The 72,089-nt window shown below is 43.7% G+C and overlaps 1 protein-coding gene across 8 annotated transcripts; it reads left to right on the top strand.

The window, feature by feature from the left end:
* Positions 1-21,071: 21,071 nt before the first annotated feature.
* On the top strand, positions 21,072-68,815 carry LOC106583010 (polyhomeotic-like protein 2). Of its 8 annotated transcripts, none has more exons than XM_014166737.3 (15): positions 21,072-21,151; positions 42,330-42,552; positions 43,527-43,685; positions 43,898-43,984; positions 44,091-44,258; positions 45,209-45,361; positions 46,014-46,287; positions 53,353-53,708; positions 53,876-54,059; positions 65,326-65,531; positions 66,016-66,148; positions 66,287-66,407; positions 66,661-66,781; positions 66,885-67,191; positions 67,404-68,815. In XM_014166737.3, the coding sequence occupies exons 2-15, from the start codon at positions 42,388-42,390 to the stop codon at positions 67,556-67,558; spliced, it is 2,589 nt and encodes an 862-aa protein (XP_014022212.3). In that variant the 5' UTR covers positions 21,072-21,151; positions 42,330-42,387; the 3' UTR covers positions 67,559-68,815. The 8 variants fall into 8 exon arrangements, with proteins under 8 accessions (XP_014022212.3, XP_045561301.2, XP_014022209.3 ...); XM_045705345.2 differs by lacking the exon at positions 21,072-21,151 and adding an exon at positions 21,203-21,364 and having other exon boundaries at positions 42,330-42,540; XM_014166734.3 differs by lacking the exon at positions 21,072-21,151 and adding an exon at positions 21,203-21,364.
* Positions 68,816-72,089: the final 3,274 nt, after the last annotated feature.

Here is a 72,089-nt window from a genome sequence, read left to right as displayed (position 1 = left end):
ATGTGTTATATTAGTGTTCCCTTTATTTTTTTGAGCAGTATATATATACCAAGATCATGTGACAGATCATGTGACACTTAAATTGCACACAGGTGGACTTCATTTAACTAATTATGTGACTTCTGAAGGTAATTGGTTACACCAGATCTTATTTAGGTGCTTCATAGCAAAGGGGGTGAATACATATGCACACACCACTTTCCGTTTTTGTATTTGTTTTTATTGTTTGAAACAAGTAATTTTTTTCATTTCACTTCACCAATTTGGACTATTTTGTGTATGCCCATTACATGAAACCCAAATAAAAATCCACTTAAATGACAGGTTGTAATGCAACAAAATAGGAAAAACGCCAAGGGGGATGAGTTCTTCTGCAAGGCACTGTACAAATTAGCATTCCTTTCCAACCCCCAATCTGCACCACTTCTGTAGAATGACCCATATTATGTCAGCGAGAGTGTTAGATTTAAACCTCTGTGGGTTGACAGGTTTAGAGAGAGTGAGACAGAGGCTGCCCAGGTTTACACTACAGCATGACTCAGAGAAAGAATGATAGAGGACGTAGGAGGTCATTTGCACATCTGAGAGAAGTAGAGAAACGAGAGCAACAGCACGGAGACCCAGCCTCTGACAGCTCAACCTCAAGTGTCTGTGAGGCCAAACCAGCTAGATCCTGAGTGGACTGGCAGGCGTGCGCTGCCTCACACTAGTAATGCTTTAATAATGCATCAACATCCTCCATGCAGAGAAAGGGACTCAGTGTGTGATAGCCTGGCTCGCTTTCCCTTTACAGCCAATGTCAACTGGTAGCTAGCCTACAGAGTTTTCACCACATTCTTCATCAGATAACCACATAGAGCCATATATATCGTATGTAACATTTATTACATGATGAGGAGAAATATTACTTCATATTAAATAGACTTGTGTCAAATCTTGGTACATTTGGTATTAAATGCTACCTAAATAGATTCAACTTTACAATTTTCCTGGTAGGTGGAGGGTCAGCCAACAGGCAGTACAGTAGAGTACAGTAACAGTATAGTAGCTGACTGAGCCCTGTGAAGAGGAACCTATCCTAACTCTGGTAACTGCAGCCAGACCCTACCCTGTTTTGGCTTGGCCTCCAAGGCTCAATGATGCTTCAGTGACTTCTGAAAACAGAGGGTTTGCCTCTAATCATGGTTGACAGTATGTTTTTCTATTTTGCACTGTTCCAGGAGGAACTGCCGTGTGACGTTTTCCTAATTGGACATAATGAATGAAGGAGAGGGATTTCAGAGGCATGTGTCTGAATAGCTGTGATGTGTGTCTGAGCTTATAATGAGCTGACCTTTCTTCTTCTTCCTTATTCACAGGTTAACCCTCTCATAGCACACTATTACTGTGTTCATAAAGAGTTCACCGTTTTGAATTATTCTCATTTCTAGGGCTCTTGGACCCCACTTCAAGTCAGAATTACAGGTAATTGTTTGGATAAGCAAAGAATGTGTCCAACCAAATCCATATATATGAGTGTGGACACTTGTGTGAATGTAAAACGTTTTCATAGACCAGTCCCAGGCCATTCTGACTGGTATTGTTTCTAAACTCTTCTTATCATGCTTCATTGTGGGCCGTTATGTGTAAATATTTGTCCATTCCTCTACATTCCTAAACAGAAGTAACATTCGATATATCAATTAAGAGTTAATGGTTCATGGTATAAATCCTCTACTACAGATGTTTGTATACTTTGAGGCGATTGCCAGCAGGGAAATGATTGCAATTGTAACTATGGCAAGAAAGACTAGCTGCTTTCAGTATCCAGGGTATTCCTCTTCTTAAATGGGTTTGTATACAGCGAGTCCCATGGAACTTCATGGAAACCTGCATACTTCAGTGCTGACCACATACATTAAACTGACACCGTTGCTTTTTATACACTGCTCAAAAAAATAAAGGGAACAATTAAACAACACATCCTAGATCTGAATGAAAGAAATAATCTTATTAAATACTTTTTTCTTTACATAGTTGAATGTGCTGACAACAAAATCACACAAAAATAATCAATGGAAATCCAATTTATCAACCCATGGAGGTCTGGATTTGGAGTCACACTCAAAATTAAAGTGGAAAACCACACTACAAGCTGATCCAACTTTGATGTAATGTCCTTAAAACAAGTCAAAATGAGGCTCAGTAGTGTGTGTGGCCTCCACGTGCCTGTATGACCTCCCTACAACGCCTGGGTATGCTCCTGATGAGGTGGCGGCTCATGGTCTCCTGAGGGATCTCCTCCCAGACCTGGACTAAAGCATCCGCCAACTCCTGGACAGTCTGTGGTGCAACGTGGCGTTGGTGGATGGAGCGAGACATGATGTCCCAGATGTGCTCATTTGGATTCAGGTCTGGGGAACGGGCGGGCAAGTCCATAGCATCAATGCCTTCCTCTTGCAGGAACTGCTGACACACTCCAGCCACATGAGGTCTAGCATTGTCTTGCATTAGGAGGAACCCAGGGCCAACCGCACCAGCATATGGTCTCACAAGGGGTCTGAGGATCTCATCTCGGTACCTAATGGCAGTCAGGCTACCTCAGGCGAGCACATGGAGGGCTGTGTGGCCCCCAAAGAAATGCCACCCCACACCATGACTGACCCACCGCCAAACCGGTCATGCTGGAGGATGTTGCAGGCAGCAGAACGTTCTCCACGGCGTCTCCAGACTCTGTCACGTCTGTCACATGTGCTCAGTGTGAACCTGCTTCATCTGTGAAGAGCACAGGGCGCAAGTGGCGAATTTGCCAATCTTGGTGTTCTCTGGCAAATGCCAAACATCCTGCACGGTGTTGGGCTGTAAGCACAACCCCCACCTGTGGACATCTGGCCCTCATACCACCCTCATGGAGTCTGTTTCTGACCATTTGAGCAGACACATGCACATTTGTGGCCTGCTGGAGGTCATTTTGCAGGGCTCTGGCAGTGCTCCTCCTGCTCCTCCTTGCACAAAGGCGGAGGTAGCGGTTCTGCTGCTGGGTTGTTGCCCTTCTACGGCCTCCTCCACGTCTCCTGATGTACTGGTCTGTCTCCTGGTAGCGCCTCCATGCTCTGGACACTACGCTGACAGACACAGCAAACCTTCTTGCCACAGCTCGCATTGATGTGCCATCCTGGATGAGCTGCACTACCTGAGCCACTTGTGTGGGTTGTAGACACCGTCTCATGCTACCACTAGAGTGAAAGCACCGCCAACATTCAAAAGTGACCAAAATTTCAGCCAGGAAGCATTGGAACTGAGAAGTGGTCTGTGGTCACCACCTGCCGAACCACTCCTTTATTGGGGGTGTCTTGCTAATTGCCTATAATTTCCACCTGTTGTCTATTCCATTTGCACAACAGCATGTGAAATTTATTGTCAATCAGTGTTGCTTCCTAAGTGGACAGTTTGATTTCACAGAAGTGTGATTGACTTGGAGTTACATTGTGTTGTTTAAGTGTTCCCTTTATTTTTTTGAGCAGTGTATATACCTGTTCTGAAAGGCCCTAGAGTCTGCAACACCACCAAGCAAGCGGCAACAAACAGGTCAGGAACAGGTCAGGGACAAAGTTGTGGAGAAGTACAGATCAGGGTTGGATTATAAAAAAACATCAGAAACTTTGAACATCCCACAGAGCACCATTAAATCCATTATTAAAAAATTGAAAGAATATGGCACCACAACAAACCTGCCAAGAGAGGGCCGCCCACCAAAACTCACGGACCAGGCAATGAGGGCATTAATCAGAGAGGCAACATAGAGACCAAAGATAACCCTGAAAGAGCTGCAAAGTTCCACAGCGGAGATTGGAGTATCTGTCCATAGGACCACTTTAAGCCGCACACTCCACAGAGCTGGGCTTTATGGAAGAGTGGCCAGAAAAAAAGCCATTGCTTAAAGAAAAAAAAGGCATGTGGGAGACTCCCCAAACATATGGAAGAAGGCACTCTGGTCAGACTACAATTGAGCTTTTTGGCCATCAAAGGAAAATGCTATGTCTGGCGCAAACCCAACACCTCTCATCACCCCGAGAACAGCATCTTTTTTCATCTGCAGGGACTGGGAAACTGGTCGGAATTGAAGGAATGATGGATGGCGCTAAATACAGGGAAATTCTTGAGGGAAACCTGTTTCAGTCTTCCAGAGATTTGAAACTGGGACGGAGGTTCACCTTCCAGCAGGACAATGACCCTAAGCATACTGCTAAAGCAACACTCGAGAGGTTTAAGAGGAAACATTTAAATATCTTGGAATGGCCTAGTCAAAGCCCAGACCTCAATCCAATTGAGAATCTGTGGTATGACTTTAAGATTGCTGTACACCAGCGGAACCCATCCAACTTGAAGGAGCTGGAGCAGTTTTGCCTTGAAGAATGGGCAAAAATCCCAGTGGCTAGATGTGCAAAGCTTATAGAGACATACCCCAAGAGACTTGACGCTGTAATTGCTGCAAAAGGTGTCTCCACAAAGTATTGACTTTTGGGGGTGAATAGTTACGCACGCTCAAGTTTTCAGTTTTTATGTCTTATTTCTTGTTTGTTTCACAATAAAAATATTTTGCATCTTCAAAGTGGTAGGCATGTTGTGTAAATCAAACAATACAAACCTTAAAAAATATATATTTTAATTCCAGATTGTAAGGCAACAAAATAGGAAAAATGCCAAGGGGGGTGAATACTTTCGCAAGCTACTGTATCATATTTTTCTCAAACTGTGTCTTCCAACATATGTCAGGTAGACAGAGTGGGGTCTGAAATTATTGACACCTTTGTTAAAGATAAGCAAAAACGTCTGTATAAATTATTCAAATACTGAGATATATTGCATGGAACATTTATTTGGGAAATTATATTTCAAACAAATACAAGTTTTTTTAACAAGTAATATTTTTTTGTTATTGCCTTGGATTGAATTAGAACATATCATGATGTAAATGAATGTCTCGTGTTTTTTTTTAAATATATTTTTTGGAGTGGAACTGCAATTTGCATCACTTCTGTAGAATCACCCATATACAGCACTTCATGGGAATAGAGGCAGACATTAAAATGACACTATAAGCCTAGATCAGATTGGTGTGACATCATATAAGAAATGCCATGTTTACTTTTTTCTTTGGGAAGTGCCTCAGGTTTCTTGTAAACTCTAGAGCAGTTTACAAGAAACCAGCCTAAGAGTGATTTATTTTGGCCCCCAATGTAAAAAATACAAATAAAAACATTTTTGTTTTGGGTAAAAAAAAAGACAGGAATTCAGCAACAACAAAAAATCTTTTAGGAAATATGTTCCCAAGTATACCCACAAATAAAAAAAAAGAGATATGTGATCAAGATCCACAGATGACGCAATCTCTATTGCACTACATACTGCCCTCTTCCACCTGGACAAAACGAATACCTACAGAATGTAAGAATGCTGTTAATTGACTAAAGCTCAGCATTCAACACCATAGTCCCCTCCAAGCTCCTCACCAAGCTCAGGACCCTGGAACTGAACTTCTCCCTCTGCAACTGGATCCTAGACTTACTGGCGGCCACCCGCAGGCAGTGAGGGTATAGGAAACAACACATCTGCCACACTGATCATCAACATGGATGCCCCTCAGGGGTGTGTACTTAGTCCCCTCCTGTACACCCTGTTCAACCACGACTCCAAAACCATCATCAAGTTTGCGGATGACACAACGGTGGTAGGACTGATCACCAATGACAATGAGGCAGCCTATAGGGAGGTGGTCAACAACCTCTCCCTCAATGTCAGCAAGACAAAGGAGCAGATTGTGGACTACAGGATATGGAGGGGCAAGCATGACCCCATCCACATCGATAGGCTGTGGTGGAGTGGGCCGAGAGGTTCAAGTTCCTCGGTGTTGTCACGATTCCCACCGACGGTGGCGCCCCCTCCTGCTCGGGTGGCGCTCGGCGGTCGTCGTCACCGGCCTATTAGCTGCCACCGATTCCCTTTTGCTTTTCCCTTTTTTTTATTTTGTGACACCTGTGGTCAATTAGCCATTAGAGGGGCTATTTAGTTTAGCTGGCCCGCTCCTGTTCGTGCGGGATTAATGATTGTTTCTTGTGTGACGGCTTGTGTTCATGTCGACGTTGTTGTACGCCGCATGTATATACTCCTCTGTGTGTGGGAACATTTGTTTTTTGTGAGTGTATATTAAAAACACCACTACCCTGTGTTCGCTGCTTCCTGCGCCTCATTCCTCCTCCACAATTACCAAGCCGTAACAGAATCCCGCACCGTGATAGAAGGCATGAAATCAGCGGGAGCAGCGGCCACTCCTCTGCCCTCGATGGAGGAACGCGTACTCCACCACACGACAGTCCTCCATCGCATCGGATCGGCAATGGACCAGATGATGGAGAGGATGGACAGATGGGAGAGAAGTGGTATCCTCTCTCCACCTCCACCTCCCCCGATACAGCCATCTTCGCCTCCCATGACGTCTGGCTCTGGCGCGCTTCGTCTGGCGCTCCCGAGGGAGTACAATGGGGCGGCGGCTGGGTGCCAGGGGTTTTTGCTCCAGCTTGAGCTGTACCTGGCCACCGTCAGACCTGCTCCCACGGGGGAGGAGAGCGAGAGTGCCCTCGTTTCCTGCCTGACGGGCAGAGCTCTGGAGTGGGCTAATGCGGTCTGGAACGGTCCAGACTCGGCGAGGGACCACTACCCGGAGTTCACCCGCCGCTTTCGGGCCGTGTTCGACCACCCTCCGGAAGGAAGAGCGGCGGGTGAACGGCTCAGGCAGGAGACGAGGAGTGCCCAGGACTTCGCGCTGGACTTCAGGACCTTGGCTGCTGGGGCGGGGTGGAACGACAGGGCCCTCATAGACCACTACCGCTGCAGTCTCCGGGCGGACGTCCGCAGGGAGCTGGCCTGTCGGGACACAGCTCTGTCCCTGGACGAACTGATAGATATGTCCATACGACTGGACAACTTGCTGGCTGCCCGCGGGCGTTCGGAGAGGTTCCTGCCCGTTCCACCCCCGTGCACCCCCGCCCCTACCCCTATGGAGGTAGGGGGGGCCGTGCCAAGGGGCACCGGAGGAGGTGGCTCCTCCTGCACCAGCTGTGGTCGGAGAGGACACACGGCCGACTGGTGCCGGAGGAGCCAGTCTGGGAGTCGAGATGGTAGGCAGAACACTTCTCGGTTACCTCAGGTGAGTCAGCACCAGATTCACCCAGAACCCCCTGTTGGTCATGTGTTTTTACCTGTTTTGTTTACTAAATTTTTTCCCTCTTCCCAGCATAGGGCGCTAGTCGATTCAGGCGCAGCTGGGAATTTTATGGACCGTGGACTTGCCATTAAGCTGGGCATTCCGCGGGTGCCGATAGATTCCCCTTTCCCCGTGCACTCCCTAGATAGCCGACCATTAGGGTCAGGGCTAGTCAGGGAGTCTACGGTGCCACTGGACATGGTAACGCTGGGGAATCATAAGGAACGCATTCGTTTTTTCCTTATTGACTCGCCTGCGTTTCCGGTGGTGCTGGGGGTCCCCTGGCTGGCTGGTCACAATCCCCGTATTTCGTGGAAACAGGGGGTTCTCCAGGGGTGGTCAGAGGAGTGTTCAGGTAGGTGTCTAGGAGTTTCCATAGGTGCCACGTCGGTGGAGAGTCCAGACCAGGTGTCCACCGTGCGCATTCCCCCCGAATACGTCGATTTGGCGATCGCTTTTTGTAAAAAGAGGGCGACTAAATTACCACCTCATCGACAGGGGGATTGTGCGATAGATCTCCAGGTTAACGCTGCGCTTCCCAGGAGTCACGTGTACCCCTTGTCACAGGAGGAGACGGCGGCTATGGAGACATATGTCACGGAATCCCTGGGACAGGGGTACATTCGGCCCTCCATCTCACCCGCTTCCTCGAGTTTCTTTTTTGTGAAGAAAAAGGAGGGAGGTCTGCGTCCGTGCATTGATTACCGAGGTCTAAATGCTATTACGGTGGGGTTTAGTTACCCACTACCTCTCATCGCTACGGCAGTGGAATCATTTCACGGAGCGCAGTTCTTCACAAAACTGGATCTCAGGAGCGCGTATAACCTGGTGCGTATCAAGAAGGGAGACGAGTGGAAAACCGCCTTTAGTACCACATCGGGCCATTATGAGTACCTCGTCATGCCGTATGGGTCGAAAAATGCTCCAGCCGTCTTTCAATCCTTTGTTGACGAGATTCTCAGGGACCTGCACGGGCAGGGCGTGATTGTATATATCGATGACATTCTGATATATTCCGCCACCCGCTCCGCGCATGTGTCCCTGGTGCGCAAGGTGCTTGGTAGACTGCTGAAGCATGACCTATACGTTAAGGCTGAGAAGTGTGAGTTTTCCAAACGAGCCGTCTCCTTTCTGGGTTATCGCATTTCCACCACGGGGGTGGTGATGGAGTGTGACCGCGTTAAGGCCGTGCGTAATTGGCCGACTCCAACCACGGTGAAGGAGGTGCAGCGGTTTTTAGGCTTTGCCAATTACTACCGGAGGTTTATCCGGGGTTTTGGCCAGGTAGCGGCTCCCATTACCTCACTGCTGAAGGGGGGGCCGGTGCGTTTGCGATGGTCGACGGAGGCAGACGGAGCCTTCAAGAAATTGAAGACGCTGTTCACCGACGCACCCGTGTTGGCGCACCCGGACCCGTCTTTAGCGTTCGTAGTGGAGGTGGACGCATCCGAGGCTGGGGTGGGTGCCGTGCTATCACAGCGCTCGGGTGCGCCATTGAAACTCCGCCCCTGCGCTTTCTTTTCGAAGAAGCTCAGTTCGGCGGAGCGTAACTACGATGTGGGGGACAGGGAGTTGCTAGCAGTGGTTAAAGCTTTGAGGGTGTGGCGGCACTGGCTTGAGGGGGCTAAACACCCCTTTCTCATCTGGACCGACCACCGAAACCTGGAGTACATCCGGGCAGCGAGGAGACTGAATCCACGTCAGGCGAGGTGGGCCATGTTCTTCGCCCGGTTTAGGTTTACCATCTCCTATAGACCGGGTTCCCTAAATACTAAGGCCGACGCGCTGTCCCGTCTCTATGACACGGAGGACCGGCCCATCGATCCAACTCCCATCATTCCAGCATCTAGGCTGGTGGCACCTGTGGTATGGGAGGTGGACGCGGACATCGAGCGGGCATTGGTGTTGGAACCTGCGCCCGCGCAGGTGCCCGTGGGGCGCATGTATGTGCCGCTCGGTGTTCGTGATCGTTTGATTCGGTGGGCGCACACGCTACCTACTGCGGGTCATCCTGGTGAGGCGAGGACAGTGGGGAGTCTAAGGGGGAAGTACTGGTGGCCCACCTTAGCTAAGGACGTGAGGTCCTATGTCTCTTCCTGTTCGATGTGTGCCCAGAGTAAGGCTCCTAGGCATCTACCAAGAGGGAAGTTACAGCCCCTCCCCGTTCCACAACGACCATGGTCGCACCTGTCCATTGACTTCCTGACAGATCTTCCCCCCTCTCAGGGGAACACGGCGATTCTGGTGGTTGTGGATCGGTTCTCTAAGTCCTGCCGTCTCCTCCCATTGCCCGGTCTCCCTACGGCCCTGCAGACTGCGGAGGCCCTATTTACCCACGTCTTCCGGCACTACGGGGTGCCGGAGGACATTGTCTCTGATCGAGGTTCCCAGTTCACATCCAGGGTCTGGAGAGCGTTTATGGAGCGGCTGGGGGTCTTGGTCAGTTTGACCTCCGGTTATCACCCCGAGAGCAATGGGCAGGCGGAGAGGGTGAACCAGGAGGTGGGCAGGTTCCTGAGGTCGTATTGCCAGGACCGGCCAGGGGAGTGGGCGAGGTATATTCCCTGGGCTGAGTTAGCCCAGAACTCACTTCGCCACTCCTCTACTAACATATCACCCTTTCAGTGTGTGTTAGGTTACCAGCCGGTCCTGGCACCATGGCACCGGAGTCAGACCGAGGCTCCTGCGGTGGAGGACTGGGTCCAGCACTCCAAGGAGACCTGGAGAGCCGTCCAGGACTCACTAAAGGAGGCCAGTGCGCGGCAGAAGAGGAGTGCTGACCGCCACCGCAGTGAGGCACCCGTGTTCGCACCGGGAGACAGGGTCTGGCTCTCGACCCGGAACCTGCCCCTCCGCGTGCCCTGCCGGAAGCTGGGGCCGCAGTGTGTGGGGCCCTTCAAAGTCCTGAGGAGGATAAACGAGGTGTGTTATCGGTTGCAACTCCCTTCCTATTACCGTATTAACCCCTCGTTTCATGTGTCTCTCCTCAGGCCGGTGGTAGCTGGTCCCCTTCACGAAGATGAGGTGCCGGAGGTCCCTCCGCCCCCTCTGGACATCGGGGGGTCCCCGGCGTACAGCGTACGGGCCATTCTGGACTCGCGACGCCGGGCGAGGGGCCTACAGTACCTCGTGGACTGGGAGGGGTACGGCCCGGAGGAGAGGTGCTGGGTGCCGGCGGTGGACGTCCTGGACCCATCTATGTTGAGGGAGTTCCACCACCTCCGTCCGGATCGCCCTGCCCCTCGCCCTCCGGGTCGACCTCGAGGCCGGTGTCGGCGCGCTGCGGGAGCCGCGCGTCAGGAGGGGGGTACTGTCACGATTCCCACCGACGGTGGTGCCCCCTCCTGCTCGGGTGGCGCTCGGCGGTCGTCGTCACCGGCCTATTAGCTGCCACCGATTCCCTTTTGCTTTTCCCTTTTTTTATTTTGTGACACCTGTGGTCAATTAGCCATTAGAGGGGCTATTTAGTTTAGCTGGCCCGCTCCTGTTCGTGCGGGATTAATGATTGTTTCTTGTGTGACGGCTTGTGTTCATGTCGACGTTGTTGTACGCCGCATGTATTTTCTCCCCTGTGTGTGGGAACATTTGTTTTTTGTGAGTGTATATTAAAAACACCACTACCCTGTGTTCGCTGCTTCCTGCGCCTCATTCTTCCTCCACAATTACCAAGCCGTAACAGGTGTCAACGTCCCTAAGGAATGAACATGGTCCACACACACCGACACAGTTGTGAAGAGGGCACAACAGTGTCACATCCCTCAGGAGGCTGAAAACATTTGGCCGTCAGATCGTCAAAAAGTTCTACAGCTGCACGATTGAGAGCATCTTGGCTGTCTGCATCACCGCTTGGTATGATAAGTGTAAGGCACCTGACCGCAAGGCGCTACAGAGGGTGGTGAGTACGGCCCAGTACATCACTGGGCCGAGATCCCTGCCATCCAGGACCTCGAAACCAGGCTGTGTCAGAGGAAGGCCCTAACGTTTTTCAAAGACTCCAGCCACCCAAGCCATAGACTGTTCTCTCTGCTATCACATGGCAAGAGGTACCAGTGCACCAAGTCTGGAATCAACAGGACCCTGAAGAGCTTCTACTCCCAAGCCATAAGATTTCTAAACAAGACTGCTAAATAGATAATCAAATGGCTACCTGGACTACCTGCACTGACCATTTTTTGCACTAACTCTCCTGCACAGACTCTATGCACACACACCGGACTATACCCACACACTCAAACATACTTACACTGACACCCTAACAAACACATACAATATGCACACTGATGCCACACACACTCACACACACTTTCACACTCACCACATACTGTATGCTGCTGCTACTGTCGCTTATCTATCCTGTTGCCTAGTCACTCAGCCTTATCTCATAGACTAGATGTTACATAGTAAATGTAATTAGTATGATATGTTACATTTGGTATGGTTACACAAGACAGAAGGTTACTTAAGGCGAACACAAAAGTAGGGTGGATGGGTTGGTGTATAATGTACATTTCTAGCAACCCAAAGGTTGCGTGTTTGAATCTCATCACGGACGACTTTAGTTAATTAGCAACTTTGCAACTAATCACTGCTTGTTAGGTACTTTGCAACTACTTAATATGTTAGCTAACCCTAACCGTAACCCTTTAACCTAACTCCTAATCCTAACCTTAACCCGAACCTTAACCCCTAACCCCTAGCCTAGCTAATGATAGCCACCTAGCCAACGTCCCTTTTTCAGGACCCTGTCTTTCAAAGATATTTCGCAAAAATCCAAATAACTTCACAGATCTTCATTGAAAGTGTTTAAATAGTATTTCCCATGCTTGTTCAATGAACCATAAACAATGAATGAACATGCACCTGTGGAACGGTCGTTAAGACACTAACAGCTTACAGACAGTAGGCAATTAAGGTCACAGTTACGAAAACTTAGGACACTAAAGAGGCCTTTCTACTGACTCTGAAAAACACCAAAAGAAAGATGCCCAGGGTCCCTGCTCATCTGTGTGAATGTGCCTTACGCATGCTGCAAGGAGGCATGAGGACTGCAGATGTGGCCAGGGAAATAAATTGCAATGTCCTTACTGTGAGACCTCTGAGACAGCGCTACAGGGAGACAGGACAGACAGCTGATCGTCCTCGCAGTGGCAGACCATGTGTAACAAGACCTGCACAGGATTGGTACATCCGAACATCACACCTGCGGGACAGGTACAGGATGGCAACAACAACTGCCCGAGTTACACCAGGAATGCACAATCCCTCCATCAGTGCTCAGACTGTCCGCAATAGGCTGAGAGAGGCTGGACTGAGGGCTTGTAGGCCTGTTGTAAGGCAGGTCCTCACCAGACATCACCGGCAACAACGATGCTTATGGGCACAAACCCACCGTCGCTGGACCAGACATGACTAGCAAAAAGTGCTCTTCACTGACGAGTCGCGGTTTTGTCTCACCAGGGGTGATAGTCGGATTCGTGTTTATCGTCGAAGGAATGAGCGTTACACCGCGGCCTGTACTCTGGAGCGGAATCGATTTGGAGGTGGAGGGTCCGTCATGGTCTGGGGCGGTGTGTCACAGCATCATCGGACTGAGCTTGTTGTCATTGCAGGCAATTTACGTAGTGGATGATGGACATCCACAAATTAATACATACCATGTGTGACGACTCTCCCACTCTGTCTGCTGAATTCTTTTTCTTTGCTCTTGTTTTCCTTAATAGGATGTCGGTGGGCGGAGCTGGGAGGGTCGTTATTCCTTATCTCCACATTGTCTCCCTTTTTGTTACGGGCTTCAAGTCGGTTCGTGACACATATGAAACGTAACGTGGAGTGTCCTGGCTTTACATTTACTATGTTACCTCTACTCCTGAGTCTAGGTTGCAGCAGTCACTTTACCCCTACCTCAACTAGCATACTTTGTACCCTTGCACATCGACTCAGTACTTGTACTCCCTTTATAGCCATGCTATTTTTACTCGTTATTGTTATTTCTTATTCACTGTGTATTTATTCCTCATGTCACTACTTCTATTTTTTTATTTTATTTTGTTTCTTTATCTTTAACTCTGCATTTGTCACGTCCTGACCAGTAAAGGGCTTATTTGTTATTGTAGGTTGGTCAGGACGTGGCAAGGGGTATTTGTTTAGAGTGTTTAGGGGTTTGTTATATTATGTGTTCATGTAGAAGGGGTATTTGTTTAGAGTGTTTCGGGGTTTTTTGGGCTATGTGTTTATGTAGAGGGGTGTTGGTTTAGAGTGTACCGGGGGTTTAGGTTCTAGGTTAGTGTATTCTATGTTAGTTCTAGGTTGTTTACGTCTATGTTCAGTTTATTGATTTGACCTTTAATTGGAGGCAGCTGTTTCTCGTTGCCTCTGATTGAAGGTCCTATGTATAGGGGTTGTTTTGTATGGGGTATTGTGGGTAGTTGTAGTTGCATAGCTTTGTGTTTAGCCTGCATCATGGTCGTTCGTACGGTTTTCGTGTTCAATAAAGTAAATATGAGCACTCAACCCGCTGCGCCTTGGTCCATCCATTACGAGGACCGTGACAGCATTGTTGGAAAATGACCAGGAAAGTAGCCCAAGTATTTCACTCTTAGTCTCCACCTGTTTACCAATGTGACTGATAGCCAAAAATGTGATTTGTGTTTCAATGTAATCAAGTTGTGAAATTATTGTTATTTTCAAATACAATCTCTGTTTGGGCATAGTTGTGGTCAATTTGCAGTGTACAAATTATTATGTTCCGCCCCCCTGCTATATGCTCCAACAAAAATCGGTCCACGGCTGAATCTAGTTGCCTACCACACTGCTCACGTTATGTGCAATGTTTATATCCCATGATAAGTGTTTTTATCCCATGATATCCCATGATAACAGTGTTTTTATCCCATGTTATCACATGATAACAGTGTTTTTATCCCATGATATCCCATGACAAGGATGCAGGACAGGGAGAGTACTGTGAACATTCATATCAAGCTAGTTAGAGAAATGTCAATGAATGTTTCATGTCTTTCGACCTGTCCCCAAATTAATATAGTTGGTTCAGAGTTCGTTTTGATATTTCAACCAACGTGTCTTGGATCACATCTGGTGTGGATGTACAAAATCAACATGCGCACGTCTAGACAGCATGTACCCCTGCTCTAGAGTCTGCAAGGAATGGGCCAAACCACCACATCAAAGCCAACAGTTGCAGCACTGCTGTAGCGTTCAGCCTGGGCGCTTCCTGTTCACTCACCTCAGGTGAACTCATTGTTTGCATTCACAACACTCCCATTCCACTGAACCAGACGGAGCAGTGCTGCACGTTATTATCATTTGTATTTGAGGATGAACATTGAGTATTTGTCCCTAATGGGCACTGTAAATTTGACAGCACAAATCCTTTTTATTTGTATTGGATGTCGAGGGATTGTGGTAATGAATGTGTGCACTGTGAAAGGTCATTCAAGCACACCTCAAATGAGGCAGACACCCCATCTCCTAAGCTGCTCGTTGCAAACCTAGTGGGGCTTACAGCTCATGTGCAGGCCAGGGCTGAGGCTCAGACAAGGCCCAGAGTAGGACCCTGCGAATCTATGCCTGGAGAGTGAAAGGTTCTCACTGTTTGTGTGGCTGTCGAAAGGCCTGACAGGCAGCTACTAGAGGATAGACAGGATATACATTTTGGGAACAATTACTTATTTGACTGTTGTTTATTGATGTTCTATAGTATGAAATGTACAGGATAGCCCTACATCTGACAGCAAAGTGCTCTTTTACACACCAACTAGAATGTTGTTTTTTTCAAACCATTCCCATGAGAACACAGTGAAAACTTTTGAAGCTTTGTACTAAATATACAAATATCCTTCCTCACAACACAGCCAAACTCCCTAAAAATATAAACATTCAGGAGGACACATTGAAGAAGTATGCAACAATGAAGAACAAACTGAGGATTTCTAGCACAAACATGGAAACTTAGGTTCGAGTGGCAACTCCAAAGCCACTCCCAAGCCCTTTCATTCAGGAACATTCAAAAAGGCATAACGAGGCGGGTAGAGTCACTTTAAAGCATAAATAAATAATTTGAGGATAAACCAGAAAGACTGTCTATTCAGGAAACAACCACATATACTGTAGAGCGTGTTACTTCAGCAATTCTCATTGTTCAAGATAACAATTAGCCATGTCCTCCCTACCATCTATTTTTAAACCCCTTTGAGAATATCCAGACTGAATAACACTGAGATGACTGCCTCACCCAGCAGAGAGGAAAGCTTTTAGTCCTGATTTTTGTCAATATAGTATTTAGTCACAAGTGAATTTATAGTGTTTATGGTTTTCAGCTGGCCAAGCAAGCGTGCAAAGCTGTTTGATTCTTATTATTGCATCTTTGCTCACACAAATCCACAAAGCCACACACACATGACATGGTCTTTGTCCTTCGTTGCTTTCCTTCCTTTTTTTGCTTTCTAAAAGGTAATTCTTATTTTGATCTTTTGAATGTCTTTTGCAAAACAGCAACGTTGTATTTGTTGGATTCATAAAGTAGTACCATAGTTAAAACAAGTCCAGTTTTTACTTGCTTTAAGTGGACTCCAGTGCGAGTTTCATGGATGACACTATATGGATGTTGACCTTACAGTATGGTTTTTTTTTTTTTCAGTAACGCATTCCTGCAGTGAGTCTATCAGTCAATGAAAGATTCATTTTGAGAATTATAACTCACTGGGCCCAACAAGCCCTCTATGTCAGTATGACCAAGATGAAATGTGTGGTCAGAAGCTGTTTGTAACATATTGGCTCCCCCTTGTGGACCAAAACACGTCCAATGTCCTTAACCAAAGTATGAACAGCAACAGACAGACATTTTTTTTATCTGATCAAACCAAAGACATGTTGCTCAAATTATTAACACTTTTTCTTCCTATTAAAAGTAACCAATTTCCATGTAAATTTTGCCATACAGGAATAATAGTCACATCTGGATACATTATTTAAGAGACGTTAACCTCTGAGTTCTTCTGGACTGGGGACGACGGTAGTACAGTAAAGTAGTATAGCGTAGTGTTTGTCCTTTGGTAACCTCTCAGACTGTCCCCCCACTGTCCATCCCCTAACACTGGCATTTCAAACACTTTGCGTCCTGCCAGAAGACCTCACACCTAGCTGACTAAACTCAACTCCACAGTGAAGGAAGTTTCTGATGAACTACACCAACAACGTTGAGTAGAGACCAGGCTTTGTGGAATTCAGGTCCGACTACATCGATTCAACTAAGGTTAATACTTTAAAAAAAAAAAATATATATATATATATATATATATATATATATATATATATATATGAAACGCCTACCTTGTACCTATGTTTGTCCTCTGTAGTTGCATGCCTATCTTTGTTTGCTGAAATTAACACTTTTTCAAAATCAATACTTTGCTCGTTTCTGTTTCTCGCAAATGGCGAGAATGTGCATGTGCCTAGGTCTCCAAATGCTCATTGTCCAATCAAATCACACAATCTAAGCCTACGTCATCTGAGATTCAGTTGGCACATGCACATTCTGCAGATTTGCCATTTTCGGGAGTCTATGAAGAATTGACCATGTGTCAATCGATATAGTCAGAGCTGAATTACACAAAGCCGGATCTTTGCTCAACTCCGTTGGTGTGGTTCAGCAGAAACATTGTTCACCATGGAGTTGAGTTTAGTCAGATACCTCACACCCAGCTTTCACAAAGCTCCCAGCCAACACAGTGCCACCTCTAACTAAGCTGTCTTTACAGCCAAAGCCAAAAGGGCCATCTTTTACAGGTGCGATGATTGATCGTTTGTCATGTACTGTGTAGTGGTAGTCCTCAGCTACCATGTAACTTCAAACCTTAGTGTTGTCACAACATCCACAGAAGGGGGCGCCTCTCCTCGGTCGAGCGGCGTTCGGCGGTCGTCGTCGCCGGCCTACTAGCTGCCACCGATCTGTGTTTCAGTATCTATTAGTTATGTCTGGTTTTTGTTTGCACCTGTTTTGTGTTTTGTCATTAGTGGGGGGGTTATTTAGTCTGTCTGTGTTTAGCTAGGATTTTGTGCGGGATTGTTCGTTGTTACGTGTGGTGTTACTTTTATTATCTAGGCATTAGGGTTGCCGGGCTGCGCCCCGTCTGCCTTTTGAACGGAGCTTCTTTTTGTCAATTTTTCTGACTGTTATGCTCCCAGCCGTATGTGAAACTTACCCGTGGATTTATTAAATTAAGATTGTTCCAACGGACCTCAGTCTCCTGCGTTTGACTCACTCCTTAAACTGTTCATTCTGCTCGTGACAAGTGTCGTGAAATAATATAATGTTGTGATGTTACTCAGACTGTTGTTCATTTTCTTGATAGAATGCAGAGCCCTGTCATGTCCATAATAATCATTACTTATTGTCATCATCAAAATTACATTCATCATCATCCAGTTTGTTAGCTAACAACATTGCATTAACATGTTGTTACATATACTTTAGTAATTGCGTTGTAATAGCATAGTGATGGAGTTCAGCAGTTTTGATACATTAATGGAATAAGATATTAAGTTTATAGGTCTATTTCTATAAGGACTAACTTGTAAATGCTGTATATTTACAGGCTCTATGACCTGACCATGTAGCTGGCCATTTAGTAGCAACCTTGACCCTCCATGCCAGACAAGATTACTGTCTGCAACACATTGCCAGGTGAGAGCAGGAGCTTACTCTGGGGTAACCTGCAGAACCAAAATATATATGCTATGAGGACAGCACTGCCCATTTTAGTTTGATGGGTGATGCACAGTGACCAACAGACATGTCAAACTGACTGGCATCGTCAGAGTGGAATTCTGACTAGCAGAGCTCACAGTGAGTTCAGGCCAAATGTTTTTACACGCCCATATCAACTTCTGTTACAGTTGTAACCTATACTAACCAGTCAAATATGTCTGGTATGTACTATACATACAGTACATTATTTCTGCTTTCATACCAAACAATTATCTTATTACAGGAATGCAAGCCTTGTCCCTCATCATTGACTCTCTCCTATCAACACAGTGTAGGGCTGTACTTTGTTTCCGGATTCTTACGCTACCTCAGAAATATTGTTTAATGAATTTCTCCAGCTTTTCTTTTGTCACGCTGATCTATTTGACACTTATTCAATAAAGCATGCATCACTCATGCGTCACCCTTTAGCTACTGCACTATAATAGTTGAAAGATATTCACTTTAAAGTAACAAGTTCCATTAAACTAACAAGTTCCTAAAAGTCTATCTACCCTATATTGTAATATAAGTAGCCTACATTGACAAATTATAAGTATAAATGGCCTACCATTGCACAATGATATAAGGAGGCGCTTACCTCAGTAACGTATGGCCCCTTCACCAAGGCTGTTTTCTCGGTGGAGATGATCTGCATCTGTTTAACCCCATTGATAACAGTCATCCTCAAGTCTCTGTTACGACAACAATAGATACAACAGAAGGACCATCTGTTATAGGAGAGTACAGAAACAGTCTTCTGAATCTATGATCCTGGTGGGAAAAGAGAGATGAAAAAGAAAGTTAGCGAATGTCAGTCAGTCCCAGCCTTCCACAGATGACTCACTTATCTACAAGAGTCCCTCTTTCTCTCCTCTCTTCTCATCACCTGACGCACTAATGCTATGAAGCTGTTAGCTTTTCAGGGAGACTGTCAGCTCATCATGGGGTTTCAGCCATTTTCACTATATACAAGGCCATTCAGTGAACATGTGGCAGTATCTCAGGTTTATTAATTGAATTAACAACTAGGCCACCTCTCAAATCTGTGAGAGCAGACTGAAGATAGTGTGCCTCAGAGATGGCATTTTAAGACTTCATAGCTCGAGCTATGAAGTCATAAGATACCATCTCTGAGGCACACTATCTTCAGCCATTTTTATCACATTTTGTTTGTATTATGTTGATTTTTATTTTCTGCTTTTGTTTGGTTATGTGTTCAATGTAGATTTAATGTAATCATTGTAGAGATAGGGTAGCACATCCTGATTAATGCAGCTTATTTTTCCACCAGCAGGTGGCTGTATTATTTTGATTACAGAGATGGTGTGATCCTTGCTGCAGCTCATGTTATATGCAATGAGCCCATTCTCTAAGAACTCCTCACATCTGGTCAACAACAGTACCACAACACAGAATCTGTTAATTTTTAAATGTTTTATTATTATAACATGTTATTCTAACTCTTCTACTCACAACAGTATATATAAACACATCCATGTCGGTTTAGTTTCAGATCTAGGACTACATATATATGTCCTATATATGGGTAGCAATTGTTGCTCAGGGTTAACTGCCTCGCTCAAGGGCAGAACAGCAGATTTCTTTCACCTTGCAGGCTCAGGGTTTCGAACCAGAGACCTTGCGGTTACTGGCCCAATGCTCTTAACCGTTACGCTACATGCCACTGAGGGAACCATCATTAATATTTCATTATGATTCTCATGCATAATACACACTCCATTATTGTTCATGATATGGTGTAAACATGAGTTTTGAGACTCACTCTAGTCAGCCAGAATGGTGTATTGAACACACTTCATCATGGTTCATTTGAGATACTGTATTCTATTGCATTATCCTGCTGCCTGACTTTTCAGCTCATAATAACGGGTCTTTTGGGAATAACCAAGTTACTGGAACGTCCTGCCTATGAAGGTTCTGGGAGCTGGGTATCAAGGGGGCTATGAAAGAGCAGATAATTAACTCATGGTCCAACCAAATAAGTCATATTCTGATAAATTATTCAGCATTTGCAAGCCAATGAATACACTTCCTCCTCATGTTACAGGAAACACAATAGGGGCTCCCTGAAACATTAGCAATTCATCTAGTCTATGTCCATAGTATTATCATAGGTACAAATGTTGCCTCAGCCCCACGATTCAAAGTTGATGGATAAGGCTTTGATGCATTTTTAAGAAAGGTAGAAAATTACATCTTTAGAACATTTTAGATTTTTGAGAAATTGCCTGTCTGTCCCTTGGAGACACAAACACAATCACACACAAACACAATGATCATGTACAATACTTGCTGTTCTGAAGCTGACTATAATACATGTTACTTTTAGCAGTAGCTTGCATGAGGGGGGGGGGGGGGGGGGGGGGGGGTGATGAATAGAAAATGAGATTCAGAAATGTTGTTTGGGTTAATGAGAGAAAAATTATGGAAAATCTGGCAACTGTTCAAGCTCACTGAGGCTTCAAATTGGTGTCTGATGGTACACAGCCCCCTGAGGTCAAGGATAAGGTTCTGTGCCACACATGCCCCATAATGAGGTTTCCAAAATAAATGAAATTTTATGGCCACATATGGACTATTACATCTGTGACCAATCAACATTGCCCCAGAGCCACAGAGCCGAGTGCATTTTCATGCACTGTATTTATGATAGCCCTGACATTTGAATACATTTGCATGCATTGCAGCCCCTACACTCTGACATATAACACGGGGTTGCACCCCTTCCCCCACCCCTGAATTCTACCTTGGACGAGTATTGCCATAATTTAGTGAATAGCAGTTCGCATGTAATTGTGGTTTTATATGATCATTATTAAAATGCCAATTTTTACTTATTTTTTCAGAATTGATGCTGACCTCATTAGATGAGATATTTAACAATGCAACATTCTTTTCTTTTTTGCTCTCCCTTTCTTTTTGATCATACGGTATTTTCAAACACTGCGCTGTCTACATAGCTACCAATTTAAAGGCATGAGCCAATAAAAACCGGACAAGGGTTAAATCCCTATGTGTTGCTATGGAGACCATGACAGGTTCCGTAGTACGGATTTGACAGGCGCATGGAAGGGTACTGGAGGGACCGGTTCTGAAAGGGAAGGGGGAGTGCCAAAGAGGTACACGTTCTGTCCATTGGGTGAATACATGTCACATGTTCTATTTCGGAACGCTAATGCATAGATTTTTTTCTCACACCCCTGCTCCTCCACTCGCGCTGGTTTATTCCAAGTGTATCGTATTCAACAATATCCAGTAATGGTGTAGCTAGAATAACAGGAAAGGAGCACGAGAGTATTTCCAAGCAGGGAAGTACAAGGCCTTCGTGGAAGGTATGGCAACAACATTTTATTTCGTTATGAAAGGCCGTTCTTGGCCTCGGTCTTCTAGTTGTACTTCTGCGGTCAATGACCGTGTTTGTCTGAGCATGTGCATGCTAGTCGGGAGGGACCTTTTTTGAGCTGACAGCAACCTTCCGTGTCTGACTGACAGAGCTGGCTGGCTAACATTAGTAGCTACTAGCTAGCTAGACAAGAGGAACTTCAGTGCATGCGTGCAATAAACAGGAACACGCATCAGTTAGAAGGCCTACACGGAACTATTTTGTGGATTAGATTAAAAAAGGAATTGGTTTTTAAAAACACATGCAAGGATCAGTTAGCTGGTGCTCAGCTCTTTGCATGCTCCTTTGCATGCTCCTTTGCATGGGCTGCACATTTACGAACACAGCGCTGCCCTCCCTGGACACTTGGAGGGGATAGGTTGGTGCCTTTTGAGACTGTGTCCCTTGAGTCACGACCCCAAGGTCGTGAGGGGGAGGGGTTGGTTATTTTGACAAGTGCAGCATGTCTGAACTAGAGGCCTTAACGGGTCCAAAACGTAGGGAAATGGACCTGGGGCTATCCCATCCGGACCCAATATGCATAAATGTATCATTTTTTTTTTTATATAGAGACCCGTTCCCGAACGGACCCAAGGACAACCAGACCTGGTCAGACCCGTTTTGATCCAAGTGAGGGAAGCAGCAGAAAAGTCAATTTTGAAGCTAGTTTATTAACTGGAGTTGTTAAAGCATGAGGTAGAGCAAGGTTGTGAGTGTGAGCAAGTGACACTGGGAGGAGTGAGGGAGCGAAGGCAACAAACCAAGCCAACTTGCACCATAGTAGACTAATAGCTGCCATAGGTTATGTGTCATCCAATAGGATTAACATTACTACTGGTCTTGCCTGCATGAAACCGGGAGAAGCTAGTTAAGCTAGCAAGGTAGGCTAATTGAGGCTGCATGCGCATTCTCGTCCTACAGTTACAAACCACATCTCCATTCAGAATATAAAGTTGCAGCCTACCTGTTGGCTCTTGGTCATTGTCTGCTAAATGACATAAATGTAAAAATTAACTGATTAGATATCTTCTAACTTTTGTCCCACACAGAGGCTCTATGACTGTAGCCTATTGCCTCTTTGGTAACTTATGATTGACCAACAACAAGCAGCAGCATAAATTATACTTTTTCTTTCTTGCAGAAGTCATGTTCAGATCTGTATTGGTCCTTCCGGACAAGTCAGTTAAAATTACACATTCCCGTGACAGGTGACATTATTTCAAATTCTGGATCCAGACCCCCATGGGTCCTGGATCGGGTCTTGAGTGTTCGGGTACAGGTGGATCCGTGTAGACCTCTAGTCTGAATGTTCATTGTAGTTACAGGCTCTTATAGTGCCCTTGGCTCTTTCAGTGACCCAAATGAGACCAACAAGATAGGCTACATGACTACCCCACAACTCGGTTCAATGTGTATGTGCATATTACATACAGTAACTTCAGAAAGCATTCATACCCCTTGACTTATTCCACATTTTTGTTTTTACAGCCTGAAATCAAAATGGACTAAATATATATTTTTTCTCACCCATTAACACACAATATATTTGCATATTATTATTTTTTTAATTCTTCCAGCTCTGTCAAGTTGCTTGTGATCATTGCTAGACAGCCATTTTCAAGTCTTGCCATAGATTTTCTAGATGATTTTCAAGTCTTGCCCTAGATTATCTAGACGATTATAAGTCAAAACTGTAACTAGGCCACTCAGGGAAATTACATGTCTTGGTAAGCAACTCCAGTGTATATTTGGCCTTGTGTTTTAAGTAATTGTCCTGCAGAAAGGTGAATTTTTTTCTCCCAATGTCTGTTGGAAAGGAGACAAACAGTTTTTCTTCTAGGATTTTGCCTGTGCTTAGCTCTATTGTTTCTTTTTATCATAAATAACTCCCTAGTCCTTGCCAAGCATACCCATAACATGATGCAGCCGCTGCTATGCTTGAAAATCTGAAGTGGTACTCATGTTAGTTTTGTGGAGTAACTACAATTTTGTTGATCCATCCTCAGCTTTCTCTTATCACAGCCATTAAACTCTGTAACTGTTTTTAAAGTCACCATTGGCCTCATGGTGAAATCCCTGTGCGGTATCCTTCCTCTCCGGCAAATGAGTGAGGAAGGATGCCTGTATCTTTGTAGTGACTGAATCTAGGCCTATTCATACACCATCCGAAGTGTAATTAATAACTTCACCATACTTAAAGGGATATTCAATGTCTGCTTTTAATTTTTATTTTTTTACCCATCTATCAATGGGTGCTCTTCTTTGCGAGGCATTGGAAAACCTCCCTGGTCTTTGTTTCAAATTCACTACTCAACTGAGGGACCTTTCCAGATAATTGTGTGTGGGGTACAGAGATGAGGTAGCTGTGAGACAATAATTTTAAACACTACTATTGCACACCGTCCATGCAATTTGTGACTTGTTAATCCATTTTTTACTCCTGAACTTATTTAGGCTTGCCATAACAAAGGGGTTGAATACTTATTGCCCCAAGACATTTCAGCTTTTCATTTTTTATTAATTTGTAAATATTTCGAAGAACATAATTCCACTGACGTAATGGGATATTGTGTGTATGCCAGTGACACAAAATCTCTTATTTAATTCATTTAAAATTCAGGCTGTATCACAACAACATTTGGAAAAAGCTGTAAATACTTTCTGAAGGCACTATACCAATAGTCACTATGTTAGCTGTCAAATTGGAGATAAGTATGCTCAATTACATTGAAGCGCTTAGAATTTCCTCAAGGCTTTTGAGGTTAATTGTACTGGGACTCTTTTATTGCTCAGTATGACTGAAAATTGTTATGGCTAGAGTATCTCCCCTTGGACCCCAGGTCACAGTGCTCTGGGAGAATCATTCGGAGTAGTGTGTTCAAATAGTACATTCTCAATTTACAGTCATACCCATCATAGTGTGTGTTAGTGGCAGGTTGGCATTTATTGAGATGACTCATACTGGAAGCAGCTCTGCAGTGGTCACTAGCTGGCACAGCCACAAAGTCAAAATCAGATTTGAACCTTATCCTTAACCACACGCCTAACCTTAAATTAAGACCAAAAAGCACATGTTTGTTTCTATGAATTTTTACGATATAACCAATTTAGCATTTGCAGCTTGCCCATCCAGTGGAAACGGCTTAGTTCTGCCTCAAGGGCAAGACTCATGACAAAAAAACTTCTGTGTGTGTGTGTGATTCTCAACACACTCATATTACCCAACTTAATCGGCTGTTCAGATTTCAGAATATTTGACCACAACATGCTATTGGCCAAGGCACTGATTCAGTTGCATTCAAGGCTTCTGAAAGACTATTGAACGATGCAAATCTATGCTATTGGAATAAAGTGGCATTATTTTTATGCTTTAGAGTCTAATCTGTAAATAAGCAGGAGGGGGCACTGACCTTACCCCTTGGCTTGCCCTTGTCCCACCCATAATGCCTCATCAAATAGTTGTATTTATTTACCTCCTTATATAGAGCTAATCCTTTACCACAGAGATCATCATTTTGGGGCGGCAGGTAGCCTAGTGTTTGGGCCAGTAACTGAAAGGTTGCTGGATCGAATCCCCAAGCTGACAAGGTAAAAATCTGTCGTTCTGCCCCTGAACAAGGCAGTTAACCCATTGTTCCCCTGTAGGCCGTCATTGTAAATAAGAGTTTGTTCTTAACCTGTTAGGGCTAGGGGGCAGCATTTGCACGTCTGGATAATTTTTTTTACCCGATTTAATCTGGTTACTAATCCTACCCAGTAACTAGAATATGCATATACTTATTATATATGGATAGAAAACACTCTAAAGTTTCTAAAACTGTTTGAATGGTGTCTGTGAGTATAACAGAACTCATTTGGCAGGCAAAACCCTGAGACATTTTCTGACAGGAAGTGGATACCTGATGTGTTGTATTGACTTTAAACCTATCCCATTGAAAAACACAGGGGTTTAGGAATATTTTGGCACTTCCTATTGCTTCCACTAGATGTCACCAGCCTTTACAAAGTGTTTTGAGTCTTCTGGAGGGAGATCTGACCGAACAAGAGCCATGGAACGATGATGTCCCATTAGACACCTGGCGCGCGAGTTCATGTTGGGTACCCTCGTTCCAATACGTTATAAAAGAGTATGCATTCGTCCACCTTGAATATTATTCATGTTCTGGTTAAAAAAGGCCCTAATGATTTATGCTATACAACGTTTGACATGTTTGAACGAACGGAAATATATTTTTTCCCCTCGTTCATGACGAGAAGTCCGGCTGGCTCACATCATGTGCTAACAAGACGGAGATTTTTGGACATAAATGATGAGCTTTTTTGAACAAAACTACATTCGTTATGGACCTGTGATACCTGGAAGTGACATCTGATGAAGAGAATCAAAGGTAATGGATTATTTACATAGTATTTTCGATTTTAGATCTCCCCAACATGACGTCTAGTCTGTATCGCAACGCGTATTTTTCTGGGCGCAGTGCTCAGATTATTGCAAAGTGTGATTTCCCAGTAAGGTTATTTTTAAATCTGGCAAGTTGATTGCGTTCAAGAGATGTAAATCTATAATTCTTTAAATGACAATATAATATTTTACCAATGTTTTCTAATTTTAATTATTTAATTTGTGACGCTGACTTGACTGCCGGTTATTGGAGGGAAACGATTTCCTCAACATCAATGCCATAGTAAAACGCTGTTTTTGGATATAAATATGAACTTGATAGAACTAAAAATGCATGCATTGTCTAACATAATGTCCTAGGAGTGTCATCTGATGGAGATTGTAAAAGGTTAGTGCATCATTTTAGCTGGTTTTATGGTTTTGGTGACCCTGTCTTTGACTTGACAAAACATTACACACAACTCTTGTAAATGTACTGTCCTAACATACTCTAAATTTATGCTTTCGCCGTAAAACCTTTTTGAAATCGTAAAACGTGGTTAGATTAAGGAGATGTTTATCTTTCAAATGGTGTAAAATAGTTGTATTTTTGAAAAATTTGAATTTTGACATTTATTTGGATTCAAATTTGCCGCTCTTGAAATGCACCTGCTGTTGATGGAGTGCACCACGGGTGGCACGCTAGCGTCCCACCTAGCCCCAAGAGGTGTTCTTAACTGACTTGCCTAGTTAAATAAAGTAAAAAAATAAAATCCCCACAGGCAAGAGACCTGGTCACAGGGGGATTGGTTTCTGCAGACTTTAGCTGTATGAACCCACCAGCCTAGGCCTCTTGTCTTCTACCAGGGAATACCGATTATGCCTGGCCCTCCACTGCATCCCAGGGAAAGAGGGATAATTAAAGACTGTTGCTGTCATGGCAGTCTGGGCCCCTTTGTGGATGGACGCTTGGCGTTAGTTTGAACCAGGATTGTCAGTGAGTGTCTGCTGGCTTGTAACTGCAAAGTTATCTTTTCTCATCCACGACTAAAGGTATAGGTCCCGTGTGGCTCAGTTGGTAGAGCATGGTGTTTGCAACGCCAGGGTTGTGGGTTCGATTCTCACGGGGGACCAGTACGGGGGAAAAAATGTATGAAATGTATGCATTCACTACTGTAAGTCGCTCTGGATAAGAGCGTCTGCTAAACGACAAAAAATGTAAATGTAAAATGTAAACAAGATTAGTTGCCGATTTCACTTTATTGACTGAAACTAGAGTTAGTTCAAAGTAAGCAGTGAGACAGTTCATGTCTAAGGGCAGGCTAGCCTATATTTACCATTATGACACTGAGGTGTCACAGCACATTGTGTCCCAGCGCAAACATTTCTTAAAACATTGAGAATGGTATCAGAGCAGAACATCCAGCCAAGGGTTTTGGAAGACCTTGGGAGACCCTGACTATCATGACAAAACAAGGGCATAGCAGGCTAGTCACCCAGCTGCATTGAAGATATAGTTGACTGGTAAGGAGCCAAGTCAGTCAACATCTGGTTTTGCCAGTCTTGTCAGGTCCTCCCAGGGGCAGGCTGGCCCACAGCTGGCATAGACATGCTAAATGTCTTCTGATGAAGCCAGGGCTTTCAATACTCTGTGCTCACTACCAGTGATCATGCCTGACCTATTTCTCCCTTTGTAGGGGAATGGTTCTTTTGAGATTGAGTCATAGAATAGTGTCTGGGTTGACGCATATTGCTGATCTGCGGTTTTGGGAGTGCTGTTTGATACAGGTATTTATAGACTGGACTAAGAGAGGAATGTTCAGAATGGGATAAGATACTGCGGTTTTGTTATTTAGGTTTACAGGGGGAGTCAGCAGGATTTTAAAACGTAACAATTAGTCTAAAGGCGTCAGCATGTTTCAGTTCGGCTAGACGAACCGAACAAGTGTGCTCTCATACTCCCTCAAAAGACCTTCGTTTTTGAAGTACCGTAGTACCGCAATAGTATGGTTTGCTCATTTTGAGAAGCCTTCGTCAGTATACACTTCCTCAAAATAGTCTGAATTAGTCTAGGATGGCTCAAGAAATCTGTTTTATTAATTTTGTTTTTGCCCGGGGACCTTAGTCGTGCAATAGATGTTTGGTGCAGTATTTCTCAATTACAAATGTCCATGAAAACAAGACTTCTCTCGTTGATTGACACCAAACACTTTATTGAAAATTCCTTACTGTTGACCAATCACTGACGAAAGGGCATAGACTTCGGCTCCGGACTTTGGCTTGCCTCCAGAAAAAATGTGTGCCCGAAAAACCCTCACCAAAGTCAAAAATGAACAAAAACGTCACAAAATCTCATCATAATATATCCACAAACTCCTCCGAATTGTTTTGTTTGGAAAGCATGCAAATGCTTTAAGTGGCATTCTAAATTAAGATGTAGAGAAGAACAGAGAGAGCAGGCAGGTCCCTTGGGGTACATCTGGTGTGGGTGTTGTAGTATGGCCCACACTTCCTTAGGGAATGGGCCATGTGTGGCGGAGTGTCAACACTCACACACATACGCACAAGACACCACTGCCACGCATCCAGTACACACACCTGGAAGGGGGCCAGGCTCTCTTTGTACTACTCAGCTGTGTAAGAAAAGTCTATCAGAGGCAGACGACTCAATTACACCCCAGTCCTATCGGGCCTCTGGATCAAGGGAGACTTTCTCGCTCTCGTTACACACTCCAACAAATGTAGTACACTGACTGTCATTTTGGACAGTACTCATTGACCATTCTACAACCTCAAGGGATGGCCTACATTCGATTTCCATGGAGTGAACAAAATCGACAGTATGAACTTAAATTGTAAGTTATGAGCATTCTCACAAATCAATTTCGTACTTCAGAATCTCTTAAGTGCCACAAGATGGCATTTCAACATTTAATTACTACAAAATTCTACATTCTGTGATCAATTTGAAATTGAACTAAATGAATTCATAATGATCGATAAGAATTCAGTCGATGACCCATGGATTCTATGAGATGCCACCAAAGGTTTTATAAAAAAGAATGTCACTGCATTTGCATCTGGGTTGAATAAATCACAGTGAAAGAAGATATTGGAAATGTTGTTAACTTTTCTCAACACACTTTTCAGACCAGGTAGCTGTTACTTTTTCCAAAGTCAAAAGTTAATTTATTGATAAAACCAAGCAGAATTTGCCATCCATTGGGTTAGATTCAACCATTACTTCCATGGTAATCATCTGCCGTTTGGCCAACAAGCTATGAAGTAATAATTGATTAGCTGATATAGCAACAATTGAATCAGTAATTCCCTGTTTCAATCAGAACCCAAATGAATCAATCAAAGATTCTCCCGCTTCTTCAAAGAACTGTAATCCTCTGATTGTAAATCCACATCAAGCCACACAAAGTCCTTTCTAAAAGAATGAAGAACCACATATCTCAGAGGAAGCCACCTCGCTGGGAGCCCTAATCTCTCTCAATGAACTCAAAAGGGCATTGGATACCATGAATAAAGGCAAATCACCTGGCTGGGATGGTATTCCTCCTGAGGTCTATTTAACATTTTGGAATCCGTTATGTTCACTATTGCTCAGAATTATTAATACAGCCATTCACAAAGGTTAATTTGTGAGCGATGTGAATACAACACTTTACTTTTATTTATTTTTTAAAAGATAAGGATGCCACCTAGTGTTATCACCATCACCCACTATCTTTGATAAACGCACATTAAACTGTTTTCCAAAATGTTGTCCCGTCTAGAGACTTTCTTACCCAAATTGATCCACAAGGACCAAAGCGGTTTTGTTAAAAAGCGTTCATCCTCAGATAACCTCAGACTATTACATATCTTAGAAGCTTCATCAGAAACAACAGCTCCTTGGGCTGTATTATCTCTCAATGCAGAAAAAGCTTTTGATAAACTAGTATGGTCATATCACTGGTCTGTCTTGAAAGACATGGGAATTGAATTTAAAATCTACTGATCACTTCATCTCATTATACACAGACAATATTTTACTATATCCAGACAATGTATCTCAATTGCTCCCAAAAACATTGAAGATCGTAGATATATTTCAGCTTCATCTCAAGTTATAAAATGAATCTAACCAAATCAGCCCTACTGCCTCGACCCCGATGGAGGACTTTCCCATTTTAAATATTTGGGAGTAGATATATTTCCTCCTTTTTAGATGAAACCATTGCCAGAAACTTTTAACAGAAGATCAAATCAGTTCAATCTGACCTCCGTAGATGGAATAATATCCCAGTTTCTTTAACTGGCACTAATCTCTATCGGCAAAATGAATATATTGCCACAGCTACATTCCTGTAGTTCAATGCTTCCCATGGTTCCCCCTTCTGGCAATTGGGATAAAATTCATAGTGCTGTTTCAAAATATTCTGTCTGGACAATTGTATTTAACATTCGTGACAGACGGGATGTATGTTTTTGTCAATGGAAAAAAGTGTGACGATGCTTTCAAAGCAAGGGATAGCCTCAGCACGTCGGGGCTAGCTAATAGGTAGAGAGCATGTTGTAGTTCTCTCATACTATACTGAACAAAAATATAAACTTAACATGCAACAATTTTAAAGATTTTACTGAGTTACAGTTCATATAAGGAAATCAGTTAATAGAAATACATTCATTAGGCCCTAATCTATGGATTGGAGGTCGACCGATTATGATTTTTCAACGCCAATACCAATTATTGGATGACCAAAAAAAGCCGATACCGATTAATCGGCCTATTTATTTATTTGTAATAATGACAATTACAATAATACTGAATGAACACTTTTATTTTAACTTAGTATAAATCATCAATCAAATCAATTTTGCTTCAAATAAATAATGAAACCTGTGCATTTTGGTTTAAATATGCAAAAACAAAGTGTTGGAGAATGCTACCATAACCCCACCGCCACCATGGGGAACTCTATTCACAACATTGACATCAGCAAACCGCTCGTCCACGCGACGCCATACACTTCTGTGGTTGGACCTACAACCAAATTCTCTACAACAATGCTGGAGGCGGCTTATGGTAGAGAAATTAATATTCTATTCTCTGGCAACAGCTCTGGTGGACATTCTTGCAGTCAGCATGCCAATTGCACGCTCCCTCAACTTGACATGTGGCATTGTGTTGTGACGAAACTGCACATTTTAGTGGCATTTTATTGTCCCCAGCACAAGGGGCACCTGTGTAATGATCATGCGGTTTAATCAGTTTCTTTATATACCACACCTGTCAGGTGGATGGATTATCTTGGCAAAGGAGAAATGCTCACTAACGGGGATGTAAACAAATTTGTCCTCAAAATTTGAGCGACGCTTTTTGTGCATATGGAACATTTCTGGGATCTATTATAGCAGCTCATGAAACAAGGGACCAACACTTTACATGTTGTTTTTGTTCAGTGTAGTTTGCGGTCTTTCCAGCTTCAGTTTGACGTGATTTTGTTAAAGTGTAGTTGGCTAGCTCCTATGAACAGTGTCCTGACAAAGCACAGTCAAAATCTAAATTGTGCATCGTTATCTCATTGGATGTATCATGTATCTAAGTAAATGTCACTACAAAACAGATTAAGCAAATGCAACTACGTTGCTGTTATTCTGGCTGCACTGTTTGACTTGACTGTGTTATCCGTAGTTGGCTGGCTAGCTAGCTAGCAAGGGATAAGAACTTTGCCAACCAGCATGGCAATGGAACATTTAGAACAAACGTCTGGGTCGCCTCCATAGATACAGAACAGAAAGATTGGATGATTGTGTTGCGTCTCTGGCAACCTAACCGATATAATGAATGACCAGACGACTTGGGTAGCAACCCTAGATTTGTGTCGGGACTATATCTCGTGGAAGGATGAAATAGTATGAATAAATTGATCAAAATAATGTTTAAAAAAAAAAAAAAGTCAATTATTTGAATATGTTTGTAACCTGTTGTATAAAACTGATAATGCCCTTGAAGCCGGTGTTTGTCGGCCCGAGACGATCCCTGCGCCACTATACCCTCAACTCTGGCTTCTCTGGCATTATCACTTAAATATGAGATGTATTTCAAACTGTGATATGTTTTTTGATGCACAAGGAATATTCCTTCTAAATTAGGCCCACTAGATCATTGTTAGATATTATGGAGAATGAATATTCTGCAGTACCCTAGATACAGGAACTGTGAAAGGAATTGATTCATGCCAAAGCTGTCCCACAGAAGAAGAAAGAAAAACGTATATGCCTTCTAAATATAGATGAGTGTTTTTTCCTTTTAGAGCCCCAGAAGAGCCTCTTGGAATAAGAAATGGGCATATTGAGTTAAAGTTGTGGTCCACACCATTAACTCCACACCTTTTTAACTCAATATGCCCATTTCTTATTCCAAGAGGTTCTTCTGGGACTTGGGATGGCCATGAGACAGGAGGTCCAGACGAACAGTGGTGGGGGGGGGGGGGGGGTTTGTGGGGTAGGCTAGACGCCAGACTTTCTCAGAGGACATGTTTGTTTTCCAATACAAACAAGCCACACCATGGCCATCCCAAGCCCTGGGCTGTCTGTCAGACAGTGCATCAAAACAGATCTGACGCATGACAGCTTTCCCTTCCCATTCCTCTCTCATCTCCAACCCTTCCCGACCCATCCCAGTCCCCAAGCTCATTTTCCTTGCTCTGGAACTCAAGGTTCATGCTTTCTCCTCCACCGGCAGGCAGCTAGGCTAATCTATATGCTAATGAGAAGATTATAATCAATGAAAGCTATGCCTACCAGGCCCCAATCAATACGTTACGGCAGCAAACCACTGAAATGTTTGCATTTCATACAGCCAGACATGTTATAAGGTGTGATGGTCTTTGGTGTTTTTAATGTGGTTGGGAGGAGTGCCATCATCAAGCAGCTGATTACACCTGTCAGTCTATTATTTTATAGGCTTATGAATGCAATGTATTGGCCATAGTATTTTTTTATATTGTGACATTTGAATTCCACTGAAAACAAAACCAATTTAATTTTGCTCATATCTATAGTCCTCTTCAATTATCTTTTCAATTTATGTGCGCCATAATGAAATGCCTCTAATTGTGTGGCTCTTTTCATGTTTTTGTCAGATATAATTTAGATAATTTGAGAAATATACTCAATAAATCTTTCAAACAGACTGCCATAATACCCAATAATATTGCATATTTTTTCCAGTTCCTATTAGCTTATTTGCTAGAGGATTCCCATGACTAGCATATATGATCCTATCCTGTATGTTTATGATTGTGTGTAGACTATAATAATGAATGATTATAGACTGTTATAACCCATGTCCTAATGCAATAATAACAGATGGAATCACATTTTCTGTAATAAAACCCATAAAATATATATAAATAGATAGGACTATACATTTACAGATTGGGTTTTGTACTTACCCAATATGGTTTTGATGCTGGTTAGAATATTATGTGGCTGAGGCTGCATACTACCAAATTCAGTATTCTGGCAGGGGGAGGGTAGAGGGTGAAATCATTACCACCATCTATATTAGAGGGGCTGCTGCCGACCAATCGGCATGCTGCACTGCATGGGGATTCCATAGGCACCCTGTTGGTTGTCGCTAGGATACCACATAATCAGGAGGAAGACAGGGGATAGGTTGGCGGGCTGTGTCTGTGTTGATGCTGGGATGGGGAACAGAGCAGAGTGTTCGTAGGGGATAGAGAGAGAGGCTGAGGTTTGGTTGGCTCCATCACACAGACACAGTCAGACAAAGAGGAGCAGCATCCTACAGGACCAGGGTCCCGGGGGATGGGGCATCACACTCCCGCAGCGCGCTGGGGGGGCCAGAGGAGGTAGGAGCATCATGGGCTTTGTCTCTGTGGCACCCCTCTTTCTATTATAGCCATAAGCCTTGCCGTAAAGCCATTAATGTACATATCCTATGCTCCTTTCCTATATTGATCATGGTTTTTGACTGTGTTTTGCGGTATATATTTAGTGTGTCATTACAAATTGGCTAGAGCTCGTTACGTGATGGGGGCTCTTGTCCTTGCTGCACTCAGCTCTGTATAGACCGCCTGTCTGTCTGTGTTTAAAGCTCTTGTCCTCTGAACTATATGCAAATCTTCAGACATCAGACAGATGGTTATTTTAGTCTTGGAATGACAAGAGCAAGCCCATGAATCGAATATAATTTATTTCTGTTAATACTGGATGTAGGGGTTTGTGGGCCATGGATTTGTAACATCTTGGTGTGTAGGGGCTTGGTTTACGATACTGCAAACTCCTAGTGTAGCCCCGTGCTCTAATCAACCCAATGCAGAATTCCTGCTGCCTGCCAGTCGAGCTGGTCGAGTGGGGGTTCCATGACTGATGGATGAGTGATTCCTCTTGGAGAGATGGGGGCAGCAGCATTGCCAGAGGGGAATCCCTCCCTGCCTAAACGGGCTTTAAGACCCAGGCTGTTCCTGTGGAATGCTACACCACGATGAGGAGGACAAGGCTTTGTTCGACCTAAAATCACTGTGTAACCAGACTAGATGTCAAGCATAAATCTCTCACTGGGGCAGGCAAGTTAATTATAGGGGGGACATCCAGATGTGAAGTAATGCTCTCAATGATTGGAATTATTGGCAGGAAAAGGCTTTTGTATTGTAGCTTATAGCCATGGATAACCAGTAAACATATGGCACCTATTAGCTAGTCCAGTTCTGCGTGTGGTAGTAAACACTACCAAACTTTACAGGGGAACAAGGTGAGGTTTGTCTTCACTGGATGGTTCTTAACCTACCGTGCAATGTAGGCATTGGCTGTATCATATGGCACCTTGCATTAACCCACTGAAAATAGAATTAAGAGGGGAGAGGAAATGGCTTAGGAATTGCTGCATAGCTACTACAGACTTTTTTTTTAATGACTTCCATCGCAACTCTACCCCAACCACTCACACAGTCAAAATCCACAATCCATTCCAAACACTCAACCTGAGCCCTATGCCCTCTCTCTTCCTCCAAGCTCCCTTAACCCCTCAGCTGTTCTGCTCTCTCAGCCACTCCATCTCATCTGCCCAGTGTACTCTGAACCTCACGTCCTCTGCTAATGGAACAGTATGGCACTAGGGGACAGTCGGTCACTAGGATGCTTCCGCTGCTCTAGAGTCCACTACTAATCTGCTAATTTTCACATGTTGGAGACAGAAAGGGTTCAGTAGCCAAAAGCCTAATATAAGCCTGATAGTAGACAGTTTCAGTATCAGTGTACTTTAACTTAATTGAAGTCATTATCACACCAGCTGTGATTAGATACTTTTATTTAACTTAAACGTGTCACTGGAATTCATTGTCTTTCAGAATGCACTCTTCTCCCCTTATTTGACATCATGCTCACCATTAGACATGTTGAAGAAAGTGTTGTTGCTGTGGTAATCTGAGAATGGTGGGGAAAGTTTATTTAAAAAGGCCCCTGAAACTCAATTCCTCTTCTCGGTTATGTATTTCAATACAAAATCAAACAAAACTGAATGGCTTCATTCATTAGAGAGCTCACACAGTGTGATGGAGCCTGTGATGATGTGGACTGCATCTAGGCCTAGCTTAAGTATTGGGTGGCATTATATATATTTTTGTCTCTGTACTCCAGCACTATCAACTTTAATTTGAAGGTATTTTCAATCCTATCGGGTGAACCATTTAGAAATTACACCAGTTTGTGTACGTAGTCCCCTCCATTTTATGGGACCAGAAGTATTGGCACATTCACTTATCTATATGTGTATTAATGGTGGTGGAAGATTGTTTTATTAAGGCAGTACGCTAGGGCTGTCCCCAACTAAAACAAAATATTAGTCGAACAAGAGTCATCTGTTCTTTCGACTGGTTCAAACGTGTATTTTTCCATATATAGACACACCCTATGTGTTTTCATAAAATCAACTATATGTAGGCTATTGTTGGATGCTTTACGCACACTGTAATTTAAATAATCAAGACACACAAATGACTCGAGGGAGCCAGAGAAGGCCTAACCAGAAGGGGGGGAAAAGCTTGTTCCCGAACAAACCACCTCCTGCTGCTGGCCTTCGCAGATTCTACCATTACGCTTCCGAAGTTACTGGTAGTAGGCTACACCAGGGTTCGGCAACCTTTTTTCATTTGGAGTGCCAATTTATCTTAACATTTGTACCGATCCACGTGCCAGTTATGATTTTCATATGCACCTTTTCGTGGACCAGTTTAATTTATTTTATAATAAAGTCTTATCTCAAGCATTTGTCATGTGATTAATAAAGATTATATCTAAATGAAAATGATACAAATCAAAAAGTAACTTCTATTGCCATTGCCAACTATGTTATGTACTAATACATAAAGCCTACAAATAAACATTGCAGCCTGCAGGTAGAAAAGATCCTGATTTAAAAATCATGTTGGCTATGCCTGGCCTGTCTGCAAGGAACTCAAAACTTTGTATCAACTTGGTCCATCCTCAAGCTTGCTAACAAATTTGCAACATTGTATAAAATATTCTAGGTCCTCAGTTTCCAGAGCCAGTGAGCTCCAGACAGACACAGCTGTAGGCTATTTGAGCAAGGGATAAGAAGTAATCAGGTAGGCCTATTTTATGAGGTTTTAACCCTTTCACGTCGAGCGGTTATCAAAAGGGAGAGTGCTGGAAAGATTTTTACAAGCGGGCTCAATTGACAAACTGTTGTCATTCTCAATGGATGTCAAAACAGGCTTTGTTTACTTTCTGTTTTGAGGTGAAGAAAAAAAGAACTTTGAGAAGCTCCACAGCTCTTTAGTGGTGGTGCGTTAAGACAATCAGAAATACTATCAGATCCCCAAATGGGCACATGTATAAGCCTACGCTTACTCAACATTGACAGGAGCGCTCCAAACAAAACACAATTTAATAAACTGACAACCTGTAAATGGAATGAAATAAACCAAAACTTGTTCATCACAAGTGTAGCTTAGGTTGTGCGCTCTGCAAACAATGTGTCCACTCCAATATGTTGAATGCATTAACAGAAGTTACAGTAACCAAACAAACATTGTAAATCAAATCGAACTTTGTCACATGCGCCGAAAACAACAGGTGCAGATCTTACTGTGAAATGCTTACTTATAAGCCCTTGACCAGTTCAATAAATAGTTAAGAAAATATTTACCAAATAAACTAAAGTAAAAAATTATAAAAAGTAACACAATAAAATAACAATAACGAGGCTATATACAGGGGGTACCGGTACCGAGTCTATGTGCGGGGGTAGATTAGTTAGTAATTTGTACATGTAGGTAGGGGTAAAGTGACTATGCATAGATAATAAACAGCGAGTAGCAGCAGTGTACAAACAAATGGTGGGGAGGGGGTTTGGGGTCGTCAATGTAAATAGTCTGGGTGGCCATTTTATTCATTGTTCAGCAGTCTTATGGTTTCGGGTAGAAGCTGTTAAGGAGCCTTTTGGTCCTAGACCGCTTGCCGTGTGGAAGCAGAGAGAACAGTCTGACTTGGGTGACTGGAGTCTTTGACAATTTTCGAATCAAATTTTATTGGTCACATACACGTGTTTAGCAGATGTTATTGCGGGTGTAGCGAAATGCTTGTGCTTCTAGCTCCGCAAGTGTAGTAATATCTAACAAATTACACTAACACACACACACACACACACACACACACACACACACACACACACACACACACACACACACCTAAGTAAGAATGAATAAAGACTATATACATATGGATGAGCGACGTCCGAGCGGAACGGACTAAGATACCGTAGAATAGCTTAGAATACAGTGTATACATATGAGATGAGTAATGCCAGATATGTAAACATTAAAGTGACTAGTGTGCCATTCCTTAAAGTGGCCAGTGATTTCTAGTCTATGCCTATAGGCAGCAGCCTCTAATGTGCTAGTGATGGCTGTTTTAGCAGTCTGATGGCCTTGAGATAAATGTATTATTATTTTATTTTTTTTTGGGGGGGGGGTTTCCTCTGACACCATCTAGTATATAGGTCCTGGATGGCATGAAGCTTGGCCCCAGTGACGTCCTTGGCCGTATGCAATACCCTCTGTAGCTCCTTACGGTCAGATGCCGAGCAGTTGTCATACCAGGCGGTGATGAAACCGGTCCGGATGCTCTCGATGGTGCAGCTGTAGAACTTTTTGAGGCTCTGGGGACCCATGACAAATCTTTTCAGTCTCCTGAGGGGGAAAATGTGTTGTCGTGCCCTCTTCATGACTGTCTGGACCATGATATTTCATTGGTGATGTGGACACCAAGGAACTTAACTCTCAACCCGCTCCACTACATCGCCGTCGATTTTAATGGGGGCCTGTTCGGCCCATCTTTTCCTGTGGTCTACGATCAGCTCCTTTGTCTTGCTCACATTGAGGGAGAGGTTGTTGTCCTGGCACCACACTGCCAGGTCTCTGACATCCTCCCTATAGGCTGTCTCATCATTGTCGGTAATCAGGCCTACCACTGTTGTGTTGTCAGCAAACTTAATGATGGTGTTGGAGACGTGTTTGGCCACGCAGTCGTGGGTGAACAGGGAGTACAGGAGGGGACTAAGCACACCCCCCTGAGGGGCCCCAGTGTTGAGGATTAGTGTGGCAGATGTGTTGTTGCTTACCTTTACCACCTGGGGGTGGCCCGTCAGGAAGTCCAGGATCCAGTTGCAGAGAGGTGTTTAGTCCCAGGGTCCTTAGCTTATTGATGAGCTTTGTGGGCACTATGGAGTTGAATGCTGAGCTGTAGTCAATGAACAACATTCTCACATAGGTGTTCCTTTTGTCCAGGTGATAAAGGGCAGTGTGGAGTGCAATTAAGATTGCGTCATCTGGATCTGTTGGGGCGGTATGCGAATTGGAGTGAGTCTAGGGTAGAGGTCGACCGATTATGATTTTTCAATACCGATTATTGGAGGACCCACAAAAAAAAAGCTGATACCGATTAATCAGCCGTTTTTTTTTTGTTTTGTTTTTTTTTTACATTTATTTGTAATAATGACAATTGCAACAATACTGAATGAACACTTTAAAAAAAATGTTTAACTTAATATAATACATAAAACAAATCAATTTAGCCTCAAATAAGTAATGAAACATGTACCATTTGGTTTTAAATAATGCAAAAACAAAGTGTTGGAGAAGAAAGTAAAAGTGCAATATGTGTCATGTAAAAAAGGTAACGTTTAAGTTCCTTGCTCAGAACATGAGAACATATGAAAGCTGGTGGTTCCTTTTAACATGAGTCTTCAATATTCCCAGGTAAGAAGTTTTAGGTTGAGGTTATTATAGGAATTATAGGACTATTTCTCTCTACCATTTGTGTTTCATATACCTTTGACTATTGGATGTTCTTATAGGCACTATAGTATTGCCAGTGTAACAGTATAGCTTCCGTCCCTCTCCTCACCCCTACCTGGGCTCGAACCAGGAACACATCGAAAACAGCCACCCTCGAAGCATCGTTACCCATCGCTCCACAAAAGCTGCGGCCCTTGCAGAGAAAAGGGGAACAACTACTCAAAGTTTCAGAGCGAGTGATGTTTGAAACGCTATTAGCGTGCACCCCACTAACTAGATAGCAATTTCACATCGGTTACACCAACCTAAACAGAGCTGTGCTTGAAGCATTGCGAAGAGCTGCTGGCAAACGCAAGAAAGTGCTGTTTGAATGAATGCTTACGAGCCTGCTGCTGCCTACCACCGCTCAGTCAGACTGCTCTATCAAATCATAGACTTAATTATAACATAATAACACACACAAATACGAGCCTTAGGTCATTAATATGGTCAAATCCGGGAAACGATCATTTCGAAAATAAAACGTTTATTCTTTCAGTGAAATACGGAACCGTTCCGTATTTTATCTAACGGGTGGCATTCATAAGTCTATATATTGCTGTTACATTGCACAACCTTCAATGTTATGTCATAATTACGTAAAATCTTTGCAAATTAGTTTGCAACGAGCCAGGCGGCCCAAACTGTTCCATATACCCTGACTCTGCGTACAATGAACACAAGAGAAGTGACACAATTTCACTAGTTTAATATTGCCTGCTAACATGATTTTCTTAACTAAATATGCAGGTTTAAAAAAATATACTTCTGTGTATTGTTTTTAAGAAAGGCATTGATGTTTATGGTTAGGTACATTCGTGCAACGATTGTGCTTTTTTCGCAAATGCGCTTTTGTTTAATCATCCCCCGTTTGGCGAAATAGGCTGTCTTTGTTAGGAAGAAATAGTCTTCACACAGTTCGCAACGAGCCAGGCGGCCCAAACTGCTGCATATACCCTGACTCTGTTGCACAGAACGCAAGAGAAGTGACACAATTTCCCTAGTTAATAGAAATTCATGTTAGCAGGCAATATTAACTAAATATGCAGGTTTAAATATATATACCTGTGTATTGATTTTAAGAAAGGCGCTTTTTTTCGCGAATGCGCTTGTTAAATCACCCGTTTGTCAAAGTAGGCTATGATTCAATGATAAATTAACAGGCACCGCATCGATTATATGCAACGCAGGACAAGCTAGATAACTACACATGGTTGATGATATTACTAGTTTAACTAGTGATTATGTTAAGATTGATTGTTTTTTATAAGAAGTTTAATGCTAGCTAGCAACTTACCTTGGCTTCTTGCTGCAATTGCATAACAGGTAGTCAGCCTGCCACGCAGTCTCCTCGTGGAGTGCAATGTAATCGGCCATGATCGGTGTCCAAAAATGCCGATCGCCGATTGTTATGAAAACTTGAAATCGGCCGTAATTAATCGCCCATTCCGATTAATCGGTCAACCTCTAGTCTAGGGTATCCAGGATGATGCTGTTGATGTGAGCCATGACCAGCCTTTCAAAGCACTTCATGTCTACCGACGTGAGTGCTACGTAGCGGTAATCATTTAGGCAGGTTACCTTAGTGTTGTTCGGCACAGGGACTATGGTGGTCTGCTTTAAACACGTAGGTATTACAGACTCTGTCAGGGAGAAGTTGAAAATGTCAGTGAAGGCACTAGCGAGTTGGTCTGCACATGCTCTGAGTACACGTCCTGGTAATCCGTCTGTCCCCGCGGCTTTGTGAATGTTGACCTGTTTAAAGGTCTTACTCACATCATCTACCGAGAGCGTTATCACACAGTCGTCCAGAACAGCTGGTACTTTCATGCATGCTTCAGTGTTGCTTTCCTCGAAGAAGGCATAAAAGGCATTTAGCTTGTCTGGTAGGCTCACGTCACTGGGCAGCTCGCAGCTGCGTTTCCCTTTTGTAGTTTATTATAGTTTTCACACCCTGCCACATCCGATGAGCGTCAGAGCTGGTGTAGATTAGAAATTATGGGATTTAACGGTAAATGTACTACTGATGATACTGGTGTGCCATGGATTAGTCCACTGAGACAGCAAGACATGACATAATTTTTTTTTTTTTTGCAACTGCTCGACGAAAAAATGTTTGATCAACCGAACAATCGTCCGGTCGACTAAATGGTGTCAGCCCTACAGTATGCATATTTCCCCAGTTTCTTTCCACCAACGAGCGATTTAAATCGAGTTAAGGAGGAAACTGACGTCTTTCTCAGCGCAAATCGTAATCCATGGTTTGTTTATGTTTTAGCATTTATCAGCATTTATAGTTTACACATTTCTGGCTCACTACAATTCAGTAGAAAACACATGGCAGTTACCAAGCTACATTCATTGGAAAATATGTTCACATCCAAATATTATTAGCATTTTTCCATTGCATTTCTTCATTGTTAAGCACGTTTGTTTCTTCCCGGTTCTACTGATCTGTTTTCCTGCGCTCTGCCAAATGGCGTCCTTGAGAGGAACACACTATTATTGATTGGCGTGACATCATTGGGGAAGACCATTTGGCCTAATATTCAATAATTATTATTATTATTATTGTTGTTGTTGTTATTGTATGTATATTTGAAAATATTAATCCAGTAAATATTTACTGGAAACGCATTGAGAATTCCTGTTCTCCCTACGCATCGCGCCAATAGGGTTAACTCACTTTGTGGGAATTGTAACATGACTGATATAGAGATGATCGCCACACTGCCCCCTCCCACCGGGAAGGCACGCCCTTGTGCTTCAACTACTCAGCCCCCTCACACGTCCAGGCTGTGCGTTCAGGTGCATCACGCAAATGGGGTTAACCCACTTGGTGGAAATTGTAATGTGGCTCATATAGCGAGGATCGCTATTATATGTATGCTCAATGTCTATGCCCAGTGTCTATGATAAATATATATGCTCAATTGTGTCCCATGTTAGCACAAGTGCTGAAATGAGACAAGTGCAGTATGTATACATGCAACATTTTGCATCATCTTAGGAAAGTCATGTCATTCTTATACAGGCTTATAGGCTTTAGGGTTGCTTCATGAAGTTACACTGAATAGGCCAACACAGTGACTGGTTGGTTGGACATGGCCCAATATGTCTGAGCCCTATGGCTTCATTGTAACTCTCCTGTTTTGTAGGTTCAGGAGAGCTTGTCCAAAGGGCAGCAGGGGAAGGGCCAAACGAGGAGAGGGCACCATGGACAGTGAACATGGGCCTCCAGCCTCCAGTGCCAGCAGCACTGGGACCACCGCCTCCAGCACAAGTACCACCAGCAGCAGCAGTGCGGGGAGGCAGGCTGTGCCTCACATCTCTGTGTACAGCGGGATTCCTGACAGGCAGACGGTTCAGGTAAACTTCAGGGTAAAAAGAAACATGCCAGTCCAGTGTCACACACATTCACATGTTTTGCATGAACTGTTTTCCCATTGCATTCCCTGCATAATACAGTTATTGTCATTACCCTACTGCCATCTGCTGGTAAAACATGCATGTACCGTAAACCGCCCCACTTAGCTCACTATGGGATTTTGGAATGCTATGGAATGCTTATAATAAATGAAACTATGTGCAATTCTATCATTTTATCTCATTGTTTATTCGATGTAGTACACTGGCATCATGGAATCTGTCAATACTAATGACAGCTGATCAGTGTTGCTATGTTTCCAAGTTCCAGGCTCGGTCCTCTGCTATTTGACCCTTGGCTGATGTGAAACCCAGCCTGAATTAGACTGTCATTGTTTTGAAGGTTGACAGACCGGTCTTAGGTCTCTTCTATCCTTTACCCTTTCTCTCGTCTGCATGCTATCCTCTGCCCTTAGCAAGAGAACTAGTAGCATTGTCACTACTTGCCTACTCAACATAGTGGACTCCTGGTCCTTTGGGCTCAATAAGAGAGAAGTGGATGGATGTTTCAATCACAATCACCACCCTCTCTGCCGCCTGGAGGCTTAGGTCAGAGGACCTCTATTAGGCCATGTGCCCTGGGTCAATCCCTTTCACCTGTTGCCTTAGCAACTGTGGTGAGGTTGTCAGTCAATTTGAGTCATGAATAAAGGACGTGCTCAGGGACCGAAGGACTTGGCATAGGATGAGAAAGTCCACTACAATGTGCAGATAATGCATTGGTGAGCCTACTCTCCCTAACAGGAAGAACACATTCCCACCCAAGGAATATCTCTACCTGCTTTTAATGGATCGGTAAAAACAATGTAAATGGGAACTTCTTTTTTCCAAGTAATACTCCAACCCTGTAAGTCCCTTTTTTTTTAAAGCCTGTTGATGAGAATATTACCCCAAACGCTAACCTGTTTCTTTCTCCCTGTGTACTGAAGGTGATCCAGCAGGCGTTGCACCGACAGCCCAACACGGCTGCGCAGTACCTGCAGCAGATGTACGCAGCGCAGCAGCAGCACCTCATGCTGCAGACAGCAGCACTCCAGCAGCAGCACCTGAGCAATGCACAGCTCCAGAGCCTGGCCGCCGTACAGCAGGTGAGCACCGGAGACGTAAGGAACTGTTAAACTAGGGAATGAAACAGGCCTCCAACAAGGCTGGGGGCTAGTGTTAGGGTTTTGACAAAGATGAGAGATGAGGCCAGTGCTGGGGTTTGGTTGGTGAATCAAACCGTTATCTTCAGATGAAGAGGAATTTAAGTGTTGACCCCTACACACTCCCCTAACGGTTCTTACCTGTCATGTCACAGGCCAGTATTGCGGCAGGAAGGCAGAGCTCCACCCAAAATGCCACTTCGTCCCAGCAAACAGGATCATCCCAGACCACAGTGAGTGCAGTGAGTCATGTCTAGTAACTAAGGGGTTGGGTTCCAAGATGTGTAGTGTTTTTTTTTTTTTTGTGAAGTTTTGTAATCCTTCCTGTCTTCCCTGTCCTGTCCCCAGATTAACCTGACCACGTCCCCGGCTGCAGCCCAGCTGATCAGCCGAGCCCAGAGTGTCAGCTCTGCACCCGCCGGCAGCATCTCCCAGCAGGCCGTAATTCTGGGAAGCCCGTCCAGCCCCACCACCCTCACTGCCAGTCAGGCTCATATGTACTTGCGTGCCCAGATGGTAAGCCCCTAGAAGCATGCCGACTGGCACACACACTAGCTGGCTCAGCCGCAGTTCTGGAGGCTTAGTGTGATGAAGGGCAGTGTTGGGGAGTAGTGAACTACATTTTGCAGTAGCTTGGTGGTAGTTGAACTAAATTCAAATCTTGTTAGTGTTTTATTTTGCGACGTAGCTAACTACTGAAACTACACACTACATAAAATAGGGGTGAAGTAGGCAAGGATTTCCTTCTTTTTTTTACATCAGACCTGCCTAGTTCTCACTTGAAACAGTTTTTGTGTTTTAATAGGCTAAATTACACATTCTGTTAACATCTGACTCCAGAGCACAGGAGGTTGGTGGCACCTTAATTGGTAAGGAAGGGCTCTTGGTAGAGGAATCAGTGGAATGGTTTGATACCATTCCATTTGCGCAGTTCCAGCCATTATTATGAGCAGTCCTCCCCTCAGCAGCCTCCACTGATACAGAGTGATCTGTTCTTGCAATTTTTTTGTCTATGACATTCAGATTTAGATATGATAATTTATCATGAAGTAGTGACCTTTAGTTAAGTACACTTCTATCTCTCTTTAGGGTAGCTTTAGTGTTGCTTACCTTCTTCCAATGTGAAGTAATTGGTAGCTTGATAAACTATATATTTTCAGAGAAGCTTCCCCAACACTGAAGTGTTTGTTTGCTGTTTGTGTCGCCACAGTGCATGAGCCTGCTGGAAGGAGTGTGAAAGAAGTGTTGTCCTGCATGTCCAACTGAATCAGTTCAGTCTGATTAGATTACATTTTCTTCCCTTAAAGATTTGTTGACGCACTATGCATAGTAAGAGTGAGCATGAGAGAGTGCGAGAAAGCAACAGAGAAAGATCAGCTGTTTACAGTATAATTTGTCTCTACCCAAAACCATGGAGAGATTATTTACGTATACTGTATGTTGGTGTGTGATTTCTTTTTTTTCAGGCACAGCAAAGTAACCTTGTGCAAGTAGCTAGGAGCCTAGGCCGTGCTGTTCCGTTGTCCCCCCAGCTCATCTTCACACCTACGGCCACAGTGGCTGCAGTCCAGTCTGAGAGCTCCACGCAGTCCTCTGGACAACAGTCCGCCTCCTCACAGGTACAATATTATTATCTCAACTCTATAGGCTAATGCCATACACATAGCGCTGCTGTAGTAACCTGCAACAGCACTAGAGGGCATAGAAGATCAACACAAGTCACCATAATTCAGACGAGGGGTATAGCCAAGGGTTAAAGTTATCCGTCACTGCGACAGACTTCCATCATGTTGATGATGCATGAGTTTATTTTTTTTTGTGGGGGGGGGGGGTTAAACACTCCCGGCCACACTTGAACGTCTAAAACTAGATAGAAAGTATGTAGAAATGATAATTGAACTATACATTTTCAAATCACATTTTTCTGGCCGGTAAATCTTTTGACTAACAAATCGGTCATAAAAAAAATCTGTGCGGCCCTCCATTGAATTTCGAAACATCCAGATGTGGCCCTCGAGCCATAGTTTGCCCGTTGATTTGACATTGACTTAAGTTTCTGTCATGGGATTTTTTGTTGTTGCTTTAACCCCTAGCTGTAGCAAATGCATTAGGTTTACAGTTATGCTGTGATACCTCATTTAATCTAAAAATGTATTTGTCACTAATTTTGCAGATGGCCTGTGGGTGGACCCTTGACTGTGGTGCTCCCCACCTCTCCTGCCCCAGGCCATGTCTCACTGACTCTGGGACCTGACCTCTGTGTCTTTTCAGGTCCAGAACCTGGCTATCCGTAGCCAGCAAGGGGCGACCACGTCCTCCTCTCAGACACACAGCCTGCAGGCCCTCAGCCTAAAGCAGAGCCCTATCTCCTTCCAGCCCTCTCCCCTGATTAAGAACCCGAGCCATGGCGCTGGGGGGAAAGGCAGTTGGCCCGACGGTCCCTTGGACGGGAGCAAGAAGGGAGAGAGCATAGTGACGGAGGTGCGCGCTATAAACATGAGTCGCAGTGTCACGGCTGTTAGTGGACAGCCTCTCAGCACTCCAGGTATGTATCCAACCCTAACGTTAGCTAGCTTCTACAGACACAGGCTAGACTCCTATATTAGGATTTCATGAAATTGACACCATTGCACCCTTGGACAATTAGGCATGTTTGCTCAAATGATGGAGAGTATTCGGATCAGTACTGGCTATTGTGATAAGGGATGGGTTTTTCTGCACTCTATGGTGATGCTGAATATTCTGCCCCTGTGACTGAGCAATTTAGTCTGGAACATAAATCATGCCTCCAGTAGCCTGACAAACAGGGCATTCCTCATGCCTCTTCTGGAACACAACTACATTTCAACAGCTCTATATTTTCAAGGATATAGTATCTTCAACCTTGCTTCCTTTTCCCCTGAACCGGATAGGAGGCGCCCGCTCAGGCGCTTCTTTTATGCTTCTATGTTCGGTTACATTTCAACCAGTCAAATGATGTTACCAGTGTTGCTACTTCCTGAGTTTCCTGCTTTTGGAAACCTGACCCTATGTTTACAGTAAGCTAAGAATAGAGTTGTAGAAGTCTACTAGTTATTTTGATAGATTTCTCTACTGTATGCAGGGGTTGAGTTCCCAGTCACTGCGATGGATTTCAGTCATGTAGATTATTTTTTATAAATGTTATTTTATTTTTTGTAAAACATTTTAAGGACTATAATTTCGAAATGAACCTCTTTCCCCACAAGCATGATGGCCATGACTTTTTTTGGACATGAAATGGGAGGTTAACTTGGCCCCGTAGACAATTGAGTTTCAGTCATGGGATTTTTCTTATTTAAACCCCTGTGTACGTGGCATGTCGAGGCCTGTACCGACCACACTGTATTCACTACTACAGGGAAGAACATGGGCTCTGCCTCTAGAATAGTCAAGCTGGTTTTTCAATGTGAAGCCATGGAGGGCTCTGTGCCACAGTTGTCTTTCTAGACCACTTATTGTGTGGTCAGCAGCTGGATGGTTTTGTCACAGAGAATGGCTGCATCTATGCCAGCAGTTGAACAGATTAACTCTGAGAGAGAGAGAGAGAGAGAGTGTGTGTGTGTGTGTGTGTGTGTGTGTGCTAAGCACTGCATGGGTTGTGTGTTGTGCCAGACTGGATGGATTAGCTGAGCATGCGACTGCACAACTGTGTCTTTGTCTCGCTTTGTTTAAGTAATGGATTCAGATGAAATGAAAGGGAGGAGGAATCTGAAAACCTGACTACATAAACTCATAAAATGTACATGGGCTGCCCTGGTAGTGGCCATGGGGGACAGACAGGTGTGCCCTGGACATGTGAGAAGCACACTGTCAGTTTAGTGGATCACACTAGGGGGAGATGGAGTAGCAGCTGTGGTGGCTGACTGGGTTCATGGTTAGATAGGGGCTCCCACTGATTCTATGTGCACTGTCATCTACTGGGTCATTCATTATGCATGTTGATTCACAGTCATTTTGAAGAAGGAAGTACTTGAATGAAACAATTCTAATCAACACCTCAATAATAGGCTACATAACAAATGGCTCATGTAGTTTTATTTTCGACATCTGAGAGAACACTGCCACAGGAATAGGCCTAGTTAATTGTTGTCTATTTTAGTACTGTGTAGTAATTGAGCCTCCGAGAGAAGGAGAGAGCAGAACCTGTGGGAGCAGCCGTGTGTCTGCTTCTCCTACCACAGACTGGCTGATTTTTCCTTGAATTAGGATTGGCTGGAAGCAGCTGTTCCGCAGTTGGGTTCATTGTGTACTTTAGTCTTTTCTTCACCACCTCCTTGACAGAGAAGCTATCCCAGCACCCTACTACTAAACCTACAGCACCAAAGACCACCTTGCAGTCTCATTCTATGCCCCTGCTAACTGCACAGTGGTGTTTTGTTTTGGCTCATTTTTTTCCAAACTTCACGTGCAGTTCCGTAAGCCTAAAAGGATCTCCCCGTTGTGTTACATTATCAAGCCATTGTATGGTTCCATGTGTACATGCATAGTAGCTCCATTGCAAGTACTTAAAACACACAACGTATTGATATGTTTGGTGTAGTTTTTCTTCTCAAGCTACATGTAACTGCCAAAATAAAGGAAACGCCAACATAAAGTGTCTTTAATAGGGCGTTGGGCCACGATGAGCCGACACCTTCAATGCACCTTTGCATAGGTTCTACAAGTGTCTGGAACTCTATTGGAGGGATGTGACACCATTCTTCTATGAGAAATTCCGTAATTTGGTGTTTTGTTGATGGTGGTGGAAAACAGTGTCTCAGGCAACTCTCCAGAATCTCCCATAAGTGTTCAATTGGGTTAAGATCTGGTGACTGAGACACACCCTTTAAAACCCTCTATGCTCCTTTGAGACCCCTCTTTCAAAGTCACGGAGATCTCTTCTGATCATGGTAGCCAAAATAAGTACAAGAAGGCCCACTATGACCTCCGCACAGCCATCAAACGAGCAAAAGGACAATATAGGAAGGAGTAAGGTGGAATCATTGCACAGGCTCCGACGCCCACTGCATGTGGCAGGGGCTACAGTTACAGATTACCGAACCGTGATCTGCCCAATGGTGCCTCTCTACCAGACTAACTCAATTCATTTTATGCACGCTTTGACAACATCAAGCCGGGTGTGAGGGCTGTCGCCAACCCAGAGGATTGGGTGATCTCGCTCTCCGAGGCCGACGTGAGAAGGGTCTTTAATCAGGTCAATACCCCCCAGGCCGCGGCCCCGACGGTATTCCAGGGCGCATTCTCAGAGCATACACAGAACAGCTGGCAGGCATATTCACGGTAATTTTCAACCTCTCCTTGTCCCAGTCTGTAATCCCCACGTTTTAAGATGACCACAATCCTCCCTGTTTCTAAGAACACTTAAGGCTTCATTCCACAATGACTACCGCCCTGGAGCACTCACTTCTGTAATCATTAAGTGCTTTGACAGGCTGGTTGTTTCACACATTAACTCCACCATCCCAGCCACCCTAGACTCACTTGTATACCGCCCCAACAGATCCATAGACGATGCAATCTCAATTGCTCTCCACACTGCCCTCACCCACGTAGATAAGAAGTATATCTATGTAAGAATGCTGATCATTGACTACAGCTCAGTGTTCAACACCATTGTCCCCTCCAAGCTCGTCACCAAGCTTAGGACTCTGGGTCTGAATATCTCCCTCTGCAACTGGATCCTGGACTTCCTGACGGGCTGACCCCAGGTGGTGAGGGTAGGCAACATCACCTCCGCCATGCTGACCCATAACACAGGGGCCCTACAGGGGTGTGTGCTTAGTCCCCTCCGGTACTCCCTGTTCACCCACAACTGTGTGGCCACGCACAAGTCCAACACCATTATCAAGTTTGCTGACGACATGACGGTGGTAGTCCTGATCACCGGCAACGATGAGTCCGCATACAGGGTGGAGGTCGGTGACCTGGCAGTGTGGTGCCTGAGCAACAACACCTGCCTCAATGTCAGCAAGACCAAGGAGCTGATTGTGGACTACAGGAAACCGGGGGGGGGACATACCCCCATCCACATTTACTGGGCAGCAGTGGAGCAGGTCGAGAGCTTCAAGTTCCTCGGTGTCCAAATCACTAAAGACTTAAAATGGTCCAAACACGCATGCGTAGTCGTGAAGAAGGGGCGACAGTGCCTCTTACCCCACAGGAGGTTGACAAAGTTTGGCATGGTGTCTCAAATCCTCAAAAGGTTCTACAGCTGTACCATTGAGACCACATTGACTGGGTGCAGCACTGCTTGGTATGTCAATAGCACTGCCCTCGATCGCATGGCGCAACAGAGGTACTGGGCTGTCCACACAACCAACACTGGGGTCGAGCTCCCTGCCATCCAGGACCTCTATATCAGGCGGTGTGAAAAAAATGCCCGGAAAATCGTCAGACTCCAACCACCGAAGCCATAGACTATTTTCTCTTCTGCCGCACTGCAAGAGGTACTGGTGCATCAAGTCTTACACCAACACGCTCTTGAACAGCTTCTATCCCCAAGCAATAAAGCTGATAAATAGCTAACAAAATAGCTACACAGACTATTTGAGAACTTATCTTTTATTTACTTTTTATTTCAGTCTTTACACTGTCTCTATGCACACTCACTAGGCTCTACACACTCGCACACTCTCACTCACTCCGTAATTTGCTCACTCACACACAATATGCAGATTTACAGTGCATTCGTAACGTATTCCGACACCTTAACTTTTTCCACGTTTTGTTACGTTACAGCCTTGTTCTAAAATGTATTAAATTACTTTTTCCTCATCAGTTTACACACAATACCCCATAATGACAAAGCAGAAACAGGTTTAGACCTTTTTTGCTATTTTTTTACAAATAAAAAAAACTGAAATGCCCCTTTACTCAGTACTTTGTTGAAGGACCGTTGGCAGCAATTACTGCCTCGAGTCTTCTTGGCTATGACGCTACAAGCTTGGCACACCTGTATTTTGGTAGTTTCTCCCATTATTCTCTGCAGATCCTCTCAAGCTCTATCAGGTTGGATGAGGAGCATCTCTGCACAACTATTTTCAGGTCTCTCCAGAGATGTTCGATCGGGTTCAAGTCCGGGCTCTGGCTGGGCCACTCAAGAACATTGAGACTCGTCCCGAAGCCACAATCATTCCTGGCTGTGTTCTTAGGGTCGTGGTCCTGTTGGAAGGTGAACCTTTGCCCCAGTCTGAGGTCCTGAGAGCTCTGGAGCAGGTTTTCATCAAGGATCTCTCTGTACTTAGCTCCGTTCTTCTTTCCCTCGATCCTGACTAGTCTCCCTGCCACTGAAAAACATCCCCACAGCATGATGCTGCCACCACCATGCTTCTCCGTAGGGATGGTGTTAGGTTTCCTCCAGACGTGACGCTTGGTATTCAGGCCAAGAGTTCAATCTTTGTTTCATCCGACCAGAGAATCTTGTTTCTCATGGTCTGAGAGTCTTTAGGTGCCTTTTAGCAAACTCCAAATGGGCTATCATGTGCCTTTTACTGAGGAGTGGCTAGCGTCTCTCTACCATAAAGGTCTGATTGGTGGAGTGCTGCAGAGATGGTTGTCCTTCTGGAAGGTTCTCCCATCTCCACAGAGGAACTCTGGAGGCCACTGTGTTCTTGGGGACCTTAAATGCTGCAGAATTATTTGTTTTTGTCTCTGAGCTCTATGGACATTTCCGTCAACCTCATTGCTTGGTTTTTACTCTGACATGCACTGTCAACTGTGGGACCTTATATAGACAGGTGTGGGCCTTACCAAATCATGTCCAATCAATTGAATTTACCACAGGTGGACTCCAAGTTATAGAAACATCTCAAGGATGATCAATGGAAACAGGATGCACCGGAGCTCAATTTTGAGTGTCATAGCAAAGGGCCTGAATACTTATGTAAATAAGGTATTTAAAAAATTTAAGTCTAAACCTGTTTTTCGCTTTGTCATTATGGGGTGTTGTGTGTAGATTGAAGGGGAAAAAAATATTTTAATCCATTTTAGAATAAGGCTGTAACGTACAAAATGGGAAGGGGTCTGAATACTTTCCATATGCACTCTTCTACCTGTTTGTTATGAATGAAGTGATTTACAGTGATGTGTGGGTGAGGTTTCTAAACTAAAGCAGCAGTAGTAGATTGCAGAAACTCCGGTATTTTCCAGAGTCTGCTATTGAAACCCCATAGGGAAATGTGCACTGAGTCCTTTCCTCTAGACATTCTGAAACAACACACAGGTATGGGGGAGTGGTTGCTTAGTGAGGCCTTAATCCAAAGGCCTTGAGGGACAAAAGGCATTTAAATGAATCCCCCTTCCTCTCCTTCCAAGACTTTTCTCTGTTACTCATTACAGTTGTTGAGAAAGCTGTCGAGCAGGACTGAGTGTTGTTGCTTGTATCCGGTGTGCAGTCGTTGGGAAATCCACTCATCTGTTCACACAAGTGCTAGGCCTATCTGCTGAATTGATAGCCGTTATTATACAGCCTGTTTTCCATTTATCCTTAGTGAGGGCTGGGTGGTAGGTAGACCTTTATTATGTTATCATGTAATTCAGAGTATCCGTCCAAGGCTTTTATCATGTTACTTTCTGAGAGATGTCCGTCTTCACCCTGTACTTAGTGAAACTATAGCTAACCACATGCTGTGGGTTTCATTGAGTTTTGCCACGTGAAAATCAAACACTTTCCAGAAGATCCTGTGGTATAAATGACTAATGACATGCAACTCTGCCGGATGGAAACGTCTCTATTTTCACAGCAGGGTAGACTGTGGTTACCGCGAAACAGAGAAACATTCATACCAGATGGAGCCCATCCCACACAAAATATACGAAAAGGGGGGGGGGCTAGGGAGGAACCCTAATATCTTTGGCATCAATCCTTCATAATCAAAAGAGATCCACGAAGGTTAATGTTAGACTCCTCCGAGACTGTTAGTTTACTAAGATCATCTGAGGGAAGCTACTGTAAGACCCTAGGGCTTACACCTGAGACAAACAAACAGGTTAACAGCTCCTAGGAGAGATGATTCATGAGAACCCTCCCTCTCAGTAATGATGACGGCCAGATCCAACCTCATTGTTTCCTTGAGTTGTTTGGGCAACTGAAGGCTTGGGAGATTGACTCACAGATGACTACATACAGCATGTCATGGAGCATTGGCTTCTTCTTATTTCCCTCTGGCTTTCCTCCTGCATATGTTTGGCCCAAGGCTACTCTGACTGTTGCTGTGTAGAGCCCATTTCACTAAACGACAGTACAATACATGAATGATGAGTTGTGTCCCTGGGTTCTGGGAAGTTAAGTCCTCAGGTTGTCATTTTGTCAGCAGAAGCCCTGTCAGGTGATGACAGACCCTTTGGAGACATTAGTGAGTAATGGCTGGTCAAAACCTTGACAACGGTTTAGGGCAAGTCTGCCTTGTGCTTTTCAACAAGGTCTTTCGACAACAATAGGCGTACTGGCAAATAAATGAATTCCTTTTACAGAGGTCCACGATTCGGGGTTTTTTTTGTGTGGGAAGTGACGATTTTCCTTTTGTGTACATGTACTGACTTAACTATAAGATTTTTTTTAATGCATCCTAATCCTCGATTCTTGTTCCAGCATACACCCAGATCCAGCCCCACTCCCTGGTCCAGCAGCACAAACAGCAGCAGCAGTTTGTAATCCAGCAGACCCAGGCTTCCCAAAGGACCCAGGGCCAGCTACTACAAACTGCCTCCATCCAGCCACACCTGCAGACTCCCTCCCTGGTCCCCCATTCCCCCAGCCAGCCAGGCCCTATCCCTGTGCTGCCCAAACCCACCTCTCACCACCAACCCACTACACCCAGTCAGCAGGCAACCATCTTTCACTCCACTATCAGCCCACATGCTCTCCACTCCAATCTGAGCCAAGCCAAAGCCCAGCCAGTACAACTCACAGCCATTAACCTCCAGATACAACCAGCGCCCTCACAGGTTAGTACACAGCAGTCACAACAAGAATTATGGAAATGGGAGAGTAGAGGATTACTCTGTAACAATGTGTCAGTAAGCCTAAAATATATCAATAATCTCTTGTCATTAGTCAAATATGTTTCACTAAACACTCTCCCTTCTCCCTATATTCTATTACGTACTCTCAGGCTTCCCGATTGGTCCAGGACAGTAAAGGGCAGGACAAGCCCACGTCATTGGTGGTCAGAGAGCGCTGCCCAACTACAAGAGTACAGCAGCAGTGTACCCCATCTGCCCCGTCTCCACCACAAGCCACCAAGCCAACAGAGCAGCCAAAGACTGACCCAGTCACGCCCATCAGCCAACCACAAGGTAGCAGGACATTTGGTTTTAATGATTCATGTTAACAATCTTGTATCACCCCATCTCTTAGTTCTATTGCCTGGGGGGGGGGGGTCTATTGTTGTCATATCATATTTACAACCAATTACAACTTTGGAGAGCCAGATCAAAGATAAGCCGCTCTGCCATGTACTTCTCTCCAGGGGCCTAATTTATCAAAGGTGTGTGCACAAGAAATACTCTCTTTCAACCTTGCATGCGCCAGTTTTCCCGCAGGTTGGTATTTATCCATTTTGAAGTTGACGGGAAAGTGTGCGCATCTCACATACAGCTCAGACCATGCGTACGCACAACTTCTAGTGGTTGATCAATTCTATTGCAAGCAAATATTGTTCTTCTGGGGAAAATTTTGTTTGATGCACAGGAATTATAATGGTAGGCTAATAAAGACGTTTGAAACGTAATGATAAAACTGATGCATTTGATGTTGGTAAGGAGATCACATAGCAGTATACGGCCTAATATGGTTCTTTTGACTTTTATTGTATAGGCCTATATGTCATAATCATATTTTCTAACATGACTGGTTTATTCCCGCTACACAACAAGTATTAGCTTACCATTTATCCATCGCTCATTCAATAGCCAAGCATTCTCGAAAGTAAATAGACTGGTAGCCTATTTAAAATATTTGACGGTATGGGTAGGCTACAGTATTGCTGTGTGGTAGGCTGTGATGAAGCTCTCCTATTTAAACTCGGAGCCTATACCAAGGCAGGAGATAAACACTATCTGTTGATAAACAAAATATTGAACCATAATTTGTATTTTGCATAGAAGTGTGGGCTGTAGCATTTAGCCTACTTTTAAATTGTTCAAATAGACAATCTTGCGTAATGCTCAGCCAGTGTTTGTTTGGGACTCGCTGTATGAGCGGCAGGCATTTTTAGTTTTTTTAAAAGTCACTGTAAACATTCTGCCCACACCTCTACAGAAATGTGATCAAATTTGCCTTTGTACTTTCTTTTAGAAACTGATATGGCCCAGTTCCAACATTTCCGACTCATACAGAAAATGAGGGCATTTTTGTTACCGTAAAAGGGGAATGGAGGGAGTTTTCCAGCCGGGGTTGTAGAGCTTGTTCACGACTTTGATTTATCAATGAAAAAATATGTATACAGTACCAGTCAACTTTGGACACCTACTCATTCTACATTGTAGAACAATAGTGAAGACATCAAAACAATTAAATAACACATATGGATTTAAAAAAAAAAAAAATTATTAAATGTTTTATTTCACCTTTATTTAACCAGGTAAGCAAGTTGAGAACAAGTTCTCATTTAGAACTGCGACCTGGCCAAGATAAAGCAAAGCAGTGCGGCAGAAACAACAACACAGAGTTACACATGGAATAAACAAGTGTACAGTCAATAACACAATATAAAAAAATAAAGTCTATATACAGTGTGTGCAGATGGCATGAGGAGGTAAGGCAATAGTAGCAAAGTAATTACAATTTAGCAGATTAACACTGGAGTGATAGATGAGCAGATGATGGTGTGTAAGTAGTGATACTGGTGTGCAAAAGAGCAGCAAAGTAAATAAAAACAATATGGGGATGCGGTAGGTAGATTGGGTGGGCTATTTACAGATGGACTATAAACAGCTGCAGCGACCGGTTAGCTGCTCAGATAGCTGATGTTTAAAGTTAGTGAGGGAAATGTAAGTCTCCAGCTTCAGCGATTTTTGCAATTCGTTCCAATCACTGGCAGCAGAGAACTGGAAGGAAAGGCGGCCAAAAGAGGTGTTGGCTTTGGGGATGACCAGTGAGATATACCTGCTGGAGCGCGTGCTACGGGTGGGTGTGGTTATCGTGACCAGTGAGCTAAGGCGGAGCTTTACCCAGCATAGACTTACAGATGACCTGGAGCCAGTGGGTCTGGCGACGAATATGTAGTGAGGGCCAGCCGACTAGAGCATACAGGTCGCAGTGGTGGGTGGCATAAGGCGCTTTGGTAACAAAACGGATGGCACTGTGATAGACAACATCCAATTTGCTGAGTAGAGTATTGGAAGCTATTTTGTAGATGACATCGCTGAAGTCGAGGATCAGTAGGATAGTCAGTTTTACTAGGGTAAGTTTGGGGGCGTAAGTGAAGGAGGCTTTGTTGCGGAATAGAAAGCCGATTGGAGATGTTTGATATGAGTCTGGAAGGAGAGTTTACAGTCTAGCCAGACACCTAGGTATTTGTAGTTGTCCACGTATTCTAGGTCAGAACCGTCCAGAGTAGTGATGCTAGTCGGGCGGGCGGGTGCGGGCAGCGAACAGTTGAAAAGCATGCATTTGGTTTTGCTAGAGTTTAAGAGCAGTTGGAGGCCACAGAAGGAGTGTTGTATGGCATTGAGGCTCATTTGGAGGTTAGTTAACACAGTGTCCAAAGAAGGGCCAGATGTATACAGAATGGTGTCGTCTGCGTAGAGGTGGATCAGGGAATCACCCGCAGCAAGAGCGACATTGTTGATATAGACAGAGAAAAGAGTCGGCCCTAGAATTGAACCCTGTGGTACCCCGATACAGACTGCCAGAGGTCCGGACAACAGGCCCTCCGATTTTACACATTGAACTCTGTCTGCGAAGTAGTTGGTGAACCAGGCGAGGCAGTCATTTGAGAAACCAAGGCTATTGAGTCTGCCGATAAGAATACGGTGATTGACAGAGTCGAAAGCCTTGGCCAGGTCGATGAAGACGGCGGCACAGTATTGTCTTTTATCGGTGGCGGTTATGATATCGTTTAGTACCTTGAGCGTGGCTGAGGTGCACCCGTGACCAGCTCGGAACCCGGATTGCACAGCGGAGAAGGGACGGTGGGATTCAAAATGGTCAGTGATCTGTTTATTAACTTTGCTTTCAAAGACTTTAGAAAGGCAGGGCAGGATGGGTATAGGTCTGTAACAGTTTGGGTCTAGAGTGTCACCCCCTTTGAAGAGGGGGAGGACCGCGGCAGCCTTCCAGTCTTTAGGGATCTCGGATGAAACGAAAGAGGTTGAACAGACTGGTAATAGGGGTTGCAACAATCGCGGCGGATAATTTTAGAGAGGGTCCAGATTATTTAGCCCAGCTGATTTGTACGGGTCCAGGTTTTTCAGCTCTTTCAGAACATCTGCGATCTGGATTTGGGTGAAGGAGAAGCTGGGGAGGCTCAGGCAAGTAGCTGCGAGGGGTGCGGAGCTATTGGCCGGGATTGGGGTAGCCAGGAGGAAAGCATGGCCAGCCATAGAGATGCTTATTGAAATGTTCAATTATCATGGATTTATCGGTGGTGACCGTGTCGCCTAGCCTCAGTGCAGTGGGCAGCTGGGAGGAGGTGTTCTTGTTCTCCATGGACTTTAGTGTCCCAAAACCTTTTGGAGTTAGAGCTACAGGATGCAAACTTCTGTTTGAAAAAGCTAGCCTTTGCTTTCCTGACTGACTGTGTGTATTGGTTCCTGACTTCCCTGAACAGTTGCATATCGCGGGGACTATTCGATGCTATTGCCGTCCGCCACAGGATGTTTTTGTGCTGGTCAAGGGCAGTCAGGTCTGGAGTGAACCAAGGGCTATATCTGTTCTTAGTTCTACATTTTTTGAAAGGGGCATGCTTATTTAAGATGGTGAGGAAATAATTTTTAAATTACGACCAGGCATCCTCGACTGACGGGATGAGGTCAATATCCTTCCAGGATACCTGGGCCATGTCGATTAGAAAGGCCTGCTCGCAGACGTGTTTTAGGGAGCGTTTGACAGTGATGAGGGGTGGTTGTTTGACTGATAATATCTATGAGGGTGACACGGCAAGGACATCAGGGTTGGCGGAGTGTGCTGAAGCAGGAGGCTTCTGATGTTAACATGCATGAAACCAAGGCTTTTTCGATTACAGAAGTCAACAAATGAGAGTGCCTTGGGACACGCAGGGCCTGGGTTAGCCTCCACATCACCCGAGGAACAAAGGAGGAGTAGGATGAGGGTACGGCAAAAGGCTAGCAAAACTGGTCGTCTAGTGCGTTTGGGACAGAGAATAAAAGGAGCAGATTTCTGGGCGTGGTAGAATAGATTCAGGGCATAATGTGCAGACAGGGGTAAGCCCAGGCACTGATTGATCTCTGGACACGCTGGTTATACTGGGTGAGATCACTGCATGTGTGGGAGTTGGGACAAAGGAGGTATCTAAGGCATGTATAATGGGACTAGGTGCTCCACAGTAAACTAAAACAATGATAATTATCCTAAACAACAGTATACAAGGCATTGACATTTGAGAGAGACATAAAGCAATCACAGGTGTTGATTGGGAGAGCTAGCTAAGTCAACAACGGGTGAGACAACACCTAATCAGCTAAGACAACAACAGGTAAAATGGCAATGAATGGGCAGAGAGGGTCGGTTAACTACACACAGGGCCTGAGTTCGGGGCTAGGGCCGACAGATAAACAAAGTGGAGTACCGTGATAAATGAACAGTCCATCAGGCATCGGCTATGTAGCCAAGTGATCATAGGGTCCAGTGTACAGTAATAGATGAAACAGGGAAGCCGCTAGGTAGTCGTTACTATGCTAGCACGCTGGAGACACAGCATTTAAAGTTAGCAGTCCGTCGTCCAGCAAAGGCCGGTTGAAGGCACAGCTGATGGAATTACGTCTGCGGACCAGTCGTGGTGGTACGGCGGGGCGCCGTGTCGACGAAGGGACCGGGCCAGATGGCGAAAGAGGTATTGTAGTTGTGGCAATTTCGTTGGCTAGCCGGGAAAAGCACCTGGCTCAGGGCTAGCTTCGGGGCTGTGTCACTCAGTGGCAGCAAGCTAGCTATGATGATCAATGATCCAGAGTTTACGGCAGGATTCTGGCATTGGAGTGGAGAAAAACAGTCCGAGGCTGGCAGGTATTATCCAGGCTAAAAAAATGGCTGGTGCCTGAGCAGAGGGTAAAGGCCGCTAGCAGTGGCTAACAATGACTAAATAGCTAGTAACTTAGCTAATTAGCTGGCTAACTTCTGATGAAAGTTTTGGCTATAGGGTCTAAAAACAATTGCGGATCTGTGTCACATTGAGTGAGTCGGGTTCCCGGAAGGTATATTTAATTTAAAAATGGAAAAAGAGATTGAAAAATAAATTGGAATATATACAAAAAGACAAAATACAAAAAGTAAACGAGAGGACAACAAACCACGTCTGCACTGCTACGCCATCTTGGATTATATGTATAATTATATGTATAATCGTGCAATAGCCAAAAAAAGTGTTACAAATCAAAATATATTTTAGATTGTTCAAAGTAGCCTTGATGACAGCTTTCCACACTCATATACTGTATGTTCCATGGGATAAATCCCAGTAATGTTTTGCACCAGAAAATCTACACATGTAACCGACCGCCTTGATTCGGTATTATGTAGCAAAATTAGAAATTGTGTTTTTTACATTGGCTAAAACCTACAAAATTGTATATCATACACTGTATTTGAGAAACAATGGGAAAGTAATTCTGCTTTGGAAGTTGTTAAACCTGTAACTTCACTTTTGAGAAAATGGCCTTTGAATGTTTTGGTACCTACTGGAGAGCTCTTCTTTTGTCATTCAGCATCGTTCACACCCTTTTAAGCTTTAGCCCCCACCAAGTCTCAGACCATTTTACTCAACCTAGTAGAGCTGGTTAACCTCTATGGGCTAGGTGGGACGTACCTACGTAACAGCCACTGGCAGCCTGTGGCGCGATTTTCAAAACGTTAAAAATCCTATTACTTCAATTTCTCAAACATATGACTATTTTACAGCTATTTAAAGACAAGACTCTCGTTAATCTAACCACACTGTCCGATTTCAAAAAGGCTTTACAGAGTACCAAGCCAGAAATAATCAGACACCCATTTTTCAAGCCAGCATATAATGTCACCAAAACCCAGAAGACAGCTAAATGCAGCACTCACCTTTGATGATCTTCATCAGATGACAACCCTAGGACATTATGTTATACAATACATGCATGTTTTGTTCAATCAAGTTCATATTCAAAAACCAGCTTTTTACATTAGCATGTGACGTTCAGAACTAGCATACCCCCCGCAAACTTCCGGGGAATTCGCTAACATTTTACTAAATTACTCACGATAAACGTTCACAAAAAGCATAACAATTATTTTAAGAATTATAGATACAGACCTCCTCTATGCACTCGATATGTCCGATTTTAAAATAGCTTTTGGTGAAAGCACATTTTGCAATATTCTAAGTACATAGCCCAGGCATCACGGGCTCGCTATTTAGACACCCGGCAAGTTTAGCACTCACCATAATCATATTTACTATTATAAAAGTTTGATTACCTTTTGTTGTCTTCGTCAGAATGCACACCCAGGACTGCTACTTCAATAACAAATGTTGGTTTGGTCCAAAATAATCCATCGTTATATCCGAATAGCGGCGTTTTGTTCGTGCGTTCCAGACACTATCCGAAATAGTAAAGAAGTGTCGCGCGCATGGCGCAATTCGTGACAATAAAATTCTAAATATTCCATTACCGTACTTCGAAGCATGTCAACCGCTGTTTAAAATCAATTTTTACGCCATTTTTCTCGTAGAAAAGCGATAATATTCCGACAGGGAATCTCCTTTTCGGCAAACAGAGGAAAAAATCCCAAAGGCGGGGGCGGTCGGGTCACGCGCATAAGCCCAGTGTCCCTTGATCGGCCACTTGAGAAAGGCGATAATGTGTTTCAGCCTGGGGCTGGAATGACGACATTCTGTTTTTTCCCGGGCTCTGAGCGCCTATGGACGACGTGGGAAGTGTCACGTTAGAGCAGAGATCCTTAGTAAATGATAGAGATGGAAAAGAAGTTCAAGAAATGGTCAGACAGGCCACTTCCTGTAAAGGAATCTCTCAGGTTTTGACCTGCCATTTGAGTTCTGTTATACTCACAGACACCATTCAAACAGTTTTAGAAAATTTAGGGTGTTTTCTATCCATATGTAATAAGTATATGCATATTCTAGTTACTGGGTAGGAGTGGTAACCAGATTAAATCGGGTATGTTTTTTATCCAGCCGTGTCAATACTGCCCCCTAGCCCTAACAGGTTAAATTGTTTTCATGTTATCTGGCGCGTCGGTGACTGTGCTTCTTGCAACAATTGAATTACGTTGTTTTTTTTTCGCCAACATTTACTGACACTGGTCATATTCAACGGATGTTGAGTGTTCGTAAATTCATCAGTTATTCTGTGCTGTGGCACACAAGATTGCTCTGAAGTCGAACGCACCGAAATGGTTAATTGCATAGTGGCAAGCTAGCTAAACAATGAACCATAATCCTAACTCATGATGTTACTACCCTGCATGAATCTGCAGGTAGTTAACCAACCAGGTTCAATGTTAGCTAGCTAACATTAAGCTATAACTGACAATGCAAATGGCTCTGAGATATGAATAATATCATACACGTAATGTTAGTTAGCGAGCCAGCCAGCTAACGTTAGCTAGCTAGCTAATAGTATACTAACTTGAAATGAAACCACTTTCTGTCAAAATTATAAACGTGTAATATCTGAATGTAGCTATCTAGACTATCTTACCCGTATATATCATGGATGGGTGCGTCTCCTGTTGGATGCCATGGTTGCCCTTAGTTTGAAGATGTAATCAGAAGACAGGTGTTTTCTCCATCTTCTTAGCTATCATACTCGAATTCCACTGATTTCAAAACTCGGTCCTCCATAAAGTGGAGAGCAACACTTATGCAGTTTTACTACGTGGTAAAACATTTTTTAAAGCTGTGTTATCCTTGCGGAACGCCTCACCAATATCCAATGGTATAGAGTGGCGCGAATTACAAATACCTCAAATGCAAAAACTTTTTTCAAACATATGACTATTTTACACCATTTTAACCTCTATGGGCTAGGTGGGACGCTTCAACAGCCAGTTGAATCCTGTGGCATGTTATTCAAATCCTTAGATATGCTATTACTTCAATTTTTCAAAAATATGACTATTTTACACCATTTTAAAGATAAGACTCTCGTTAATCTAACCACACTGTCCGATTTCAAAAAGGCTTTACAACGAAAGCAAAACATTAGATTATGTCAGCAGAGTACCGAGCCAGAAATAATCAGACACCCATTTTTCAAGCTAGCATATGTCACATAAACCCAAACCACAGCTAAATGTAGCACTAACCTTTGATGATCTTCATCAGATGACAACCCTAGGACATTATGTTATACAATACATGCATGTTTTGTTCAATCAAGTTCATATTTATATCAAAAAACAGCTTTTTACATTAGCATGTGGCTTGCATTCCCACCGAACACTGCCGGTGAATTTACTAAATTACTCACGATAAACGTTCACAAAAAGCATAACAATTCTTTTAAGAATTATAGATACAGAACTCCTCTATGCACTCGAAATGTCCGATTTTAAAATAGCTTTTCGGTGAAAGCACATTATGCAATATTCTCAGTAGATAGCCCGGCATCACAGGGCTAGCTATTTAGACACCCAGCAGGTTTAGCACTCATCAAAGTCAGATTTGCTATAAGAAAAATTGGATTACCTTTGCTGTTCTTCGTCAGAATGCACTCCCAGGGCTTCTACTTCAACAATCAATGTTGTTTTGGTTCCAAATAATCCATGGTTATATTCAAATACCTCCGTTTTGTTCGTGCGTTCAAGACACTATCCGAAGGGTGACGCGCCGGCGCGTTTCGTGACAAAAAAATTCCAAATATTCCATTACCGTACTTCGAAGCATGTCAAACGCTGTTTAAAATCAATTTTTATGCAATTTTTCGCGTAAAATAGCGATAATATTCCAACCGGGAGACGTTGTATCCGTTCAAACACTGAAATAAGAAAATGGAGTCATCACATGCACGCGTGCGCCAGTGTCATTGTTCTCAGAAGTAACACCAAAACCCCTACTGTTTTTCGCCCAGAGACTGCAGAGTTATCATTCAACGTTCTGGCGCCTTCTGAGCGCCAATGAAAGCCTTAGAAAATGTCACGTTACAGCAGAGATCCTGTATTTTCGATAAAGAGGCTACAGAAGGCCAAGAAATGGTCAGACAGGGCACTTCCCATATAGAATCTTCTCAGGTTTTGGCCTGCCATATGAGTTCTGTTATACTCACAGACACCATTCAAACAGTTTTAGAAACTTTAGGGTGTTTTCTATCCAAATCTACTAATTATATGCATATTCTAGTTTCTGGGCAGGAGTAATAACCAGATTAAATCGGGTACGTTTTTTATCCGGCCGTGAAAATACTGCCCCCTATCCCAAACAGGTTATACAAGACATACTGACCAGCTCAAATGGACAGACGCGTGCTATATGGCAGACCAATCCAAACTCGTCTCTCGGCATGTCCAGCCAGCCCACTCATTATCTCAGCCAATCATGCCTAGCGGGAAGGTTGCTGTCTTTTTCTGTGGCTAAACCAACTCGGCTTGTAATTGAACAATTTTATTCGTATATACAGATGGCATACACGTTTGTTATTAAGACACATGTAAGTTCACATGTTCGAAAAGGCATTTCTGCCCCAAAAACACATTTTGATGAAAAACATTTTTTTACATTCAAACGGCTCTCCTGTGATGTAGTGACACGCGATATACACCTAGTTTCCTGAAACGGGTCACATATGCCCTAATTTAGTAAGACATTTACACACAGTTGATAAATTATGCACCAGGTGGGGAGGCAGATCTCTTCTTAATGTTTGTCAGCTGTGCCCGTGGCTTTGGTCAGGGTGAGGAATCTTGTCTGGTTATCCCCAATGGAACCATTGAGGAGCAGTGGACACAGTGATCCTGTCAGGGAGAGTTAAATGTCAAATTTGTTATGGACAGAAATATTGTGCTTTTAAATTTTTTGTCAAATGGAAAATGTGTTTTATGATGGTAGTAGTCTTACGCTCTCACTCATTCAAAATGCTGAACATGCAGATCATATTAAGAGGTTTTATTTTTATTGCTACTGTTCTTGTAAAAGTGAAATATATGTAAAGCCACAAGGCTCTTTTTTTATGACTAGTGCTTGGGTGTGAATGCATAGTCGAGGTGCTCCGCTTGCCACTGAGGTTCAAAATAAACAGAGTCATCTTTGATGTCTAAAAATAGAGGCAGGCTTGCAGGACCTCTGGCTCTCTGCTTGGACCAGATTGCAACACATTCAGAGCCTACTGTGTGGTTGAACATAACCCAAAGTTGCAGAATATAGCCAACTGCTCCTGGTATTTATTATGCTTACTTAAACCATATTTTGTGCAGTATCCTGTAGTATGTTTCCTTATAAAGAGAATGAAGGTTTCTTTTGGTTTGCAATTGTGGAATGGTATGCTACATTGGGTCACAGGACCTGCATTTGTATAAAGACTAAGGAGCAGTTCCTGTGTGTCTATAGTTGCTCACATAGACTTGAGCCCTGTGAATTTGCAGGGCTGAGATTATTCACATGAGAAGAACCAGAAATGTGTCTGTCAACATAATTGAAGTGTTTTTATTTTCATGTGTCTAATTGTAATAGTATAAGCGCAGAGTACATGTCTATGGAGGAAAAAGAGAGGGCGGTACCTTATTGAATTATTTAATTATTATTCTGCTCTGCCCGCCTCTCACCATTGGTGCAGGGCTCGATCGAGCGAGTGTCTCTGTTCTGTATTGCGTGCTTTGTAGTACAGTTATCGCTTTAAAAGAGAGAGGCAGGCTATAGCGCGTGCTTGTGTATTGAATCGGAAAAAAGCACAAGTGAAGCGGCAGGAAGAATTTAGGTGAGCCAATTCTTATTTCCCTTTTGAAATGGAACAGTTGTTGAACTTTATCGGTACTTTTAAGGGTTTTAACATTGTTGCAAACAGCCACGGAAGCGTTTGTTGTTTTAATGCATAGGTTACTACTTCATTACGGTAGCCATAAGTATTTTTGCGGCGACCGGTCAAAAACGACTGTGCCGTTTTCATATTTTGATATCCTGATACGCATTAATTACTGATGTAAATGTATCTAGTAAGTTACATTACAAATGCTTGGTAATGGAAGTGGGCCCCTTACACATGATTTGGCAGGTGGATGATCGATATAATTATTTACATTAGTACTTGAATGACTAGAGAAGACAACAGTAGTACACACTGTGAAATAATATTTTAGCTCAGTTAGTGACATGAATACATTATAAAACATTGAGTACAAATGTGGGCCACATCATTGAATGATGCAATGCGTTATCTGCTCCTTTTAATTTGTAATTGGCAGGAGTCACTACTACCAACAGGGTGAATGCTGCACCTGGGACTCCACCTCCAGCCATGACCTCGGGAAATGAGAACGAGGCGCCCACTTTGACCGGGAGCATCCCACAGAATGGGGAGAACAAGCCACCCCAGGCTATCGTCAAGCCCCAGGTCCTCACCCACGTCATTGAGGGCTTTGTCATCCAGGAGGGAGCTGAACCCTTCCCTGTAAGTGCCCTCTCCCATGGTACTCCTTAGCAGCTAGGAGTAAACAACATGCCACTATCTCAAGAGTGATTTCCCACAGGGGCATATTCCTAATGGCAACAAACACAAACAATCATGCAACACTCTCTGTGCTAAGCAATGACAAAGGGCAATGTCTTACTATTGTTTACCTTGGTCATAAATTCTAATAGCCTTCTGTAGTCCAAAATGTTGTTCCATACAGAGATGTCTGTGAAAGAAGGCACACAGATGTTAAGGCCACAATTAAGTGTTATTTTTGAGAGAGGTGGGGCGCAAAATGTTGATACACACTTGAGTGACTGTGCCTATTTGACTTATCAATTAACAACTCCCTGTTTCCTAGTGGATGTTTGCTGCACAGGCTTTATTATTGCTTATGGACACAGCATTGTTAGTTTGCCATTGTATTGCTGTCATAGATTGGAAAGAGTGCCATTAAGCCATCACACGTTGTCTTCCCCAGATTGAGCGGTTGCCTGTGATGATGGACAGCCCAAAGAAGCTGCATGAGCAGCTCTCCTCTGACCCCGACAAGACTCCTGTTAGTAACCCCACCAACACCACAGACTCTGAGACAGAGGAGCTGACCCCTCAAGGTAAGGGAGGTCATGTATGGAGTGATTGAAGCCATCTTATTTGGCAAGCAACACAATTATGGACTTTCTAAGTGCTACAGCTTCATAACAATGTAAGAGATGTTGATCTTTCATGGAATTATTTTGATTTGCCCACAGAATTAAAAGACCAAGAGGATTCAGATTCTCCCAAACTGAGCTGTGAATTCTGTGGCTGGGTGGACTTTGCCTACAAATTCAAGGGGTCAAAACGGTTTTGTTCCATGGTGTGTGCAAAAAGGTAATTCACATTTGGGGTACCATTTCTAATCAATCAAATGTATTCATAAAGCCCTTTTTACAAAGAACAGATGTCACAGTGCTTATACAGAAACCCAGCCTACAACCCCAAACTGCAAGCAATGCAGATAGATGTAGAATGTTTAGATGCTTTCAGTGGGTTAAATTCCTCAGGGTCAGAGCTCCTCAGTAGTGTTGCTTTGAGATGTGGGATGGGAGTGGACATAACTATTATCCTTGTTGTTGTGGAACAGGTATAATGTTGGTTGCAGGAAGCGGATAGGCCTTTTCCATCCAGAAAGGAGCAAAACATCCAACCGCTGGCACAGAAGGTCACACAATAGCGGCCACCAGAGTATCGATTCTAAGAAGCAGGTAAGATCCTCTCCTACTTCTCCACTGACATCACAGCTCCCCTGTGAACTTTACATGCTCCCCTCAGTGACACCAGAGCTGACTCATGGGTTTTGTGTTTCAGAAGCTGTCCCCTATGCCTCAGCAGACACAGGGGGGTTCAGTGTCCTCCCCGCTTCCCTCCCAACCCAGCCAGGAAGAGTCCAGCCCCTGCTCTGACATGTCCAGCTATGAGGAGCCTCCGTCACCCCTGTCAGCAGCCAGCTCAGGGCCCCCGGCACCCCAGGTGGTGTCACTCCTGGCAGGGAGAGGCTCGGACCAGGAGTCCCCCCGGAGCCGAGAGCTGCCTCTCCTCACTCAGCACTTCCTGCCCAACGACCCCACCAAGTGGAATGTGGAGGAAGTATACGAGTTCATTCGCTCCCTTCCAGGTAAGTCTCATAAATAGAGTATTCAGCTTAGGCCAACACCATAACTATATTCTTCTGTAGGCATGAAGATGTGATGATAGTAAGCTTATTTCCCCTCTGGGGATCAATAACGTGTATTAATTCCTCAGTGGATTGTCTTATGTAGACAGTGTTCATGCTTGTCTTTGACGTTAGATAATTTATTTAATGGGTTCGCTGTGGCTTGTTCCTAGGCTGCCAGGAGATAGCAGATGAGTTCCGCTCTCAGGAGATAGACGGGCAGGCCATGCTCCTACTGAAAGAGGACCACCTTATGAGTGCCATGAACATTAAACTGGGACCTGCACTTAAGATCTACGCAAGCATCAACATGCTCAAAGACTCTTAGCCATGATGGGTTGATATGGTGCTGATGTGTGTGCATTTGTGTGTATGTCTGTGTGCGTGTTAGTCTGTGTTTGGTGGGAAGGAGTCATACTCTGGGACAAGATTAAACATGTCGCCATCGCACTGATGACTACCTTACCTCTGCACTACCGTCTTTCATCCCACCTTTGGATTGGCTCTTTCATGGTACATTTATCCATGGCCTGCAGATAGGTGAACAACTGGTCATTCCCTTGGTTGTCAAAGAGAAGTTTCCAGGGAAATACTTTAATGGACTGACTGCGTTAGAGTAATGGCACAAATAGTGCTAAAAGCACTGCAAGGATATATTTGAGCTTGTAGGAAAAGATGTGAAAATGTGGGTATATCTGAATTTCTTCTGAAGTATAATTGTGATTTTAATTATCATTGACCGCATACGTGGTATGTTTTATATTGGTGCTGATCTGATGTTATTGACAGCCATACGTGTACAGTATGTTTGTCAGGGAACAAATGAAAGCCAGTCACCAGTTTGAGTCTTATACAACAGATGCTTAGCTCCATTTCATAATGATCAGCAACTATACACATACACTGCATGGCATTTCACTGTGCTCAGAGCAGTTACCGCTGTTACTTTGTGACATTGATACTTTCCCTGTACATTTTACAGGCTTAGAGAGACAATCTTTCCAAATGTGATTTACCAAGATGCCATGCCTTTATTTATTCCTGGGTCATATTTCACATGCTGTGAGGTCTTCTATGACTGTAGGCTTGACCCGTGCTATCTATGGGTTGACCACAAGGCTGAAAAGATGCATAACTCGATGAACTCACTGTGGATGTTCACCATCATACCTCTTTTATTCCACTAACACTTAAAATGATTGGTTCTCTTCTCCATAGTTTAATACAACCAAAATTACTTGATTGGGTCTGAAATTCAAACATTTAGTTTGGTGAGTTGTCAAGATCTGTATGAGTCTAAAGCTACCTGTAAGGAATTACATGCTTGTATTTGCTTTTAAGTTATCCATAATGTTTTATATAAAAATTGTTAAGTATTTTGAAATATGCAAATATGTAAATATCATGGCTTGGGGAAGGTGTATTTTTAGTGTTTTTATAAAAAAAATATTGTATGCTTGTCATGTGATGAATGGTCAATTGTGTTTTTAATTGTTTGAGATGATGCTTTGTCAAATGCCTGTATTTATCGAAGTACTGAATTTGTTACGCAACATTTTTCAATGATAAATCTGCAACATAGTCAGTTGTATGTTTTTATTTTTGTGTTAAAATCTATATTTGCTTGAGTTTGATATTATGGCATGTTCAGTACAGTAGCAAGACCAGTAGCTTCACTGATCGCACACAGTCCTTTGGGTGGATTGCAGTTGTCTCCAGAACCCCTGAAAGATCCTCCTCCTTCCTTCCTGCTGAATTGTATCATTATTACATGGGGCATGTATTAGTGTAAGTACATATTTATCTGGATTATTTTTGTCACAAATGTAGCCTGCCCTCTAGTGGTGCTTAAAGGGTAGTGCTTGTACAACAATTGAAGTACAGTGGGTTTGAATATTGAGTAGGTTGGTGTATTGAATAAGTTAATAGTGGCTGCTTTCAAGTCTTTCGATTATAATATATGCGATTGAATAGTTGGGATATGTGGCAGACAAATGTCACCATTCAGTGCGCAGGAAGAATTTATCAGTGATTTGGGGATATTTTAGTCCCTAGTGTTATGATTGGCCAATCCTTTCCTATCACTCAAAGTAAAATGTGGTCTGGGGTATTGCTTTTAGGCTTACCCAGATGTCAATCACTTCTAAACTCAGCAAAAAAATAAACTTTTTCAGGACCCTGTCTTTCAAAGATAATTCGTAAAAATCCAAATAACTTCACAGATCTTCATTGTAAAGGGTTTAAACACTGTTTCCCATGCTTGTTCAATGAACCATAAACAATTAATGAACATGCACCTGTGGAACGGTCGTTAAGACACTAACAGATTACAGACGGTAGGCAATTAAGGTCACAGTTATGAAAATGTAGGACACTAAAGAGGCCTTTCTACTGACTCTGAAAAACACCAAAAGAAATATGCCCAGGGTCCCTGCTCATCTGCGTGAACGTGCCTTATGCATGCTGCAAGGAGGCATGAGGACTGCAGATGTGGCCAGGGCAAGAAATTGCAATGTCCATACTGAGACGCCGAAGACAGCGCTACAGGGAGACAGGACGGACAGCTGATCGTCCTCGCAGTGGCAGATTACGTGTAACAACACCTGCACAGGATCGGTACATCCGAACATCACACCTGCGAGATGGGTACAGGATGGCAACAACTGCCTGAGTTACACCAGGAACGCACAATCCCTCCATCAGTGCTCAGACTGTCCGCAATAGGCTGAGAGAGGCTGGACTGAGGGCTTGTAGGCCTGTGTACGGCAGGTCCTCACCAGACATCACCGGCAACAACGTCGCCTATGGGTTCCGTCGCTGGACCAGACAGGACTGGCAAAAAGTGCTCTTCACTGACAAGTCGTGGTTTTGGCTCAACGGGTGATGGTCGGATTCACGTTTATCGACGAAGGAATGAGTGTTACACCGAGGCCTGTACTCTGGAGCGGGATCGATTTGGAGGTGGAGGGTCCGTCACAGTCTGGGGCGGTGTGTCACAGCATCATTGGACTGAGCTTGTTGTCATTGCAGGCAATCTCAATGCTGTGCGTTACAGGGAAGACATCCTCCTCCCTCATGTGGTAGGTACCCTTCTTGCAGGCTCATCCTGACATGACCCTCCAGCATGACAATGCCACCAGCCATACAGCTCGTTCTGTGTGTGATTTCCTGCAAGACAGCAATGTCAGTGTTGTGCCATGGCCAGCGAAGAGCCCTGGGTCTCAATCCCATTGAGCACGTCTGGGACCTGTTGGATAGGAGGGTGAGGACTAGGGCCGTTCCCACCAGAAATGTCCGGGAACTTGCATGTGCTTTGGTGGAAGAGTGGAGTTACCCCCCCCCCCCCCCCCCCCCCTTTGTTCAGGGACACATTATTCAATTTCTGTTAGTCACATGTCTGTGGAACTTGTTCAGTTTATGTGTCAGTTGTTGAATCTTGTTGTTCATACAAATATTTACACATGTTAAATTTGCTGAAAATTAACGCAGTTGAGAGGACGTTTTCTTTTTTTTGCTGAGTTTACTTGCCATGGTACGATCACACCGTAGACATTCAAACCAGGTTTCACACCTGTCTGGTGTGCATTAACAAATTAAAAAACGGACTCAATAAGGACATTTCCGCTTTGTTTATTCCCTGGTAATATTATACATAAAGACGAACTTTGTACCATTCCTAATTGTAAAAAATTGCTGTAGGCTCGCACAGTCTCGAGGCTGAACTGGAAGAGCACACACACGCCCCTCTGTTATGTGTCAAACATTGAGCGTGAAACCAGAACATAAAACGTTAGGGCAATTTTGGTTATGTTGAATTGATAATTGTTACTTATTTCAAATATGTATGCACAGCGTATAGATTTGTAGTATGATTACTACATATATAACCTTTATGAATAAAGGGTCTCCCGCACTTGCAATGGTTTGGTCCGATTTTAAACGTTGTTGCGCTGATGATACCGCTCAGTGTTTGAGATCAATTGACACCCTTTACCATGGCTCATTGAGATTTATTTATATACCATTTATTTATATGTATTTATAAACCGCAAAACCTTTACGCACCACTGCACTTTATATACCATGGTTGGCTGATCTTCTCTAGTCACTCGTATGCTCAGTCACTGGTATACTTTTATTTACAAAGCCATTTTGGGTTTACTATCATTTTATTTGGGCATTTTTATTGTTCAGAAATGTGTTCGGTACTCTCTTCGTTCGCAGGACTTTATCCTGCTAAATTTCCGAACTGAATTTGGTAAAAGGGCTTTTATGTACTCTGCGCCATCGCCTTGGAACGCCTTACAAAATACTTCTGGAAGAACTTGTCCTGATTGGTGTTTTTAAATTACTGATGAAGGATTTTGAGGCTGATTCCCTGACCTGTCAGTGTTTTTAATTTGCTGTTTTATGATTTTGTTATACTCTTGTGAATTCTATGGTTTTTACTAGATTCCTTGTAGTTTTTCATGTTGTCTGTCTGTAATTGTGTAATGACTTGGTGCTGCCTATCTTGGCCAGGATGCTCTTGAAAAAGAGATTTCAAATCTCAATGAGCCCTTCCTTGTTATTAAATAAAGGTTAAATAAAAATAAAGTAAATACACATCCCTGATACATTCATGTGCTACACTGTTGCATTTTATCCTGTGTGTATAATTTACAACTTTACTCTGATTTACAAATGTTATCTGAAGACTCAACAAAGGTGCTGGTAAGTGAGTTTGGTTCTCGAAATAGTTTAATAAACTAACCAAAATGCAGTATGACATTATACCCCATTTTGTTGATGGTGAATATACATTCCAGACAAAAGTGAGAGTATGAGACAATAATGACTTTATTTTTATTGGTCTAGTC

This window comes from Salmo salar, chromosome 22 (assembly GCF_965601325.2).
Source record: "Salmo salar chromosome 22, fSalSal1, whole genome shotgun sequence".
In the NCBI taxonomy this organism is placed as follows: domain Eukaryota; kingdom Metazoa; phylum Chordata; class Actinopteri; order Salmoniformes; family Salmonidae; genus Salmo; species Salmo salar.
This window is presented reverse-complemented; position numbering and strand designations above follow the sequence as displayed.

Coding starts and splice junctions, on each gene's coding strand:
- LOC106583010 (XM_014166729.3), top strand. CDS start 33,623: ATGGGGCATCACACTCCCGCAGCGCGCTGGGGGGGCCAGAGGAG. Junction 42,553..43,526: donor CGGTTCAGGTAAACTTCAGG/GTAAAAAGAAAC, acceptor TGTGTACTGAAG/GTGATCCAGCAGGCGTTGCA. Junction 65,532..66,015: donor AGGGAGCTGAACCCTTCCCT/GTAAGTGCCCTC, acceptor TGTCTTCCCCAG/ATTGAGCGGTTGCCTGTGAT.